The sequence below is a fragment of the Anomalospiza imberbis genome, chromosome 23, assembly GCF_031753505.1.
Source record: "Anomalospiza imberbis isolate Cuckoo-Finch-1a 21T00152 chromosome 23, ASM3175350v1, whole genome shotgun sequence".
Taxonomy (NCBI): domain Eukaryota; kingdom Metazoa; phylum Chordata; class Aves; order Passeriformes; family Viduidae; genus Anomalospiza; species Anomalospiza imberbis.
This window is the reverse complement of record NC_089703.1, coordinates 6,590,284-6,651,231: the sequence shown is the minus strand read 5'-3', so window position 1 is coordinate 6,651,231 and position 60,948 is coordinate 6,590,284. Positions and strand designations below refer to the sequence as shown.

At 42.8% G+C, this 60,948-nt stretch overlaps 3 protein-coding genes across 3 annotated transcripts; 1 reads left to right on the top strand and 2 right to left on the bottom strand.

Annotated features, from left to right (window-relative positions):
* Positions 1-2,100: 2,100 nt before the first annotated feature.
* Positions 2,101-9,308, bottom strand: TNFRSF4 (TNF receptor superfamily member 4). The gene is made up of 7 exons (XM_068212784.1): positions 9,170-9,308; positions 8,240-8,362; positions 7,547-7,648; positions 6,397-6,463; positions 5,645-5,895; positions 4,416-4,541; positions 2,101-3,587 (listed from the first exon to the last, which is right to left on the bottom strand). The coding sequence occupies exons 1-7, from the start codon at positions 9,306-9,308 to the stop codon at positions 3,517-3,519; spliced, it is 879 nt and encodes a 292-aa protein (XP_068068885.1). The 3' UTR covers positions 2,101-3,516.
* Positions 9,309-13,206: 3,898 nt separating this feature from the next.
* On the bottom strand, positions 13,207-38,561 carry SDF4 (stromal cell derived factor 4). The gene is made up of 6 exons (XM_068171723.1): positions 38,216-38,561; positions 25,991-26,127; positions 25,513-25,626; positions 21,554-21,712; positions 16,476-16,651; positions 13,207-13,733 (listed from the first exon to the last, which is right to left on the bottom strand). Exons 1-6 carry the CDS (start codon positions 38,521-38,523, stop codon positions 13,557-13,559), a joined length of 1,071 nt encoding a protein of 356 aa, XP_068027824.1. The 5' UTR covers positions 38,524-38,561; the 3' UTR covers positions 13,207-13,556.
* A 4,844-nt stretch (positions 38,562-43,405) lies between these two features.
* Positions 43,406-46,778, top strand: B3GALT6 (beta-1,3-galactosyltransferase 6). The gene has a single exon (XM_068171724.1). The coding sequence runs from the start codon at positions 43,604-43,606 to the stop codon at positions 44,618-44,620; it is 1,017 nt and encodes a 338-aa protein (XP_068027825.1). The 5' UTR covers positions 43,406-43,603; the 3' UTR covers positions 44,621-46,778.
* The last annotated feature ends 14,170 nt before the right edge of the window (positions 46,779-60,948 follow it).

Genomic DNA, 60,948 nt, shown 5'->3' with positions numbered 1-60,948 from the left:
GAGTCAAAATTGAGTTCAGGAGATAAAAACATCCGGAGATAACGGCAACGGAAAATCGTCACCGGGGAGACCCAGACAAGGCAAAAACACAAAGCAGGAAGTGAAGATAAAAAAAGATTTTATGGTCTAAAGGAGGGTTTTTATCCCCAAATATAAAATTATTGCTGCTAATTCATTATTAATTAGTTAGGCGTTATTTCCGTCTTGGGGAATGGAGGGAAGTGTTCGATGTGTGGATGGGAAGGGTTGGCAAGAAGGGGAAAATTGAATTTATTTCGATTTTTTACAGGGTGGTTCAAATGTTGTCAGGTTTGGCTCAAATTGTATCCAAAACTGGACAAATATGGGGATTTCTTTGGAAGCTGAAGGTAATTATCCAGAGAAAAATGGGATTTTTTTTTCCCTAAAACCCATCCCAACCTTTCCGAAACTCATCCCAGCCTTTCCTAAACCCCATCCCAGATTCCTCCTTTCCCAAACCCATCCCAACCTTTTCCAAACCCATCCCAATCCTTCCCTAAGCCCATCCCAATCTTTCCCTAAACCCATCCCAGATTCCTCCTTTCCCTAAACACATCCCAACCTCTCCTAAACCCATCCCAACTTTTCCCTAAAGCCCATCCCAGCTTCCTCCTTTCCCTAAAACCCATCCCAACCCTTCCCTAAAATCCCTTTCCCAAACCCATCCCAGCCTTCCCCTAAACCCATCCCAGCCTTTCCCAAACCCATCCCAGCCTTTCCCAAACCCATCCCAATCCTTCCCTAAACCCATCCTAACCTTTCCCAAACCCATCCCAATCCTTCCCTAAACTCATCCCAGCTTTCCCCAAACCCCATCCCCTAAACCCATCCCAAACTTCCCCTAAACCCATCCCAAACTTCCCCTAAACCCATCCCAGCCTTTCCCTAAACCCATCCCAATCCTTCCCTAAACCCATCCCAATCCTTCCCTAAACCCATCCCAGCTTTCCCCAAACCCCATCCCCTAAACCCATCCCAACTTTTCCCTAAAGCCCATCCCAGCTTCCTCCTTTCCCTAAAACCCATCCCAACCCTTCCCTAAAATCCCTTTCCCAAACCCATCCCAATCCTTCCCTAAACCCATCCCAGCCTTTCCCAAACCCATCCCAGCCTTTCCCAAACCCATCCCAGCCTTTCCCTAAACCCATCCCAACCTTTCCCTAAAACCCATCCCCTAAACCCATCCCAAACTTCCCCTAAACCCATCCCAATCCTTCCCTAAACCCATCCCAATTCTTCCCTAAACCCATCCGCTTTCCCCAAACCCCATCCCCTAAACCCATCCCAAACTTCCCCTAAACCCATCCCAACCTCTCCTAAACCCATCCCAGCCTTTCCCTAAACCCATTCCAGCCTTTCCCAAACCCATCCCAATCCTTCCCTAAACCCATCCCAATCCTTCCCTAAACCCATCCCAATCCTTCCCTAAACCCATCCTAACCTTTCCCTAAACCCATCCCAATCCTTCCCTAAACCCATCCCAACCTTTCCCTAAACCCATCCCAACCTTCCCTAAACCCATCCCAACCTCTCCTAAACCCATCCCAATCCTTCCCTAAAACCCATCCCAAACTTCCCCTAAACCCATCCCAACCTTCCCTAAACCCATCCCAACCTCTCCTAAACCCATCCCAGCCTTTCCCTAAACCCATCCCAACCTTTCCCAAACCCATCCCAATCCTTCCCTAAACCCATCCTAACCTTTCCCTAAACCCATCCCAGCCTTTCCCTAAACCCATCCCAACCTTTCCCAAACCCATCCCAACCTTTCCCAAACCCATCCCAACCTTTCCCAAACCCATCCCAACCTTTCCCAAACCCATCCCAATCCTTCCCTAAACCCATCCCAACCTTTCCCAAACCCATCCCAATCCTTCCCTAAACCCATCCCAACCTTTCCCAAACCCATCCCAATCCTTCCCTAAACCCATCCTAACCTTTCCCTAAACCCATCCCAATCCTTCCCTAAACCCATCCTAACCTTTCCCTAAACCCATCCCAGCCTCTCCTAAACCCACCCCAGCCTTTCCCTAAAACCTCCCCTCCTCCCTTCCCAGGCTGTCCCAGCTTCCTGCAGGAATTTTCCCGTTTTTCCCCCTAAACACACACCGGGGTCTGTTTTTCCAGAGTTTTATTCCCCCAAATCCCCCTTTGTACACGATACAAACGTTCCTATACACTGTATACAGCCCTTTGGATATGTATAACATATAAAAAATCCCAAATCTTCCAAATCCTTGGATTTAAACACCTCTTGGATCCCTGCATCCATTCCCTGCTGGATTTTTTGGGATATTCTCGGTGCTGTGGGTTTAAAATTCCCATTTCTTGAGGAGTTTTCTGTTAATATTTGGTGGGGAAATCACTCCTGAATGATAAAGAAATTCCATTTTTCTGGAATTTCCAGGGAAATATTTCAAATTCAGCAAAAGGACACTTTGGGCTCCTCCCAGACATTCCAGAGTTTGGGATTGCTCCCGAAAAATCTCCTTTCGGAATGTGTGGAAAAGCAATTACAGAGGGAAAATTCACTTCATGAAGTGTGGATTGAGTTGCCACTTAATCCTGGTTTTGGAGCTCAGCTTTGCCACTTAATCCCGATTTTAGAGCTCAGCTTTGTTACTTATTCCTGATTTTAGAGCTCCGTTTTGTCACTTAATCCCGATTTTAGAGCTCTGTTTTGTCATTTAATCCCGATTTTAGAGCTCTGTTTTGTCACTCAATCCCAATTTTAGAGCTCCATTTTGTCACTCAATCCTGATTTTAGGGCTCTGTTTTGTCACTCAATCCCGATTTTAGAGCTCTGTTTTGTCATTTAATCCCGATTTTAGAGCTCCGTTTTGTCACTTAATCCCGATTTTAGAGCTCTGTTTTGTCACTCAATCCCAATTTTAGAGCTCCATTTTGTCACTCAATCCCGATTTTAGAGCTCCATTTTGTCACTCAATCCCAATTTTAGAGCTCCATTTTGTCACTCAATCCTGATTTTAGGGCTCTGTTTTGTCACTCAATCCCGATTTTAGAGCTCCGTTTTGTCATTTAATCCCGATTTTAGAGCTCTGTTTTGTCACTCAATCCCGATTTTAGAGCTCCGTTTTGTCATTTAATCCCGATTTTAGAGCTCTGTTTTGTCACTCAATCCCGATTTTAGAGCTCTGTTTTGTCACTTAATCCCGATTTTAGAGCTCCATTTTGTCACTCAATCCCGATTTTAGAGCTCTGTTTTGTCACTCAATCCCGATTTTAGAGCTCCGTTTTGTCACTCAATCCCGATTTTAGAGCTCCGTTTTGTCACTCAATCCCGATTTTAGAGCTCAAGGATTTGCCCAAAGAGAAAAAAACCCCACACAAAATTCCCTCGGGAGTTCTCCGAAATTCCAAAGGGAGATCTTGCGTTAATTAAAGAGTTAAACCAGCCTCTAATTAACTCCTAATTAACCAAAACCAGTGCTCCTTCAGCTCCACAGAGACGCAGGGAAGAGCGGGAAGTGGGAGTCAGTTTTTGATGAGGCTGGAGTTGGAGTCGATCTGCTCCTCCTGGACGGGGATCCGGCAGCCGCTCTCCTCTGGAACACAGCAATCGGCCCGGGATCAGCGCCCAGGCAGGAGCAGCGGGAGCGCCGGGCTCCGGGGCTCACCTCGGGGCTGAGCCGGGGAGTGCCACAGGCAGGCACCGGGGGAATCCACCCAGCCAGGGCCCTGGCCGCTCGATCCCGCTTTCAGGCTCAGTGTTGTCACTTAAACCTGGCTTTAAACTCCGTTTTGCTACTTGATCCTGATTCTAGAGCTCAGCTCTGCACTGCATCCTGATTTTACAGCTCAGCTCTGCACTTCATCCTGATTTTACAGCTCAGCTCTGCCACTGCATCTTGGCTTTAGAGCTCAGCTTTGCCACTAAATCCTGATTTTAAAGCTCAGCTTTGCCACTAAATCCTGATTTTAAAGCTCAGCTTTGCCACTAAATCCTGATTTTACAGCTCAGCTCTGCCACTGCATCCTGATTTTACAGCTCAGCTCTGCACTTCATCCTGATTTTACAGCTCAGCTCTGCCACTGCATCTTGGCTTTAAAGCTCAGCTTTGCCACGAAATCCTGATTTTAAAACTCAGCTTTGCCACTTAATCCTGATTTCAGAGCTCAGTTTTGCCACTGGATTAAACTTTTTCTTTTTTTTTTTTTTTAATCCTGTAAGAAAGGGAACTCGCTGGATTAAATTTTTCCCGATTTTTTAGCCCATAGAAAAGGGAACTCACTGGATTAACTTTTTCCTGATTTTATCCCATAGAAAAGGGAACTCACTGGATTAACTTTTTCCTGATTTTTATCCCATAGAAAAGGGAACTCACTGGATTAACTTTTTCCCAATTTTTTATCCCATAGAAAAGGGAACTCACTGTGCTGGGTGCTCCTCCCAGGCCCATTCCTGGCTTTTTTCTGGGCTGCCTGGATGATCAGGAGCAGGATGGAAATTCCACTCACCATCAGCAGGATCAGGCACAGCAGGAGCAGGGATAAAGAGCCTGGAATTAGAATGGGAAAATCCCCTAAAAAACAAAGAATCCTGGTTCTGCATGGAGCTCCCAGATTCCAGAGGGAAAATCCAGAACTCTGGGAATGGAGAAATGTGGGATCATGGAATGTTGTGGGAAAAACAGGAATGGCTTTGGACAAAGTGGGAATTCCCTTCCCAGGAAAGCAGCTTTCCATGGAAACCAAGCAGCTGGAAAATGCAAATTCTGGAAAATTTTGTGAAATCCAGGAAGGTTTTCTGAGAAAATGGGATTCTATTTCCCAGGAAAGCAGCTTTACACGGAAACTGAGCAGCTGGAAAAGGGGGATCCTGGAATGTTGTGGGAAATGTAGAAATGGCTGCTGAGAAATTGGCATTTCACTTCCCAGGAAAGCAACCCCAGCTGGAAATGTGGGATCCTGGAATGTTCTGTGAAATCCAGGTCTGGCTTTTGAGGAAATGGGAATTCCCTTCCCAGGAAAGCAGCTTTCCATGGAATGTGGGATCCTGGAATGCTGTGGGAAATACAGAAAGGGTTTCTGAGAAAATGGGAATTCCCTTCCCAGGAAAGCAGCTTTCCATGGAATGTGGAATCCTGGAATGCTGTGGGAAATACAGAAAGGGTTTCTGAGAAAATGGGAATTTCCTTCCCAGGAAAGCAGCTTTCCATGGAATGTGGGATCCTGGAATGCTGTGGGAAATACAGAAAGGGTTTCTGAGAAAATGGGAATTCCCTTCCCAGGAAAGCAGCTTTCCATGGAATGTGGGATCCTGGAATGCTGTGGGAAATACAGAAAGGATTCAGAGGAAGTGGGAATTCCCTTCCCAGGAAAGCAGCTTTCCATGGAATGTGGGATCCTGGAATGCTGTGGGAAATACAGAAAGGGTTTCTGAGAAAATGGGAATTCCCTTCCCAGGAAAGCAGCTTTCCATGGAATGTGGGATCCTGGAATGCTGTGGGAAATACAGAAAGGATTCAGAGGAAGTGGGAATTCCCTTCCCAGGAAAGCAGCTTTCCATGGAATGTGGGATCCTGGAATGCTGTGGGAAATACAGAAAGGATTCAGAGGAAGTGGGAATTCCCTTCCCAGCTGAATTCCCTGCCCTCCTTACCCCATCCAGGCTCCGTGGAAACGCCGGGATCCCCACACACCGCGGGGATCTCCCTGGGGCTGGACGCTCTGGAGCTGTTCTCCAGGAATTCCGTGGGAAAGGGATCCCTGTTTTCCGGGAATTCCGTGGCAGAGAGAGCCCTGTTTTCCGGGAATTCCGTGGCAGAGGGATGTGGGCCAGGGCTGCTGCTGCACTGGGCATCCTCTGTGCCCGTGCCAGCCCGGAGCGTGCTCTTCCCCAAACTGCTGCAGCTGGAAAGAAATTCCAGAGGTTTGCCAACATGGAAGGGGTTCCTAAATCCCATCCATACAACAATCCCAAGCTGTATTCTATCCCTACAAATGTAGGATTTGATCCCTACATCCCACAGGAATGGGGGGAATAATTAAAAATTAAATCAATTATTGCTGGGAAAAAACGATGTGGGATTTTTCTTCCCCAGCTGATTCTGGCACAGGAATTTTTTGTTCCCAAAAAAACATCCAAGGGTTTTTAAAAAAAGGTGGAAAATCCTAAAATTCCTTTCAGGATCCTAAAAGTCCCGAAGGATGGGATTCAGGGCACTTAAATCCAGGTTTATTCCAATTTATTTCTCCAGATTTGGGCTTTTCTTGGCAAAATGAAACCCCCAGAGCTGCTCCGAGCAATTTGCCCCCAAAAAGGGATTTTTTCCCTTAAAAAAGGATTCCCCCCCCCCGAAAAGGGATTTTTCCCCCAAAAAAGAGTTTTTTCCCCAAAAAAGGGATTCCTACTTCGTCCAAGGCTGGCAGTTCTCGTTCCCTCCTCTGGAGAAAGTCCCTTCAGGACATCGGGAACATTCTGGGGAAAAAAGGGATTATCCAGGGAAGTGGCAGAATTCCCAGATTTATCCACTGGGTAATTCTGGATTATCCAAGATTATTAATTCTGGATATTATCTGGGAGCATCCCACAGTTCCAGGCAGGAACGGGAGGCCACAGGAATTCCTGCCACATGGGAGGCAGGATTTTGGGAAGGCTGGCACATCCCAGAATTCCAAAGGGAATTCCAGCTGGAACATCCCAGACTCACTGCTTCCCAAGGGAATTCCAAACCCCAGATCACGGCATTCCAAGGGAATTCCAGATCCAAACTCCTCCCGAGGGAATTCCAGACCCCACTCACCCCTTCCCAAGGGAATTCCAGACCCAGCTCACCCTTTCCTAAGGGAATTCCAGATCCCAGAATTCCAAAGGGAATTCCAGATCCCAACTCCTCCCGAGGGAATTCCAGACCCCACTCACCCCTTCCCAAGGGAATTCCAGACCCCACTCACCCTTTCCCAAGGGAATTCCAGATCCCAGAATTCCAAAGGGAATTCCAGATCCCAACTCTTCCCAAGGGAATTCCAGACCCCTCTCACCCTTTCCCAAGGGAATTCCAGATCCCAACTCTTCCCAAGGGAATTCCAGACCCCTCTCACCCCTTCCCAAGGGAATTCCAGACCCAGCTCACCCCTCCCCAAGGGAATTCCAGACCCAGCTCACCCCTCCCCAAGGGAATTCCTGATCCCAACTCTTCCCAAGGGAATTCCAGACCCAGCTCACCCCTTCCCAAAGGAATTCCAGACCCAGCTCACCCCTTCCCAAGGGAATTCAAGATCCCGACTCTTCCCAAGGGAATTCCAGACCCAGCTCACCCTTTCCCATGGGAATTCCAGATCCCAACTCTTCCCAAGGGAATTCCAGACCCCACTCATCCCTTCCCAAGGGAATTCCAGACCCAGCTCACCCTTTCCCATGGGAATTCCAGATCCCAACTCTTCCCAAGGGAATTCCAGACCCAGCTCACCCTTTCCCATGGGAATTCCAGATCCCAACTCCTCCCGAGGGAATTCCAGACCCAGCTCACCCCTTCCCAAGGGAATTCCAGACCCCGCTCACCCTTTCCCACGGGAATCCCGCCGGCCGGCTGGAACCCCGCCTGGCACGCGCAGACCCGGTCCGAGGTCTTCTCGCACGGCTTCACCTCCACGCTGCCCTTCCCTGGCCAAGGCAGAAATCCATTAATTCCTTCATTAACAGCAGCAATTAAATCCTCAGGGGTTTGGGGCTTTGTGTGTAGGAGCTGCAGAATTCAGCAATTTAACGATTCATAATTAATAATTAATTTAACGACGGAGTAATTGAACGATTTCATTTGAGGACAGTGATTTTCAAGTAGGCCCTCACAACTGAGCCAGAAAAGCATCCAAAAAAGGGATTTTTTCCCCCAAAATAGGATTTTTTTCCCTCAAAAACGCCCCAAAAAAGGGATTTTTTCCCCCAAAGAGGGATTTTTCCCTCAGAAATGCCCCAAGCAAGGATTTTTTCCCCCCAAGAGGGATTTTCCCCTCCAAAAAGGGATTTTATTCCTCAAAAAGGCGTTTTCCCCCCACAAAAGTGATTTTCCCATCCAGAAAAGAATTTTTCCCCCCAAAATGCCCCAAACCAGGCATTCTTTCCCCCCAAAATGGGATTATTCCCTCAGAAATGGGATTTTTTTCCAAAAAAGAGGGATTTTTTCCTTGGATTTTTTCCCAAAAAAGGGATTTTTTCCCCCCAAAAGGGATTTTTTCCCCCAGTCCCGGCACTCACAGGCGCTGCAGACGGTGCAGCTCTGGCAGAAGCCGTGGTGGTGCTGGGAGCTGAAATATCCATCCTGGCAAGGCGAGCACACGGTGTCGGCCGAGGCCGTGCAGCGGCTCCTCATCCTCTCCCCTAAAAACACCCAAAAATCGGCATTCAGTGGGGTCCTGAGGGGAAAAATCCTAAATTTCATCCTTTGGGAACAAACGGTGTGTCGCTGGCCTGGGGAGCACACAGTGTCAGCTCACTCCACATCCTCTCCCCTAAAAAATACCCCAAAAATTGGGATTCAGTGGGATCCTGAGGAGAAAAATCCTAATTTTATCATTTGGGAATAAATCAGGAATGGCTGGGATGGTGAGGGGAGAAATGCTAAATTTCAACCCCTGGGAACAAATCAAGACTGGCTGGGATGGTGAGGGTAAAAATCCTAAATTTCACCCTTTGGGATCAACCGGTGCCCAGAACTTGGCAGTTCCTGGTTAGGAGAAAAATCCCTGGAAGTTTGGCCAGGAGGAAAAATCAACTTTTAAGGGAGTGTCTGAAAAGGGCTGGGGAGGGCTGAAATTGGGGAAAATGCCCCCAAGTTTTTGTCCCAGTGGATCCCAAACATCCCTTGCAGAGTCAGGGAAAAGAGTGTAGGAAGTTCCCCTAACTGATGCATTTAGGAAATAAAAAAAAAAATCAAAAAAAGTTTAAAACAACTCTCAAAAAAGATTTTTCCGCTTTTTTGGTCTGAAACTTTTTTTATCGGTCTAATAAACAGGTATTACACTAAAAAATAGGTATTGCACTAAAAATAGATATTCCACTAAGAAAAAATTGGATATTCCATTAAAAAACAGGTATTTCACTAAAAATAGATATTTTACTAAGAAGAAATTCGATACTCCCCTCAACTCCGGCTCTCCCATCCCGGCTCCCGCGGCGGGCACTCACCGGGGGCGCAGTCGCTGCAGCATTTCTCACGGAAGCTGTACTGGTGCTCCTGGCATTCCAAGCCCAGGGAACCGGGAATGGGCACAGCCAGGAGCCAGCAGAAAGCGGGAAAATTCCAGGGAATCCTTGGAAGCGCCATTGCCGCCTTCCCCTCAGGGCGCCGTTCCCCTCACAGCACCGACTCCTCACAAGCCGACCTCTCAGGGCGCCTTTCCCCTCACGGCTCCGTTCCCCTCACGGAGCCTTTCCCCTCACAGCGCTGTCCCCTCAGGGCGCCTTTCCCCTCACAGCACTGTCCCCTCACGGAGCCCTTCCCCTCACAGCACTGTCCCCTCACGGAGCCTGAAGCCTTTCTCCTCACGGAGCCTTTCCCCTCACGACACCGTCTCCTCACGAAGCCTGAAGCCTTTCCCCTCACGGAGCCCTTCCCCTCACAACACTGTCCCCTCACGGCGCCTCACGGAGCCTTTACCCTCACAGCACTGTCCCCCTCAGGGCGCCTTTCCCCTCACAACACCGTCTCCTCACGGAGCCTTTCCCCTCACAGCACTGTCCCCTCAGGGCGCCTTTCCCCTCACAGCACTGTCCCCTCACGGAGCCTTTCCCCTCACAGCACCGTCTCCTTACGAAGCCTGAAGCCTTTCTCCTCACGGAGCCTTTCCCCTCACAGCACTGTCCCCTCAGGGCACCTTTCCCCTCACAACACCGTCTCCTCACGAAGCCTGAAGCCTTTCCCCTCACAACACCGTCCCCTCACGGAGCCCTTCCCCTCACAGCACTGTCCCCCTCACGGAGCCTTTCCCCTCACAGCACTGTCCCCTCACGGGCCCTGAAGCCTTTCTCCTCAATGAGCCCTTCCCCTCACAGCACTGTCCCCTCACGGAGCCTTTCCCCTCACAGCACTGTCCCCTCACGGGCCCTGAAGCCCTTCTCCTCAATGAGCCCTTCCCCTCACAGCACTGTCCCCTCACGGAGCCTGAAGCCTTTCTCCTCACGGAGCCCTTCCCCTCACAGCACTGTCCCCTCAGGGCGCCCTTCCCCCTCAGGGCACCTTTCCCCTCACGGAGCCTTTCCCCTCACGGCTCCGTTTCCCTCACGGCGCTGTGACAGCCCCGAGCGCACGAACGTCTCCGGGCGGGGACATTTGAGGGAAATTCCCGCTTTTCTCCACGCCCCTTCCCGCTCCCGGTTTGGGGTTTTTCGGCAGGAAAAGGAAATGCTGAGTTTGAAAAAGGGTTTAAGGGGTAAAAGGAGCCCTCAAGGGAGGGGAATCCCGATGGGCATGGCTGGAAAAGCAGGGATGGAGGGAGGGAGGGAGGAGCGCTGAGGGAATGCCCTGGCTGAGGCGGGGAAACAGCCGGAATTCGGGAACTGCGTTTTCCAGCCGGCTGGAGTGGGAGCCAGGAACTCAAATCAAGTGCTAGGAGAGCTCCGTGACATCCCCGGATCCACAGAATAGTGGGAATTATGGGAATTTCATTTTCCAGCCGGCTGCAGTGGGAGCCAGGAACTCAAATCAAGTGCTAGGACAGCTCCGTGGCATCCCCGGATCCACAGAATAGTGGGAATTAAGGGAATTTCATTTTCCAGCCGGCTGCAGTGGGAGCCAGGAACTCCAATCAAGCGCTAGGAGAGCTCCATGGCATCCCCGGATCCACAAAATAGTGGGAATTAAGGGAATTTCATTTTCCAGCCGGCTGCAGTGGGAGCCAGGAACTCAGTCAAGCGCTAGGAGAGCTCCGTGGCATCCCTGGATCCACAAAATAGCGGGAATTAAGGGAATTTCATTTTCCAGCCGGCTGCAGTGGGAGCCAGGAACTCAAATAAAGCACTAGGAGAGCTCCGTGGCATCCCTGGATCCACAAAATAGCGGGAATTAAGGGAATTTCATTTTCCAGCCGGCTGGAGTTGGAGCCAGGAACTCAAATCAAGCGCTAGGAGAGCTCCGTGGCATCCCCGGATCCACAGAATAGTGGGAATTAAGGGAATTTCATTTTCCAGCCTATTAGAACTGGATCCAGGATCTCAATTTGAGGTGTTCCAGCTGCCTGGAATCCAGCTTTACCGACTAGAAAACACTGGGAATTAGAGATTCCATGCTTATGTTGTTCCAAAATTACATTAGGATGGTGTTGGCAAAATCTCTTCATAGATAAATTACAATTATCAGCTGATTTTACTGGAATTTTTGTGTTTAAACTCATTTTATTGGAGAATATCCATGGAATGTATTCCTCTTATTCCCCCCCTGTCCCCTGCCAAACTTAAAAAGCAGCAGAATTTCCAAAGCATGGAGAGAAATATTTAATGGAAAACAAACAAACAAAAGTATATAAAACCTTTTATCCAAGGAATTTAATAAAAACGTCAAATAAAGCAGGAAAAGGGAAAGAGGGATAGCAATTCCTGTATTTACATTATATTAAGAATAAATTTAATCAAATAGAACATCTCATTAATTCCAGGAATTCTTTCCCAAAGAGGGGTTTTTCCCAGGAAAGATGGAAGCAGAGGAAAAATCAATTTTATCTGGGACAGAGATGCTTTCAGAGCTCACCCAAAGCCTGGAATTCCCCCCATACCATCAGCAGCAGCTCATTAACAGCATTAATTAGCACAGAGCTCATTAATTTTAGCAGTGAATTTTAATTAAGCAGCCATCAAACTCCATGGGAATTCCCACTGCTCTGTCCAACAGCTTAAATTCCCAGAAGAACTTCCCAATTGTTTGATTTTTGACAAAAATCTGATTTTATAAAGCCAAAATCTCCCACTGACAGTGCAGATGTCAACAAAAAAAAAAGTAATTTTATATTAATTTAATTTTAATTAAAGTTATTTTATTAATTTAATTCCAATGAGTTTTTCTGTAACATTTCAAATAAATTCTTCCCCACAGCTCCCTGAAACAATTCCATTAAATTCCCAACAACTCTTTAGGAAGTTGAGAAAAATTTAAGGAATTGAGTGTGGATATTCCCAGGAGGTCAAACATTCCTCAGAACCACCAAATTCCCAAAATCCAAGTTTTATTTGGGATTCCCTGCATCAGCAGCTGTGAGGGCAGCAAGGGAATAAAATTAAGGAATTTCTCGAAATTTAAGGAATTTCTCAAATGGAATTGGGTTTGGAGAACAAACATTCCTCAGAACCACCAAAATTCCCAAAATCCAAGTTTTATTTGGGATTCCCTGTACAGCAGCTGTGAGGGCAACAAGGGAATAAAATTAAGGAATTTCTCGAAATTTAAGGAATTTCTCAAATGGAGTTGGGTTTGGAGAACAAACATTCCTCAGAACCACCAAAATTCCCAAAATCCAAGTTTTATTTGGGATTCCCTGTACAGCAGCTGTGAGGGCAACAAGGGAATAAAATTAAGGAATTTCTCGAAATTTAAGGAATTTCTCAAATGGAATTGGGTGTGGAGGACAAACATTCCTCAGAACCACCAAATTTCCCAAAATCCAAGTTTTATTTGGGATTCCCTGCATCAGCAGCTGTGAGGGCAACAAGGGAATAAAATTAAGGAATTTCTCGAAATTTAAGGAATTTCTCAAATGGAATTGGGTTTGGAGAACAAACATTCCTCGGAACCACCAAAATTCCCAAAATCCAAGTTTTATTTGGGATTCCCTGCATCAGCAGCTGTGAGGGCAGCAAGGGAATAAAATTAAGGAATTTCTCGAAATTTAAGGAATTTCTCAAATGGAATTGGGTTTGGAGAACAAACATTCCTCAGAACCACCAAAATTCCCAAAATCCAAGTTTTATTTGGGATTCCCTGCATCAGCAGCTGTGAGGGCAACAAGGGAATAAAATTAAGGAATTTCTCGAAATTTAAGGAATTTCTCAAATGGAATTGGGTTTGGAGAACAAACATTCCTTGGAACCACCAAAATTCCCAAAATCCAAGTTTTATTTGGGATTCCCTGTACAGCAGCTGTGAGGGCAGCAAGGGAATAAAATTAAGGAATTTCTCGAAATTTAAGGAATTTCTCAAATGGAATTGGGTTTGGAGGACAAACATTCCTCAGAACCACCAAAATTCCCAAAATCCAACCTTTATTTGGGATCCCCTGGATGAGCAGCTGAAGGAAACCAGGGAATATTCCAGAATCCTCCCCCAGCCAGAATTCCAGCTGGCTTCAACCCCAAACCAAGGAGGAAAAACTACCTGAATCCAGGAATTCCCACCACTTCTCCCAGCAGGAAAAACCTCTCCAAGGAGCTGCAGAGCGCAGGGACGGACGGAAAACCGGGAATCCGCGACGACCAATTCCCGCCGCTCGGCCGAATCCTTTTTCCCCGGGATTTTTGGGGTTTTTTTTTTTGTTTTTTTGAGGGGGGTTGGGAGCGGAACAGAAAGTTCTGGAAGAGGGGAGGGAGCTCAGAATTCCTCGTGGACGTTGCGGGCGTAATCCATGAGTTTGCTGCCGGTGAAATACTCGCTGTACTTGAGGATCTCCTCCAGCTCCAGGTGGTGGTTCTGGTTCTCGTCGGCCACGGCGATCATCTGCCGCGCCTCGTTCAGCGCGTTGTGCTCGTTCATGGGATCCATGTATTCCTGAAAAATCCACGGAAAACGGCCTGAGCCCAGCCCCGGGCGTGCTCCCAAACACCCCACTCCCGTCCCAGCGCGGAAGGTCCTTCAGGGGGGCTCCTTGGGGGGATTTTTCCTGCTCCCTCGGCCGTTCCCAAAGAAATCCGGATTCTTTTCCGGCTCGTTCCGTTGAAATGGCTGTGGAACTTGGGCTGCGAGTTCCGCAAATCAGGATCAAATTATTAGTGGAATTCGGGCTGCAAATCCCGAAAATCCAGCATGAAATATCTGTGAAATTTGGGCTGCAAATCCCGAAAATCCAGCATGAAATATCTGTGGAATTTGGGCTGCAAATCCCGAAAATCCAGCATGAAATATCTGTGGAATTTGGGCTGCAAATCCCGAAAATCCAGCATCAAATATCTGTGGAATTTGGGTTGCAAATTCAGGATCAAATATTTGTGGAATTTGGGCTGCAAATCCCGAAAATCCAGCATGAAATATCTGTGGAATTTGGGCTGCAAATTCAGGATCAAATATTTGTAGAATTTGGGCTGCAAATCCCGAAAATCCAGGATCAAATATCTGTGGAATTTGGGCTGCAAATCCCAAAAATCCAGGATCAAATATTTATGGAATTTGGGCTGCAAATTCAGGATCAAATATCTGTGGAATTTGGGCTGCAAATTCAGGATCAAATATTTGTGGAATTTGGGCTGCAAATCCCGAAAATCCAGCATGAAATATCTGTGGAATTTGGGCTGCAAATTCAGGATCAAATATCTGTGGAATTTGGGCTGCAAATCCCGAAAATCCAGCACCAAATATCTGTGGAATTTGGGTTGCAAATTCAGGATCAAATATTTGTGGAATTTGGGCTGCAAATTCCAAAAATCCAGCATCAAATATTTATGGAATTTGGGCTGCAAATTCAGGATCAAATATCTGTGGAATTTGGGCTGCAAATCCAGGATCAAATATTTGTGGAATTTGGGCTGCAAATCCCGAAAATCCAGCATGAAATATCTGTGGAATTTGGGCTGCAAATCCCGAAAATCCAGCATCAAATATCTGTGGAATTTGGGCTGCAAATTCAGGATCAAATATTTGTGGAATTTGGGCTGCAAATTCCAAAAATCCAGGATCAAATATTTGTGGAATTTGGGTTGCAAATCCAGGATCAAGTATCTGTGGAATTTGGGCTGCAAATTCAGGATCAAATATTTGTGGAATTTGGGCTGCAAATCCCGAAAATCCAGCATGAAATATCTGTGGAATTTGGGCTGCAAATTCCAAAAATCCAGCATCAAATATCTGTGGAATTTGGGCTGCAAATCCCGAAAATCCAGCATCAAATATCTGTGGAATTTGGGCTGCAAATTCCACAAACTCAGGATCAAATATCTATGGAATTTTAAAGCTGTGTTTTAAATGAAATTAAAATTAAATCAAAATATTCCATTTTTTAATTAAAATTCTATCTGTAAGTGAATTTTTGACGTTTTTAAAGCTGCATTTTAAATGAAATTATCATTAAATTAAATTGAAATCAAAATATTCCATTTTTTAATTAAAAATCGATCTGTAAGTGAATTTTTGACGTTATTAAAGCTGTATTATAAATTAAATTAAAATATTCCTTTTTTTAATTAAAAATGGAGCTATAAGTGAACTATTGATGTTTTTAAAGCTGTATTTTAAATGAAATTAAAATGAAATCAAAATATTCCATTTTTAATTAAAAATCCAGTCTGTAAGTGAACTATTGATGTTTTTAAAGCTGTATTTTCAATGAAATGAAAATATTCCATTTTTTGATTACAAGCGGAGCTGTAAGTGGATTTTGGACGTTTTTAAAGCTGTATTTTCAATGAAATGAAAATATTCCATTTTTAATTAAAAATGGAGCTGTAAGTGGATTTTGGACGTTTCTAAAACTGTATTTTCAATGAAATTAAAATATTCCATTTTTAATTAAAAATGGAGCTGTACGTGGATTTTGGACGTTTCTAAAGCTGTATTTTCAATGAAATGAAAACATTCCATTTTTTGATGACAAGCAGAGCTGTAAGTGGATTTTGGACGTTTCTAAAACTGTATTTTCAATGAAATTAAAATATTCCATTTTTAATTAAAAATGGAGCTGTACGTGGATTTTGGACATTTTTAAAGCTGTATTTTCAATGAAATGAAAATATTCCATTTTTTGATTACAAGCAGAGCTGTAAGTGGATTTTGGACGTTTCTAAAACTGTATTTTCAATGAAATGAAAACATTCCATTTTTTGATTACAAGCGGAGCTGTACGTGGATTTTTGATGTTTTTAAAGCTGTATTTTCAATGAAATGAAAATATTCCATTTTTTGATTACAAGCGGAGCTGTACGTGGATTTTGGACGTTTCTAAAGCTGTATTTTCAATGAAATGAAAACATTCCATTTTTGATTACAAGCGGAGCTGTAAGTGGATTTTGGACGTTTTTAAAGCTGTATTTTCAATGAAATGAAAATATTCCATTTTTAATACAAAATCCGCTCTGTAAGTGGATTTTGGACGTTTCTAAAGCTGTATTTTCAATGAAATGAAAACATTCCATTTTTTGATGACAAGCGGAGCTGTACGTGGATTTTGGACGTTTCTAAAGCTGTATTTTCAATGAAATTAAAACATTCCATTTTTTGATGACAAGCGGAGCTGTACGTGGATTTTGGACGTTTCTAAAGCTGCGTTTCGGAACCGTTGGCTGGAAGAGGACGAGGACTCACCTCCAGCTCCTCCATGGTGACGATGCCGTCGCGGTTGGCGTCGATGACCTCCTGGAACTCCTTCCTCCTGTCCCTCACCCAGTCGTCGTCGATGTCCTGAGCCTGCTGGTTCTCCACCGTGCCCACGGGCAGTGAGATGAACTCGGACAGGGTCAGCTTCTTATCCCCGTCCTGATCTGGGAGAAACGCACCGAGTTACGGCAGGGCCACTGCGCCCCCGTGGAGAAACCACAAGAAGTTAAAAGAGAGTCATTGCATTCCGGCAAAAATGGGAATTTCCTCCTGGTCTGCGCGAGAATTTAAAATACCCCATTGAAATGTAAAATAATCCCATTGAAATGTAAAATAATCCCATTTAATTCCCATAAAAATGGGAATTTCCTCCTGGTCTGCGCAAGAATTTAAAATATCCCATTGAAATGTAAAATATCCCATTGAAATGTAAAATAATCCCATTTAATTCCCGTAAAAATGGGAATTTCCTCCTGGTCTGCGCCCCCGTGGAGAAACCACAAGAAGTTAAAAGAGAGTCATTGCATTCCGGCAAAAATGGGAATTTCCACCTGGTCTGCGCAAGAATTTAAAATATCCCATTGAAATGTAAAATATCCCATTGAAATGTAAAATAATCCCATTGAAATGTAAAATAATCCCATTGAAATGTAAAATATCCCATTGAAATGTAAAATAATCCCATTGAAATGTAAAATAATCCCATTGAAATGTAAAATAATCCCATTTAATTCCCATAAAAATGGGAATTTCCTCCTGGTCTGCGCAAGAATTTAAAATATCCCATTGAAATGTAAAATAATCCCATTGAAATGTAAAATAATCCCATTGAAATGTAAAATAATCCCATTTAATTCCCATAAAAATGGGAATTTCCTCCTGGTCTGTGCAAAAAATTACAATAGAGTCATTTAATTCCTGTAAAAATGGGAATTTCCACCTGGTCTGCACAGAAATTTAAAATATCCCATTGAAATGTAAAATAATCCCATTGAAATGTAAAATAATCCCATTTAATTCCTGTAAAAATGGGAATTTCCACCTGGTCTGCGCAAAAAATTACAATAGAGTCATTTAATTCCTGTAAAAATGGGAATTTCCACCTGGTCTGCACAGAAATTTAAAATATCCCATTGAAATGTAAAATATCCCATTGAAATGTAAAATAATCCCATTTAATTCCTGAAAAATTGGGAATTTCCTCCTGGTCTGCGCAAAAAATTACAATAGAGTCATTTAATTCCTGTAAAAATGGGAATTTCCTCCTGGTCTGCCCAAAAATTTAAAATATCCCATTGAAATGTAAAATAATCCCATTTAATTCCCATAAAAATGGGAATTTCCACCTGGTCTGTGCAAAAATTTAAAATATCCCACGGAAATGTAAAATAATCCCATTTAATTCCCATAAAAATGGGAATTTCCTCCTGGTCTGCGCAAGAATTTAAAATATCCCATTGAAATGTAAAATAATCCCATTGAAATGTAAAATAATCCCATTTAATTCCCATAAAAATGGGAATTTCCACCTGGTCTGTGCAAAAATTTAAAATATCCCACGGAAATGTAAAATAATCCCATTTAATTCCCATAAAAATGGGAATTTCCTCCTGGTCTGTGCAAAAAATTAAAATATCCCATTGAAATTTAAAGTAATCCCATTTAATTCCTATAAGAATTGGATTTTCCTCCTGATCTGTGCAAAAAATGAAAATAGATTCATTTGATTGCTGCAAAAATGGGAATTTCCTCCTACCTGTGCAAAAATTAAAAATATATTCATTTAATTCCCAAAAAAAGGTCAAGAAATTAAAATAGGTTTGCTTAATTCCCAAAAAAATAGGAATTTCCTACTGATCTGAGGAAAAAAAAAAATCCCTCCCAATACCCACATAAAAATGGGAATCCATGGAACTCCACGTGACCATTCCATGAAAACCCTCCCCAAAATCCACATAAAAAACGGGAATCCATGGAATCCGTGGACACAATTCCGAGGAAATCCCAGTTTACCTAAATCCCGGACGATCTCCTGCACCATGAGGTGCAGCAGCCGCAAAAATCCAAATAAAAATGGGAATCCATGGAGCTCCATGTGACCATTCCCACCCAAAATCCACATAAAAAATGGGAATCCAAGGAATACGTGGACACAATTCCCAGAAAATCCCAGATGACCTAAATCCCGGATGATCTCCTGCACCACGAGGTGCAGCAGCCGCAAATATCCAAATAAAAATGGGAATCCATGGAACTCCACCAGACCATTCCATGCAAAACCCTCCCAAAATCCACATAAAAAACGGGAATCCATGGAAACAAAGGGAATCCATGGGCACAATTCCCAGGAAATCCCAGATGACCTAAATCCCGGCTGATCTCCTGCACCATGAGGTGCAGCAGCCGCAAAAATCCAAATAAAAACGGGAATCCATGGGTACAGTGGGAATCCATGGAACTCCACCAGACCATTCCCTCCCAATAGCCATATAAAAATGGGAATCTATGGATACAATTCCCAGGAAATCCCAGATTACCAAATATCCAAATAAAAACGGGAATCCATGGAACTCCACCAGACCATTCCCTCCCAAAATCCACATAACAAATGGGAATCCATGGAATCCATGGACACAATTCCCAGGACATTCCAGCTTACCTAAGTTGTGGACGATTTCCTGCACCATGAGGTGCAGCAGCCGCAAATATCCAAATAAAAATGGGAATCCATGGAACTCCACCAGACCATTCCATGCAAAACCCTCCCAAAACCCACATAAAAAACGGGAATCCATGGATACAAAGGGAATCCATGGGCACAATTCCCAGGAAATCCCAGATGACCTAAATCCTGGCTGATCTCCTGCACCATGAGGTGCAGCAGCCGCAAAAATCCAAATAAAAACGGGAATCCATGGGTACAGTGGGAATCCATGGAACTCCACCAGACCATTCCCTCCCAATAGCCATATAAAAATGGGAATCTATGGATACAATTCCCAGGAAATCCCAGATTACCAAATATCCAAATAAAAACGGGAATCCATGGAACTCCACGTGACCATTCCCTCCCAAAATCCACATAAACAATGGGAATCCATGGAATCCATGGACACAATTCCCAGGACATTCCAGCTTACCTAAGTTGTGGACGATTTCCTGCACCATGAGGTGCAGCAGCTGCAAATATCCAAATAAAAACGGGAATCCATGGGTGCAAGGGGAATCCATGGAACTCCACATGACCATTCCATGCAAAACCCTCCCAAAATCCACATAAAAAACGGGAATCCATGGATACAAAGGGAATCCATGGGCACAATTCCCAGGAAATCCCAGATGACCTAAATCCTGGCTGATCTCCTGCACCATGAGGTGCAGCAGCCGCAAATATCCAAATAAAAATGGGAATCCATGGGTACAGTGGGAATCCATGGAACTCCACCAGACCATTCCCTCCCAATAGCCATATAAAAATGGGAATCTATGGATACAATTCCCAGGAAATCCCAGATTACCAAATATCCAAATAAAAACGGGAATCCATGGAACTCCACGTGACCATTCCCTCCCAAAATCCACATAAACAATGGGAATCCATGGAATCCATGGACACAATTCCCAGGACATTCCAGCTTACCTAAGTTGTGGACGATTTCCTGCACCATGAGGTGCAGCAGCTGCAAATATCCAAATAAAAACGGGAATCCATGGGTGCAAGGGGAATCCATGGAACTCCGTGTGACCATTCCATGCAAAACCCTCCCAAAATCCACATAAAAAACGGGAATCCATGGATACAAAGGGAATCCATGGGCACAATTCCCAGGAAATCCCAGATGACCTAAATCCCGGATGAGCTCCTGCACCACGAGGTGCAGCAGCCGCAAATATCCAAATAAAAACGGGAATCCATGGAGCTCCATGTGACCATTCCCACCCAAAATCCACATAAAAAATGGGAATCCATGGAATCCATGGACACAATTCCCAGGACATTCCAGCTTACCTAAGTCACGGACGATCTCCTGCACCATGAGGTGCAGCAGCCGCAAAAATCCAAATAAAAACGGGAATCCATGGAACTCCACATGACCATTCCATGCAAAACCCTCCCAAAATCCAAATAAAAACGGGAATCCATGGAAACAAAGGGAATCCATGGGCACAATTCCCAGGAAATCCCAGATGACCTAAATCCTGGCTGATCTCCTGCACCATGAGGTGCAGCAGCCGCAAATATCCAAATAAAAATGGGAATCCATGGAACTCCATGTGACCATTCCCTCCCAAAATCCACATAAAAAACGGGAATCCATGGATACAAAGGGAATCCATGGGCACAATTCCCAGGAAATCCCAGATGACCTAAATCCCGGATGATCTCCTGCACCATGAGGTGCAGCAGCCACAAATATCCAAATAAAAACGGGAATCCATGGAACTCCACGTGACCATTCCATGAAAACCCTCCCCAAAATCCACATAACAAATGGGAATCCATGGAATCCGTGGATACAATTCCCAGGAAATCCCAGCTTACCTAAGTCACGGACGATCTCCTGCACCATGAGGTGCAGCAGCCGCAAAAATCCAAATAAAAACGGGAATCCATGGAACTCCACATGACCATTCCATGCAAAACCCTCCCAAAATCCACATAAAAAACGGGAATCCATGGAAACAAAGGGAATCCATGGGCACAATTCCCAGGAAATCCCAGATGACCTAAATCCTGGCTGATCTCCTGCACCATGAGGTGCAGCAGCTGCAAATATCCAAATAAAAATGGGAATCCATGGAGCTCCATGTGACCATTCCCACCCAAAATTCACATAAAAAACGGGAATCCATGGATACAAAGGGAATCCATGGGCACAATTCCCAGGAAATCCCAGATGACCTAAATCCCGGACGATCTCCTGCACCACGAGGTGCAGCAGCTGCAAATATCCAAATAAAAACGGGAATCCATGGAACTCCATGTGACCATTCCCACCCAAAATCCACATAAAAACGGGAATCCAAGGAATCCAGGGACACACTTCCAGGACACCCCAGCTTACCTAAGTCGCGGACGATCTCCTGCACCATGAAATGCAGCATGCCGCGGCTGTGCTCGGGGTGCAGGAAGGACAGGAACTCCTGCTCGCTCAGCAGCAGGTCCGGGGGGGGATTGTCCGCCTGGTACCAGCGATCCTTCAGGTTGTCCAGCACTTCCTGCGCTGCAACGGCACCCGCGCAGCTCGGGATGGCAGCTCATCCCAAACGCTGCAACAGCACCCGCGCAGCTCGGGATTGCAGCTCATCCCAACTGCTGCAACAGCACCCGCGCAGCTCGGGGTGGCAGCTCATCCCAAACGCTGCAACAGCACCCGCGCAGCTCGGGATGGCAGCTCATCCCAACTGCTGCAACAGCACCCGCGCAGCTCGGGATGGCAGCTCATCCCAAACGCTGCAACAGCAGCCGTGCAGTTTGGGATTGCAGCTCATCCCAACTGCTGCACCCGCCCAGTTTGGGATGGCAGCTCATCCCACAGGCTGCAACAGCAGCCGTGCAGTTTTGGATTGCACCTCATCCCAAAGGCTGCAGCTGCAAAGTTTGGGATGGCAGCTCATCCCAAAGGCTGCAATGGCACCCGTGCAGCTCGGGATGGCAGCTCATCCCACAGGCTGCAACTGTCCCCATCTGTCTGTAGGATCTGGCACAATTCATCCCAAATTCTGGAACTGCTCCCTTCCATCTTTAGGATCTGGCACAATCGCTTTGTGGGATTTCAGTTCATCCCAAATGCTGCAATTGCCCCCATCCATCTTTAGGATTTGGCACAATTCATCCCAAATGCTGGGACTGCGCCATCCGTTTTTGGGATTTGGCACAATTCATCCCAAATGTTGGGACTGCCCCATCCATTTTTGGGATTTGGCACAATTCATCCCAAATTCTGGAACTGCTCCCTTCCATCTTTAGGATTTGGCACAATTCATCCCAAATGCTGGGACTGCCCCATCCGTTTTTGGGATTTGGCACAATTCATCCCAAATGTTGGGACTGCGCCATCCGTTTTTGGGATTTGGCACAATTCATCCCAAATTCTGGAACTGCCCCATCCGTTTTTGGGATCTGGCACAATTCATCCCAAATGTTGGGACTGCCCCATCCGTTTTTGGGATTTGGCACAATTCATCCCAAATGTTGGGACTGCCCCATCCGTTTTTGGGATTTGGCACAATTCATCCCAAATGTTGGGACTGCCCCATCCGTTTTTGGGATTTGGCACAATCCCTCTGTGGGATTTCAGTTCACCCCAAATGCTGCAATTGCTCCGATCCGTTTTTGGGATTTGGCACAATCCCTTTTTAGGATTTCAGTTCATCCCAAATCTTGGAATTGCCCCCATCCCTTTTTAGGATTTGGCACAACCAAGTTTTAGGAATTTCAGCTGTCCCAATCCACGTTTAGGATTTAAATAGTCCCAATCCAATTTTTAGGATTTCAGTTGTCCCAATCCAATTTCTAAGATTTCAGTTGTCCCAATCCAATTTTTAGGATCTGAATTGTCACGATCCCTTTTTTTTTAGGATTTGAATTCTCACAATCCATTTTTAGGATTTCAGCTGTCCCAATCAATTTTTAATACTTTGTCACAATCCATTTTTAGGATTTAATTTGTCACAACCCCTTCATTTCAAGCTCTCAGTTGTTCAATCAATGATGTTTTTCAAGCCTAAACCCTGTAGGTATTTATTTATCACATATTCCAGATTTTTGCTGGAAGAAAAGTTAAATTAGGGGTGTATGAACAGAAAAATCTGCACCAAAATCCCATGGAATTCCTCCATTTCATCCCACAATCCAATTATCTACCAACATCCATCAATTAATTAAAATAAAATCTTAGCCTGAAATCCAAATTTCTACAGAAAGTGCCTTGAACTCCACGCCCCCAGGTGCTTTTGATTTAAAATAAAAACCCTAAAAATCACTTTTTAAGGTGCTTGGAGGAGGAGGAAAAAAAAAAAAAAACCCCGAGGGAGTGGAGGGTGAATAATTTGATTTTCCCAAAGAAGGTTTTGGGGCTCAGGTGCAGAAGCGAGGCGCTGACTCAGCAGCTCTGAGGTTCCTGGAATCAGCCCCAGGTGATTTCCCTGCCCCTTCTCAGCTCCTTTTTTCTGCATTTTCAGTCGTTTGTTCAGCACTGGAAAATGTCACCCAAGCAATCTGGAAATGACTCATCCCTGCAGGGAAAGGGAAAGGTGCAGGGGGGATTTACGGGAAACTGAGATGCTGCTTTTAGCAGGAGTAAAAGGAAAATTCCTCGGAAAAATTGCAGTTTTCATGGCAGGAGCAATGGGGGATTGGGGTCTTCTGACCTCAGTTTCCGGGGGAAATTTAGAGGAAATCTGAATTTTTTTGGAAGGAGATTCCTCTTTAAAATTGCAATTTCCATGGCAGATTCCCCTTAAAAATTGCAATTTCCATGGCAGATTCCCCTCAAAAATTGCAATTTTCATGGCAGATTCCCCTCAAAAATTGCAATTTCCATGGCAGATTCCGGTCAGGAACAATGTGGGATTTGGGTCTTTTGACTTCAGTTTCTGGGGGAAATTTGGAGGAAATCTGAATTTTTTTGGAAGGAGATTCCTCTTTAAAATTGCAATTTCCATGGCAGATTCCCCTTAAAAATGCAATTCTCATGGCAGATTCCCCTCAAAAATTGCAATTTCCATGGCAGATTCTGGTCAGGAACAATGTGGGATTTGGGTCTTTTGACTTCAGTTTCTGGGGGAAATTTGGAGGAAATTTGAATTTTTTTTTGGAAGGAGATTCCTCTTTAAAATTGCAATTTCCATGGCAGATTCCCCTCAAAAATTGCAATTTTCATGGCAGATTCCCCTCAAAAATTGCAATTTTCATGGCAGATTCCCCTTAAAAATTGCAATTTCCATGGCAGATTCCCCTCAAAAATTGCAATTTCCATGGCAGATTCTGGTCAGGAACAATGTGGGATTTGGGTCTTTTGACTTCAGTTTCTGGGGGAAATTTGGAGGAAATCTGAATTTTTTTGGAAGGAGATTCCTCTTTAAAATTGCAATTCTCATGGCAGATTCCCCTCAAAAATTGCAATTTTCATGGCAGATTCCCCTCAAAAATTGCAATTTCCATGGCAGATTCCCCTCAAAATTGCAATTTCCATGGCAGATTCTGGTCAGGAACAATGTGGGATTTGGGTCTTTTGACTTCAGTTTCTGGGGGAAATTTGGAGGTAATTTGAATTTTTTTTTGGAAGGAGATTCCTCTTTAAAATTGCAATTTCCATGGCAGATTCCCCTTAAAAATTGCAATTTTCATGGCAGATTCCCCTCAAAAATTGCAATTTCCATGGCAGATTCCCCTCAAAAATTGCAATTTCTATGGCAGATTCCCCTTAAAAATTGCAATTTCCATGGCAGATTCCCCTCAAAAATTGCAATTTCTATGGCAGATTCCCCTTAAAAATTGCAATTTTCATGGCAGATTCCCCTTAAAAATGCAATTCTCATGGCAGATTCCCCTTAAAAATTGCAATTTCCATGGCAGATTCTAGTCTGGAAGAATGAAGGATTTGTGTCTTTTGACTTAATTTTTGGGGGGATTTTAGAATAAATGTAAGTATTTCTTTAAGGGAAAAACAAGACAATTCCCCTTAAAAATGTCATTTTCACAGCAAATTTCAGGTGGAAAAAATGCAGAATTTTTGTTTTATTAAGAAGGAAAACAAGAAGATTTCCCTTAAAACATCCAATTTCCACAGCAAATTTTACGTGGAAAAAATTCAGATTATTTTTTTTTTATTAAGGTGGGGGGGAAACAGGAAGATTACTCTAAAAAAAATCTCATTTTCCCAGCAAATTTTAGATGGAAAAATGCAGAATTTTTGTTTTATTTTTTACCTCCTCCTCAAGCAGAAAAACCCAAATATTTCCCTCCCGTTTCTATTCTCCCCCCCAGGTTTTAAGAACAAAAACCCCATTCTGCACTTACTTTCCTCATCTATTTTCAATTCCTCGTTGTTTTTGATTTTCTCTGCAATTTCCTTTTCATTGAAGCCTTTGCTTGCCAAGAATTTAATTTTGTATTCATCCCAAGAAACGTGACCTGCAATTGAGAACATTTCAGCCTGAAATGATGAATTTTGGATTTAATTCTTTCAAAATCTCCAAATTTTCAAGATTTTTTAGTCCCAACATCACAACCCCACACTGAATTTTAGGCATGACAACATAAAAGCTGTCACCTGATTCATTTTTAGGGTTTTTTAGCTATAAAATGTTGTGAAAAATTCGATTTATTCTTTGTTTTTTCATTTCTTTATGAAACAAAGAGCTGCCTGCAGCACATCCTTTCCCACAAAAACCCAAATTTGGCATTCCCCGCCTAAATGTGATGGCAGAAATAAATTCAAGATGCCAGAACTGATTTAAGAAGTGATTTTTTGAGGGGAAAACAGTTGGAATTTTACCGTCCCCATCAGGATCCACAGCTCTGAAGTGCATTTTGTTCTCCTCCACGGCCTCCTGGAAATGCTCATCGGTTTTTTCCATGATCCAACGCTGCATCTCCTTGGCACTGATTTTTTTGTCATTATTTACATCCACCCTAGGGAGGGAAAACAAACGGGATTTCAATCCAGAGCTCAGCAGGGAAAGCCCTGCTTGGTTTTTAGTTCAGAAATTGTTTTATTCAGCAGAAATTCACAGAAAAATGAATATTTCTGATTCTCTCTGAGAAACAAGTGGCAGATCAGCCTTTAGCTCAGAATGAAATGTAAATAATTTCATTAATTTCATTTAATTGAGCAAGATTTAGGTTATTACTCAGTGAAATTTTTTTTTTTACTGGAATTAAATCATGGTTTTATGGGAATTTTTCCCACAAATCATCCCTGATGGAATTTTGGGTCACTCCAAGCTCAGAATTGGAAAAATTTTCTTCCAGACCTTGGATTCTCTCTCAATTTCTCTTTCCAAGCCCCTGTTTTAAAAATTTAATGGGATTTTTATTTTCTAACACATCTGAACGTTGCACATCCATTTGTTCTCCGTGAGTTTTTTGCTGGCTCTTGCTTTCCCCACGGAATTTACTGGGTCCAGAGCTGCAAAATTCAATTTTTCCTGACTCAAATGATCAGGAAAATCCAATCTGATCAATCCTTGTTTCATTAAGAAATTAATTTAAAAATTACAGCTCCAAATCAAGAATAAATCGAACTTTCTGCCACTTTGAGGGGTTTTTTTGAGCATTAAATAAATATTCAAAATACCACTAAAAATCAGATTTTATTTTGCTACCATTTCAAATTCTATTTAGAGCATCTCATACCACTAAAAATCAGATTTTATTTCCACCATTTCAAACTCTATTTAAAGCACCTCATGAACCAATCCTTGTAATTCAAAATATCACTAAAAATCAGATTTTATTGTTACCATTTCAAACTCTATTTAAAGCATGTCATGAACCACTCCCTGTATTCAAAATATTACTAAAAATCAGATTTTATTTTGCTACCATTTCAGATTCTATTTAGAGCATCTCATACCACTAAAAATCAGATTTTATTTTCACCATTTCAAACTCTATTTAAAGCATGTCCTGAACCAATCCTTGTAATTCAAAATATCACTAAAAATCAGATTTTGTTACCATTTCAAATTCTATTTAAAGCATGTCATGAACCAATCCTTGTAATTTAAAATATCACTAAAAATCAGATTTTATTGTTACCATTTCAAACTCTATTTAAAGCACCTCATGGACCAATCCTTGTATTCAAAATACCACTAAAAATCAGATTTTATTTTGCTACCATTCCAAATTCTATTTAGAGCATGTCATGAACCAATCCTTGTATTCAAAATATCACTACAAATCAGATTTTATTTTGTTACCATTTCAAATTCTATTTAAAGCATGTCATGAACCACTCCCTGTATTCAAAATACCACTAAAAATCAGATTTTATTTTGCTACCATTTCAAACTCTATTTAAAGCATGTCATGAACCAATCCTTGTATTCAAAATATCACTACAAATCAGATTTTATTTTGCTACCATTTCAGATTCTATTTAGAGCATCTCATACCACTAAAAATCAGATTTTATTTTCACCATTTCAAATTATATTTAAAGCACCTCATGAACCAATCCTTGTAATTCAAAATATCACTAAAAATCAGATTTTGTTACCATTTCAAACTCTATTTAAAGCACGTCATGAACTAATCCTTGTATTCAAAATACCACTAAAAATCAGATTTTATTTTGCTACCATTTCAAACTCTATTTAGAGCATCTCATACCACTAAAAATCAGATTTTATTGTTACCATTTCAAACTCTATTTAAAGCATGTCATGAACCAATCCTTGTATTCAAAATACCACTAAAAATCAGATTTTATTTTGCTACCACTTCAATTTCTATTTAAAGCACCTCATGAACCAATCCTTGTATTCAAAATACCACTAAAAATCAGATTTTATTTTGCTACCATTTCAAACTCTATTTAGAGCACCTCATACCACTAAAAATCAGATTTTATTTTCACCATTTCAAGCTCTATTTAAAGCACCTCCCACGCACTCTTGGTGCAATAAAATCCCCAAAACTCAAATTTGAGCAGAATAAAAAGCCCCAGCTGGGCTCTGGCCTTTATCTGCTGCCAGGGCGGGCTTGTTTTGACTGAAACTCGGATTATTCAAATGATGTCACAGAAATGTGCAAAAAGAGACAAACGAGCGCGGTCTGGGCGGTTTCAGTGCCGCTGCTCTCAGCGTTTCTTCGCTCCCATTTACACAATTTCACACAATTTTTCTAGGTCGGAAGAGACCTTTAAGATCATCACCCATTCGTTCGACCGGCTGGAATGAAATTCTCTTTATTCCAATGAAATTTCCTTTATTCGATTGAAATTCCCTTTATTCCAATGAAATTCCCTTTATTCCAATGAAATTCTCTTTATTCGAATGAAATTTCCTTTATTCGAATGAAATTCCCTTTATTCCAATGAAATTCCCTTTATTCCAATGAAATTCCCTTTATTCGAATGAAATTCTCTTTATTCCAATGAAATTCTCTTTATTCGAATGAAATTTCCTTTATTCGAATGAAATTCCCTTTATTCGAATGAAATGCCCTTTATTCCAATGAAATTCTCTCTATTCGAATGAAATTCTCTCTATTCGAATGAAATTCTCTTTATTCGAATGAAATTCTCTCTATTCGAATGAAATTCCCTCTATTCGAATGAAATTCCCTTTATTCCAATGAAATTCCCTTTATTCCAATGAAATTCTCTTCATTCGAATGAAATTTCCTTTATTCCAATGAAATTCTCTTTATTCGAATGAAATTCTCTCTATTCGAATGAAATTCCCTTTATTCCAATGAAATTCTCTTTATTCGAATGAAATTCTCTCTATTCGAATGAAATTCTCTTTATTCGAATGAAATTCTCTCTATTCGAATGAAATTCTCTTTATTTGAATGAAATTCCCTTTATTCGAATGAAATTCCCTTTATTCCAATGACATTCCCTTTATTCGAATGAAATTCTCTCTATTCGAATGAAGTTCTCTTTATTCGAATGAAGTTATCTCTATTCGAATGAAATGCCCTTTATTCCAATGAAATTCTCTCTATTCGAATGAAATTCTCTTTATTCGAATGAAATTCCCTTTATTCCAATGAAATTCCCTTTATTCGAATGAAATTCTCTTCATTCCAATGAAATTCCCTTTATTCCAATGAAATTCCCTTTATTCCAATGAAATTCCCTTTATTCCAATGAAATTCCCTTTATTCCAATGAAATTCCCTTTATTCGAATGAAATTCTCTTTATTTGAATGAAATTCTCTTTATTCCCTTTATTCGAATGAAATTCTCTTTATTCGAGGTAAATAAAGCTCTGAAAGCTCGGTGTTAATTGGAGGGGATTCATTACAAATGCAAATTAAGGCAACTCTGCCACCTGGCGTCTGACAGTGCTGGAAAAAGCCCAAAAAAAGGGATTTTAGTAAAGAAATGCTTGAGTGCCTTCAAATAAAACGGAGTATTTTTCCACCAAGTGAAGAAATTCATGAAGTTCAAATAAAAAGCCATGGATGGAAAACGTCACCGTGCTGTGGTCGAAAATCCCCAACTTTGAAAGATTAAAACTCCCAATTTTGAAAGATTATTTAAAATTACAAAAAAAAAATTTAATTCCAATTCTCAATTCTGAAAGATTAAAGTTCCCAATTAAAAATTAATTCAAATTCCCAATTTTGAAAGATTAAAACTCCCAATTTTGAAACAGGAACTGAAATTCCCAATTTAAAAATTAATTCCAATTCCCAATTTTGAAATAGGAACTGAAATTCCCAATTTAAAAATTAATTTCAATTCTCAATTCTGAAAGATTAAAACTCCCAATTTTGAAATAGGAACTGCAATTCCTAATTAAAAAATTAATTCCAATTCTCAATTCTGAAAGATTAAAGTTACCAATTTTTTAATATTAATATTCCCAATTAAAAATTAATTCCAAATTCCCAATTTTGAAAGATTAAAACTCCCAATTTTGAAATAGGAACTGAAATTCCCAATTTAAAAATTAATTCCAATTCTCAATTCTGAAAGATTAAAGTTACCAAGTTTTTAATATTAAAATTCCCAATTAAAAATTAATTCAAATTCCCAATTTTGAAAGATTAAAACTCCCAATTTTGAAATAGGAATTGAAACTGCCCATTTTGACAACATGGTTTCCAATTCCCAATTCTGAAATATTAAGATTACCAATTAAAAATAGTAATTAAAATGCCCAATTTAAAAAAAATTAATTCAAATTCCCAATTTTGAAATACTAAATTACCAATTTTAAAATATTCATCAAATTCCCAATTAAAAAATTAATTCAAATCCCCAATTTGAAAATATGGAAATTACCAATTTTTAAATATTCATTGAATTCCCAGTTAAAGAATTAATTCAAATTCCCAATTTTGAAATACTAAATTACCAATTTTAAAATATTCATTAAATTCCCAATTAAAAAATTAATTCAAATCCCCAATTTGAAAAGATGGAAATTACCAATTTTAAAATATTAATTAGAATGCCCAATTAAAAAATTAATTCAAATCCCCAATTTGAAAAGATGGAAATTACCAATTTTAAAATACTAATTAGAATGCCCAATTAAAAAATTAATTCAAATTCCCAATTTTGAAATACTAAATTACCAATTTTAAAATATTCATTAAATTCCCAATTAAAAAATTAATTCAAATCCCCAATTTTGAAATACTAAATTACCAATTTTAAAATATTCATTAAATTCCCAATTAAAGAATTAATTCAAATTCCCAATTTTGAAATACTAAATTACCAATTTTAAAATATTCATTGAATTCCCAATTAAAAAATTAATTAAAATTCCCAATTTTGAAATACTAAATTACCAATTTTAAAATATTAATTAAATTCCCAATTAAAAAATTAATTAAAATTCCCAATTCTGAGCCACTAAAATTCCCGATTTTGAAAATATTACCTTTAAATTCCCAATTCTTAAACCTTAATTCAAATTTTCAATTTTGAAAACATCAAAATCCCCAATTTTGGAGACACTCATTCCAATTCCCAACTGTTAAACATTAATATTTCCAATTCACAGCCACCAAAATTCCCTTTTTTGGGTTTTTTTATTTTTAATTTTGGGGTTTTTGGGGTTTATTTGTTTTATTTGGTTTTTTCGTGTATTTGTTTTTCTGGAGTTTTTTAGGATTTTTTTTGTTTGGGTTTTTTTGGGTGTTTTTTTTTTGTTTTTTCATGGGTTTTTTGTTTGTTTTTCTGGGTTTTTTTGGGATTTTTTTTTTTTTTTAGGGTTTTTTGGGGTTTTTTTGGGGTTTTTTTGGGGTTTTTTTTTGGGTGTTTTTTTTTTGTTTTTTTCATGGGTTTTTTGTTTGTTTTTCTGGGTTTTTTGGGATTTTTTTTTTTTTGAGGGTTTTTTGGGGCTTTTTTGGGGTTTTTTGGGTTTTTTTTTTGGGTGTTTTTTTGGGTGTTTTTTTTGTTTTTTTCATGGGTTTTTTGTTTGTTTTTCTGGGTTTTTTTTGGGATTTTTTTTTTTTGAGGGTTTTTTGGGGTTTTTTTTGGGGTTTTTTTTTTTGTTTGGGTTTTTTTGGGTGTTTTTTTTTGTTTTTTTCATGGGTTTTTTGTTTGTTTTTTCTGGGTTTTTTTGGGATTTTTTTTTTTTTTGAGGGTTTTTTTGGGGTTTTTTTGGGGTTTTTTTTGGGTGTTTTTTTTGGGTGTTTTTTTGTTTTTTTTCATGGGTTTTTTGTTTGTTTTTCTGGGTTTTTTTTGGGATCTTTTTTTTTTTTGAGGGTTTTTTTGGGGTTTTTTTTGGGTTTTTTTTTTTTGGGTGTTTTTTTTGGGTGTTTTTTTTTGTTTTTTTCATGGGTTTTTTGTTTGTTTTTCTGGGTTTTTTTGGGATTTTTTTTTTTGAGGGTTTTTTGGGTTTTTTTGGGTTTTTTTTTTGTTTGGGTTTTTTTTGTTTGGGTTTTTTTGGGTGTTTTTTTTGTTTTTTTCATGGGTTTTTTGTTTGTTTTTCTGGGTTTTTTTTGGGATTTTTTTTTTTTTGAGGGTTTTTTGGGGTTTTTTTGGGGTTTTTTTTTTGTTTGGGTTTTTTGGGTGTTTTTTTTTGTTTTTTTCATGGGTTTTTTGTTTGTTTTTTCTGGGTTTTTTTGGGATTTTTTTTTTTTTGAGGGTTTTTTTGGGGTTTTTTTGGGGTTTTTTTTTGGGTGTTTTTTTGGGTGTTTTTTTGTTTTTTTTCATGGGTTTTTTGTTTGTTTTTCTGGGTTTTTTTGGGATCTTTTTTTTTTTTTGAGGGTTTTTTTTGGGGTTTTTTTTTTTTGGGTGTTTTTTTTTGGGTGTTTTTTTTGTTTTTTTCATGGGTTTTTTGTTTGTTTTTCTGGGTTTTTTTGGGATTTTTTTTTTTTTGAGGGTTTTTTGGGGTTTTTTGGGGTTTTTTTTTGTTTGGGTTTTTTTGGGTGTTTTTTTGTTTTTTTCATGGGTTTTTTGTTTGTTTTTCTGGGTTTTTTTGGGATTTTTTTTTGAGGGTTTTTTGAGGGTTTTTTGGGGTTTTTTTGGGGTTTTTTTTGTTTGGGTTTTTTTTTGGGTTTTTTTTTGTTTTTTTCATGGGTTTTTTGTTTGTTTTTCTGGGTTTTTTTGGATTTTTTTTTTGAGGGTTTTTTGAGGGTTTTTTGAGGGTTTTTTGGGGGTTTTTTGGGGTTTTTTTTTTTTTGTTTGGGTTTTTTTGGGTGTTTTTTTGGGTTTTTTTTTTTGTTTGGGTTTTTTTTTGTTTGGGTTTTTTTGGGTGTTTTTTTGTTTTTTTCATGGGTTTTTTGTTTGTTTTTCTGGGTTTTTTTGGGATTTTTTTTTTGAGGGTTTTTTGGGGTTTTTTTTGGGTTTTTTTTTTGTTTGGGTTTTTTTGGGTGTTTTTTTTGTTTTTTCCATGGGTTTTTTGTTTGTTTTTCTGGGTTTTTTTTTGGGATTTTTTTTTTTTTTGAGGGTTTTTTGAGGGTTTTTTGGGGGTTTTTTAGGGTTTTTTTTGTTTGGGTTTTTTTGGGTGTTTTTTTTTGTTTTTTTCATGGGTTTTTTGTTTGTTTTTTCTGGGTATTTTTGGGATTTTTTTTTTTTTTTTGAGGGTTTTTTGGGGTTTTTTTGGGTTTTTTTTTTGTTTGGGTTTTTTTTTGTTTGGGTTTTTTTGGGTGTTTTTTTGTTTTTTTCATGGGTTTTTTGTTTGTTTTTCTGGGTTTTTTGGGGATTTTTTTTTTTGAGGGTTTTTTGGGGTTTTTTTGGGGCTTTTTTTGTTTGGGTTTTTTTGGGTGTTTTTTTGTTTTTTTCATGGGTTTTTTGTTTGTTTTTCTGGGTTTTTTTGGGATTTTTTTTTGAGGGTTTTTTGGGGTTTTTTTGGGTTTTTTTTTGGGTGTTTTTTTTGGGTGTTTTTTTGTTTTTTTCATGGGTTTTTTGTTTGTTTTTCTGGGTTTTTTTGGGATTTTTTTTGAGGGTTTTTTGGGGTTTTTTTGGGGTTTTTTTGGGGGTTTTTTTGGGTTTTTTTTTGTTTTTTTCATGGGTTTTTTGTTTGTTTTTCTGGGTTTTTTTGGGATCTTTTTTTTTTTGAGGGTTTTTTGAGGGTTTTTTGGGGGTTTTTTAGGGTTTTTTTTGTTTGGGTTTTTTTGGGTGTTTTTTTGTTTTTTTCATGGGTTTTTTGTTTGTTTTTCTGGGTTTTTTTGGGATTTTTTTTTTGAGGGTTTTTTGGGGCTTTTTTGGGGTTTTTTGGGTTTTTTTTTGGGGTTTTTTTTTTGGGTGTTTTTTTTGTTTTTTTCATGGGTTTTTTGTTTGTTTTTCTGGGTTTTTTTTGGGATTTTTTTTTTTGAGGGTTTTTTGGGGTTTTTTTGGGGTTTTTTTTGTTTGGGTTTTTTTGGGTGTTTTTTTGTTTTTTTCATGGGTTTTTTGTTTGTTTTTCTGGGTTTTTTTGGGATTTTTTTTTTTTTTGAGGGTTTTTTGAGGGTTTTTTGGGGTTTTTTTTGGGGTTTTTTTGGGGTTTTTTTTTGTTTGGGTTTTTTTGGGTGTTTTTTTGTTTTTTTCATGGGTTTTTTGTTTGTTTTTCTGGGTTTTTTTGGGATTTTTTTTTTGAGGGTTTTTTGGGGTTTTTTTTTTTTTGGGTGTTTTTTTTGGGTGTTTTTTTGTTTTTTTCATGGGTTTTTTGTTTGTTTTTCTGGGTTTTTTTGGGATTTTTTTTTTTTTTGAGGGTTTTTTGGGGTTTTTTTTTTTTGGGTGTTTTTTTTGGGTGGTTTTTTTTGTTTTTTTCATGGGTTTTTTGTTTGTTTTTCTGGGTTTTTTTGGGATTTTTTTTTTTGAGGGTTTTTTGGGTTTTTTTTTGGGTTTTTTTTTTGTTTGGGTTTTTTTGGGTGTTTTTTTTGTTTTTTTCATGGGTTTTTTGTTTGTTTTTCTGGGTTTTTTTGGGATTTTTTTTTGAGGGTTTTTTGGGGATTTTTTGGGGTTTTTTTTTTGTTTGGGTTTTTTTGGGTGTTTTTTTTTGTTTTTTTCATGGGTTTTTTGTTTGTTTTTCTGGGTTTTTTTGGGATTTTTTTTTTTTGAGGGTTTTTTTTGGGGTTTTTTTTTGTTTGGGTTTTTTTGGGTGTTTTTTTTGTTTTTTTCATGGGTTTTTTGTTTGTTTTTCTGGGTTTTTTTGGGATTTTTTTTGAGGGTTTTTTGGGGTTTTTTTGGGGTTTTTTTCGGTGTTTTTTTTGGGTGGTTTTTTTTGTTTTTTTTCATGGGTTTTTTGTTTGTTTTTCTGGGTTTTTTTGGGATTTTTTTTTGAGGGTTTTTTGGGGGTTTTTTGGGTTTTTTTTTTTGTTTGGGTTTTTTTGGGTGTTTTTTTTTGGTTTTTTCATGGGTTTTTTTGTTTGTTTTTCTGGGTTTTTTTTGGGATTTTTTTTTTTTGAGGGTTTTTTGAGGGTTTTTTGGGGTTTTTTTTGGGGTTTTTTTTTGGGTGTTTTTTTTTGGGTGTTTTTTTTTGTTTTTTTCATGGGTTTTTTGTTTGTTTTTCTGGGGTTTTTTGGGATTTTTTTTTTTTTTTGAGGGTTTTTTGGGGGTTTTTTGGGGGTTTTTTGTTTGGGTTTTTTTTGTTTGGGTTTTTTTTGGGTGTTTTTTTTGTTTTTTTCATGGGTTTTTTGTTTGTTTTTCTGGGTTTTTTTGGGATTTTTTTTTGAGGGTTTTTTGGGGTTTTTTGGGGTTTTTTTTTTTTGGGTTTTTTTGGGTGTTTTTTTTTGTTTTTTTCATGGGTTTTTTGTTTGTTTTTCTGGGTTTTTTTGGATTTTTTTTTTTTGAGGGTTTTTTTGGGGTTTTTTTAGGGTTTTTTTTGTTTGGGTTTTTTTGGGTGTTTTTTTTGTTTTTTTCATGGGTTTTTTGTTTGTTTTTCTGGGTTTTTTTGGGATCTTTTTTTTTTTTTTTTGAGGGTTTTTTGAGGTTTTTTGGGGTTTTTTTAACCCTTCCCTTCCCGACTCACTTGCAGAAAATCCCCACCAGCTTCCTCCTGTTCCGGCAGGGCCGGGACTCCTCCTCCACTCATTTCAATTCCCAATTTCATTTTAATTCCCAATTTTTAAACATTCGTTCCAATTACCAATTTTTAAACATTAATATTGCCAATTCACACCCACCAAAATTCCTTTTTTTGGTTTTTTTTTTTGATTTTTTTTTTTGTTTCTTGAGGTTTTCTTGTGGGTCTTTTTTGTTGTTGTTTGGGGTTTTTTTGGGATTTTTTGGGTTCTTTTAATTTTTTTTAACCCTTCCCTTCCCGACTCACTTGCAGAAAATCCCCACCAGCTTCCTCCTGCTCCTGCAGGGCTGGGACTCCTCCTCCACTCATTTCAACTCCCAATTTTTAAACATTCATTAGATTTCCAATTCAAACCCACCAAAACTCCCTTTTGTTTTGCTTTTTTTCTGGGTTTTTTTTTGTTTTGTTTTGTTTTTTTTGAGGTGGTTTTTTGGGGGTTTTTTTGGGTTTTCTTTCCTTTTTTTTTGTTTTTTTTTTTAACCCTTCCCTTCCCGACTCACTTGCAGAAAATCCCCAGAGCTTCCTCCTGTTCCTGCAGGGCTGGGACTCCTCCTCCACTCATTTCAACTCCCAATTTTTAAACATTCATTAGATTTCCAATTCAAACCCCACAAAATTCCCTTTTGTTTTGCTTTTTTCTGGGTTTTTTTGTTTTGTTTTGTTTGTTGAGGTGGTTTTTTTGGGGGTTTTTTTGGGGGGTATTTTTGCCCTTTTTTTAACCCTTCCCTTCCCGACTCACTTGGAGAAAACCCCCATGAGCTTCCTCCTGCTCTGGGGGGCTGGGACTCCTCCTCCACTCATTTCAACTCCCAATTTTTAAACATTCATTAGATTTCCAATTCTAAACCCACCAAAACTCCCTTTTGTTTTGCTTTTTTTCTGGGTTTTTTTTTTGTTTTGTTTTGTTTTTTGGGGTTTTTTTGGGTTTTCTTTCCTTTTTTTTTGTTTTTTTTTAACCCTTCCCTTCCCGACTCACTTGGAGAAAATCCCCACCAGCTTCCTCCTGCTCTGCGGGGCTGGGACTCCTCCTCCACTCATTTCAACTCCCAATTTCATTTTAATTCCCAATTTTTAAACATTCGTTCCAATTACCAATTTTTAAACATTAATATTGCCAATTCACACCCACCAAAATTCCTTTTTTTGGTTTATTTTTTGATTTTTTTTTTGTTTCTTGGGGTTTTCTTGTGGGTCTTTTTTGTTGTTGTTTGGGTTTTTTTGGGGATTTTTTGGGGGGTATTTTTGCCTTTTTTTTAACCCTTCCCTTCCCGACTCACTTGCAGAAAATCCCCAGAGCTTCCTCCTGTTCCTGCAGGGCTGGGACTCCTCCTCCACTCATTTCAACTCCCAATTTTTAAACATTCATTAGATTTCCAATTCTAAACCCACCAAAACTCCCCTTTTGTTTTGCTTTTTTCTGTTTTTTTTTTTGTTTGTTTGTTTTGGTTTTTTTGAGGTGGTTTTTTGGTTTTTTGTTGGTTTTTTTTGGGTTTTCTTTCCTTTTTTTTTGTTTTTTTTTTTTTTAACCCTTCCCTTCCCGACTCACTTGCAGAAAATCCCCACCAGCTTCCTCCTGCTCCTGCAGGGCTGGGACTCCTCCTCCACTCATTTCAATTCCCAATTTTTAAACATTCATTAGATTTCCAATTCAAACCCACCAAAACTCCCTTTTGTTTTGCTTTTTTCTGGTTTTTGTTTGTTTGTTTGTTTTGGTTTTTTTGAGGTGGTTTTTTGGTTTTTTGTTGGTTTTTTTTGGGTTTTCTTTGCTTTTTTTTTTGTTTTTTTTTAACCCTTCCCTTCCCGACTCACTTGCAGAAAATCCCCAGAGCTTCCTCCTGTTCCTGCAGGGCTGGGACTCCTCCTCCACTCATTTCAACTCCCAATTTTTAAACATTCATTAGATTTCCAATTCTAAACCCACCAAAACTCCCTTTTGTTTTGCTTTTTTCTGTTTTTTTTTTTTTTGTTTGTTTGTTTTGGTTTTTTTGAGGTGGTTTTTTGGTTTTTTGTTGGTTTTTTTTGGGTTTTCTTTCCTTTTTTTTTTGTTTTTTTTTAACCCTTCCCTTCCCGACTCACTTGCAGAAAATCCCCAGAGCTTCCTCCTGCTCTGGGGGGCTGGGACTCCTCCTCCACTCATTTCAACTCCCAATTTTTAAACATTCATTAGATTTCCAATTCAAACCCACCAAATTCCCTTTTGTTTTGCTTTTTTCTGGTTTTTTTTTGTTTGTTTGTTTTGGTTTTTTTGAGGTGGTTTTTTGTTTTTTTGTTGGTTTTTTTGGGTTTTCTTTCCTTTTTTTTTGTTTTTTTTTAACCCTTCCCTTCCCGACTCACTTGCAGAAAATCCCCACCAGCTTCCTCCTGTTCCTGCAGGGCTGGGACTCCTCCTCCACTCATTTCAACTCCCAATTTTTAAACATTCATTAGATTTCCAATTCAAACCCACCAAAACTCCCTTTTGTTTTGCTTTTTTTCTGGGTTTTTTTTTGTTTTGTTTTGTTTTTTGGGGTTTTTTTGGGTTTTCTTTCCTTTTTTTTTTTTTGGTTTTTTTTTTAACCCTTCCCTTCCCGACTCACTTGGAGAAAATCCCCACCAGCTTCCTCCTGTTGCGCCGGGGCTGCGAGTCCTCCTCGAAGTCCTCGAGCTGCTTGCCCAGGAACACCTCCTGGTGGAACTCCTTGTTCAGGTGCCCGTCCAGCTCCATCTTGACGCCGTTCAGGTGGTCGGGGGGCACCAGCTCCTTCTCGTCCCTGCCCTCGCCCCCCTTCTCCTTCAGCACCGAGTGGTTGGCAGGCCTGGCACTCACGGGCATCCAAAGGAAGAGGAGCAGCAGGGAGAAGGAAAGAGAGCCCAAGCTGCGCAGGGAAGCCGGTGCTGACGCCATTTTTGGGCTGGTTTATGGGGTTTGTTTCGGTTCTTTGTTGTTCAGCGGTGGTTGGAGTCGCTGTGGTCTGAAAGGAAAAGAAGAGGAAAAATAAGTTAAACTCGGAAGGAAAAGGTCATTGGGGGTGAAAGGATCTGGAAGGAAAAAATAGGAAGAATACATTAAATTTTGAAGGAAAAGGTCACTGTGGGATAAAGGATCTGAAAGGAAAAAAGAGGAAAAAATACATTAAATTTTGAAGGAAAAGGTCATTGGGGGTTAAAGGATCTGAAAGGAAGAAAAGAGGAAAAATTACATTAAATTTTGAAGGAAAAGGTCATTGGGGGTTAAAGGATCTGAAAGGAAAATTAAACTATGAAGCAAGATGTCATTGTGGGTGAAAGGATCTAGAAGGAAAAAAGAGGAAGAATACATTAAATTTTGAAGGAAAAGGTTACTGTGGGATAAAGGATCTAAAAGGAAAAAAGAGGAAGAATACATTAAATTTTGAAGGAAAAGGTTACTGTGGGATAAAGGATCTGAAAGGAAAAAAGAGGAAAAATTACATTAAATTTTGAAGGAAAAGTTCATCGTGGGTGAAAGGATCTAAAAGGAAGAAAAGAGGAAAAATACATTAAATTTTGAAGGAAAAGGTCACTGTGGGTGAAAGGATCTAAAAGGAAAAAAGAGGAAGAATACATTAAATTTTGAAGGAAAAGGTTACTGTAGGATAAAGGATCTGAAAGGAAAAAAGAGGAAAAATACATTAAATTTTGAAGGAAAAGGTCATTGGGGGTTAAAGGATCTGAAAGGAAGAAAAGAGGAAAAATTACATTAAATTTTGAAGGAAAAGGTCACTGTGGGTGAAAGGATCTAGAAGGAAAAAATAGGAAAAATTACATTAAATTTTGAAGGAAAAGGTCATTGTGGGTGAAAGGATCTAAAAGGAAAGACATAGGAAAAATCTATTAAATTTTGAAGCAAAAGTTCACTGTGGGTTAAATGATCTAAAAGAAGAATAAGAGGAAAAACAAATTAAATTCTGAAGCAAGATGTCACTGTAAAAGGAAAATAAAGGAAAAATACATCAAACGTTGAAGGAAAAGGTCATTGTGGGTGAAAGGATCCAAAAGGAAAAAAGGAGAAAAACCAATTTAAACACTGAAGCAAGAGGAGATTAATGAGCATATAGAAATTAAAATAATCTCTACAAAGTATTTTTTTATTTTTTAAATTATATGTGTATAATTTACTTATACACATATAATTATATGTGCTTAACTTATACACATAAACATATCTACATAACTTATATACATATAAATAAATATTCATCTATAAATATTTTATTTAAATTTATATGTATATACATATGTTTACTTGTATTTATATGTATATACTTATAAATATATGAACTTAATATACACATATCTAAATACGTACATATATTTTATACATGTTTTTTATATATATGTGAATATATTAGAGTATATATATAAGAGTATACATATATGTTTGTATACATATGCACAAAAATAAATTTAGAGGAACCTACAAAAAAATAGAGGAGTTTTTGATATATACACACACATATATATTTATATTATTAATCACTTGTTTACATACACGTGCATAACTTCTTTATATACATGTAAGTATAGATATTTATAGGTACACAAAACATATATGTAATTATATTAAAGTATACATATAGAAGTGTAAAAAACCTACGCACAATAACAAATTCTGAGGTCCCTACACAAAAGTAGAGGAGTTTTTGATGTCAGGCATTAAAAAAGCCTGTGAAATAATAAATATATGGAATTTATAGGGGCAGACCCAAGAGAAAGCAGAGCTGGAAACACCCAGGAAACAGCGGCAGGGATGAGCTGTCCCAGAGCCACCAAATCCGAGTATCCTGCCCTGGAAATGACCACAGGGATGATTCCAGGGAAAAAATAATCCCAAATCCTATCCCAGAACCACCAAATCCAAATATCCTGCCCTGGAAATGACCCATGGGGGCCATTCCAGGGAAAAAATAATCCCAAATCCTATCCCAGAACCACCAAATCCAAATATCCTGCCCTGGAAATGACCATAGGGATGATTCCAGGGAAAAAATAATCCCAAATTCTATCCCAGAGCCACCAAATCCAAATATCCTGCACTGGAAGTGACCATAGGGATGATTCCAGGGAAAAAATAATCCCAAATCCTGGCCCAGAGCCACCAAATCCAAATATCCTGCCCTGGAAATGACCATAGGGATGATTCCAGGGAAAAAATAATCCCAAATTCTATCCCAGAGCCACCAAATCCAAATATCCTGCACTGCAAGTGACCCATGGGGGCCATTCCAGGGAAAAAATAATCCCAAATTCTATCCCAGAGCCACCAAATCCAAATATCCTGCCCTGGAAATGACCATAGGGATGATTCCAGGGAAAAAATAATCCTAAATCCTATCCCAGAGCCACCAAATCCAAATATCCTGCCCTGGAAATGACCCATGGGGGCCATTCCAGGGAAAAAATAATCCCAAATCCTATCCCAGAGCCACCAAATCCAAATATCCTGCCCTGGAAATGACCATAGGGATGATTCCAGGGAAAAAATAATCCCAAATTCTATCCCAGAGCCACCAAATCCAAATATCCTGCCCTGGAAATGACCACAGGGATGATTCCAGGGAAAAAATAATCCCAAATTCTATCCCAGAGCCACCAAATCCAAATATCCTGCCCTGGAAATGACCACAGGGATGATTCCAGGGAAAAAATAATCCCAAATTCTATCCCAGAGCCACCAAATCCAAATATCCTGCCCTGGAAATGACCACAGGGATGATTCCAGGGAAAAAATAATCCCAAATTCTATCCCAGAGCCACCAAATCCAAATATCCTGCCCTGGAAATGACCACAGGGATGATTCCAGGGAAAAAATAATCCCAAATTCTATCCCAGAGCCACCAAATCCAAATATCCTGCCCTGGAAATGACCACAGGGATGATTCCAGGGAAAAAATAATCCCAAATTCTATCCCAGAGCCATCAAATCCGAATATCCTGCCCTGGAAATGACCACAGGGATGATTCCAGGGAAAAAATAATCCCAAATTCTATCCCAGAGCCACCAAATCCGAATATCCTGCCCTGGAAATGACCATAGGGATGATTCCAGGGAAAAAATAATCCCAAATCCTGGCCCAGAGCCACCAAATCCAAATATCCTGCCCTGGAAGTGACCATAGGGATGATTCCAGGGAAAAAATAATCCCAAATTCTATCCCAGAACCACCAAATCCAAATATCCTGCACTGGAAGTGACCATAGGGATGATTCCAGGGAAAAAATAATCCCAAATCCTATCCCAGAGCCATCAAATCCGAATATCCTGCCCTGGAAATGACCATAGGGATGATTCCAGGGAAAAAATAATCCCAAATCCTGGCCCAGAGCCATCAAATCCGAGTGTCCTGCCCTGGAAGTGACCCATGGGGGCCATTCCAGGGAAAAAATAATCCCAAATCCTGGCCCAGAGCCATCAAATCCAAATATTCAGCCCTGGAAGTGACTCACAGGGATGATTCCAGGGAAAAAATAATCCCAAATCCTATCCCAGAGCCACCAAATCCAAATATCCTGCCCTGGAAGTGACTCTCAGGGATCATTCCAGGGAAAAAATAATCCCAAATCCTGGCCCAGAGCCATCAAATCCGAGTGTCCTGCACTGGAAGTGCCCACAGGAATCATCCCTCCCCATTCCAGGGAAAAAATAATCCCAAATCCAACAGAGAGAGCGTGCCAAGGAACCCAAACCCCTCAGGGCTCCCAGAACTCCTCAAAGCCCTCAGAGACCCCAAAACCCCTCAGAGCCCCCAAAACCCCTCAGAGGCCCCAAAACCCCTCAGAGGCCCCAAAACCCCCAGAAACCCTCAGAGCCCCAGAACTCCTCAAAGCCCTCAGAGCCCCCAAAACCCGTCACAGCCCCCAAAACCCCCAGAAATCCTCAGAGCCCCCAGAGCTCCTCAAAGCCCTCAGAGCCCCCAGAATCCCTCAGAGCCCCCAGAACCCCTCAGAATCTCTCACAGCCCTCAGAACCCCTCGGAGCCCCTCAGAACTCGCCACGATGCCCGCGGGGCTGCGGGAGGAGCCGCCCACACTCACCGGGAGCCGCTCGGCAGGGAGCGGCCGCTGCCCCGAGCGCCGTGACGGCCGCGGGGAGGCTCAGCCCGGGCCCGGCCGCCGCTGAGCGCCCGCGGCCCCTCACGGCCCTCACGGAGCCCGGCGCTGCCAGGGCGGAGGGAGGCGGGGAGGAGGCGGAAGTGTTGTCACTGCGCCGCGCGGCGGGAAGGCGCGGCCGCCATCTTAGGTGAGGGCGGCGCCATCTTAGGTGAGGGCAGCCGCCATTTCCGGCAGACTGGGGGCAAAGGGGCGTTTTCCTGGCGGTCCTATCGTTTTCTCGGTTGTTAACGTGTTGATCTCTTCCTGCTTCCTGGCTGTGTGTGCGTGGCTGTTTTCAGTGAAACATGGAATGGTTTGGGTTGGAAGGGACCTTAAATAGCATCTAATGCAAACCCCCTGGACCAGCTGAGACTGCCCATCCCTGGAATTGCCCAAGGCCAGGTTGGACGTGGAGGCTTGGAGCAGCCTGGGATAGTGGAAGGTGTCCCTGCCCATGGCAGAGGGTGGCACTGGTTGGGCTTTGAGCCCATCCCAACCTTTTACCATTCCATGATTCCATTAATAAGGCACGGCCACGGCGCAGTGCCCAAACCCAAGATGGCGCCTCCTCCGCCTCAGGTGCCCTACTCAAAGATGGCAGCCGCCGCGTCAAGCGCTGAGGCCTCCGCCCCTCCTCCCGCCCCTTGCCCCGGTGCAGGAAGCACCGGAGCGGCGGCGGGAGCAGGGACGGAGCCGCCGCTTCCCCGAGGAGGAGGCGGAAAGCGCGGGAGAGCCATGAAACCACCGCAGCGCTGCAGCGGCGCGCGGTGAGCGCTCCCGCAGAAAGCTTGTCCCCTCCCGGCGGCCGTACCGCCGTTCCCGCCTAAACGCGGTGGGCGCGGCGGCGGCGCCGGCCGTGAGGGGCCCCGCGGCCATGAAGGCGCTGCGGCGGCTCAGCCGGCACCGCACCGCGCTGGGGCTCGGCGGGCTCTCGCTCTGCGCCGCCGTCCTGCTCTACCTCGCCAAGTGCACCTCCGAGGGGCTGCGCCCGCTGCCCGCGCCCCCCGCGCTCCCGCACAGCCAGCCCGGCCGCGGGGCCCGCGCCGCGCCGCCGCCCGGCCCTGAGGGCAGCGCCTTCGTGGCCGTGGTGGTGATGAGCGGCCCCAAGTACAGCGAGCGGCGCAGCATCATCCGCAGCACCTGGATGGCGGCGGCGCGGCAGGCGCCCCACGGCCACGTCTGGAGCCGCTTCGTGGTGGGCACGGCGGGGCTGGGCGCCGAGGAGCTGCGGAGCCTGGAGCTGGAGCAGAGCCGCCACCGCGACCTGCTGCTGCTGCCGGAGCTGCGCGACTCCTACGAGAACCTCACGGCCAAGGTGCTGGCGACCTACGTGTGGCTGGATGCGCACCTGGACTTCCAGTTCGCCCTCAAGGCGGACGACGACACCTTCGTGCGCTTGGACGTGCTGGTGGAGGAGCTGAGGGCCAAGGAGCCGCGGCGCCTCTACTGGGGCTTCTTCTCGGGCCGCGGGCGGGTGAAGTCCGGGGGGAAGTGGAAGGAGAGCGCCTGGCTGCTGTGTGATTATTACCTGCCCTACGCGCTGGGCGGCGGCTACGTGATCTCCGCCGACCTGGTGCGCTACCTGCGGCTCAGCAGGGACTACCTGAACCTGTGGCAGAGCGAGGACGTGTCCCTGGGGGTGTGGCTGGCGCCCATCGACGTGAAGAGAGTGCACGACCCCCGCTTCGACACCGAGTACAAATCGCGCGGCTGCAGCAACAAATACATCGTGACTCACAAGCAGAGCATCGAGGACATGCTGGAGAAGCACCAGACGCTGGCCAAGGAAGGGAAGCTCTGTAAGGAGGAGGTTAAACTCAGGCTTTCCTACATGTACGACTGGGGGGTGCCTCCCTCGCAGTGCTGCCAGAGGAAGGACGGCATCCCCTGAAAGGCTCGGGAAGAAGCCTCGGGATGGTGGACTCTGGTTGCTGTTACACGGGGAGAACCCCGTTGAAATGGGATTCTCGCCTCGGTTTCTCCCTCAGAACATTGGGCCTAAAGGCTTTGGGATGCAGGCATGGCTGGATTTAGGCAAGAGCAGAATCCTGGAATCTCCCACTCCATATCCAAGGACAAATCTCCCAAATGCCAGCCTGGTGCTGTGGATCCATAATTCCAGCAGAACTGAGTGGGAAGAGATGATGAAATGGAATTCTTGCCTCAGTTTCTCCCTCAGAACATTGGGAACAAATCGTTCCCCTCGGGCACTGCTCCCAAAGGCTGTGGGATGCAGGCCTGGCTGGATTTAGGGAAGAGCAGCTAATTGGGGTCAGGGGTTAATTACTCTGAAAAAGATTTTGCACGACTCATTGTCACCCCTAGACTCCCTGAGAGCTGCTGACGTGGCATGGTTAAAGTTGCTTAAAACAATAAAGTAAATTAGGTGCCAGGCAGCACAGAAAAAGGCCAAATGCCAGGATTGAAGGCAAATAAAAGGTGGCAAAACACAAAAAGTAGAGAAAAAGTGGGGAGAGAAGTGGGGCGAAAAGTTTGAACAGATTCTGAGCTTGATTCGCTAAAGGTCATGCTAAGTTTTGATGCTGATAAGACTAAAATGAGGCTGCTGTTTATTCCCTGGCAAGGAAATGCCAGCTTGGCACGGAGGGAAGAGCCCAAACCGGGACCAGATGACTCCAGAGGGTAGGAAAAGGGATCAGCTTTTCCTGGGATAGCTGCAGGGAGAGGATGGAGTCATGAAATCTGCTCATTTGTCTTTTTTTGCCCTTTGAAAGGCAGTGTTCATAACTCACCTGGCAGCTCCAAAGGGAGGTGGCTGAGTTTGGGCAGAAATTAAATTTATTCTTATTTTGGGAGAAGATTTTTTTAGCTTTGCAAAGCCTCCAGGTGTTGTTTTGAGCTCATTTCCCTCCAGCACTCACTCAGGAGCTCCCTGGCTGCTCCAAGACTTCAAAATCAGATTTATTTTTAATACAAACGAGCAAGGATTGATCAGTGGGAGTTCAAAACCCGTATGCCCAAAGGTGGGGATTTAAGGTACAAAAGTGAAATTTGTGTACTCAAGAGAAGGAGGTTCCCCCCACCCCAAAAATTCAATTTGGAGAACTTTATTTCTCTTTTCAGCACACTAAAAAATCTCATTTAGGCACTCAGAGCTGGGGGAATTCCCCCCTTGTCTCCAAAACTTCCTTGCAGAGGAACTAAAATTGAATTAATTATCAGTGACACCCCCAAAATTTGGGGTTTTTCCCTCAGTCCTGCCTACACCAAAATAACCACGGCTCACACAGGACTCAGACGTGGTTTCTTTATCTCCAAACCTGGAATTCCAACTTTTTCCAGTGGCAGCTGCTCCAGAATTTTCCCAGTCCCCTGTGGCAGCTGCAGCTCCTGCAGCCTGCGCGGTTTTTACTTTGGAAATGTCAAATTGCATTTTTTAAACGGCTTTTTGGGGAGGTTTTTTTGAATATTTTTTTTTTGGTGTTTGTTGCACTCTGCACTTTTCATTCCCATTCCATTCCCTCCTTCCCAACTCTGGCTGGAAGAGACAAAAAGCACAGGAAAATTAGAAGTGAAAAAAGTGCCAATTCCTCTTATCTTTTTGCTCTGCAAAATTAGGAATTTTAGCAATTAGGACTACCAAAGGGATCAATTACGCTGTAGTTTTATTTTTTTTTTTTGTTATTCTTGTTTTAATTAATTAATTACCGAAGATCAAAAATCTTCCAAAGGTTTTTTTTTTTAATTTTGAAAATTTCAAGGCTTTTTTCCTAAAACAAAACTAAAACCCTGCAGAAACTCAATTCTTTTAGCATGTTCAACTCAATTATTATAATTATTATAATAATTATAATTATAATGCATGCATAGGGATTACCAGGGAGTATTTTTTTCCCCAAAATATCCTATTCCAAAGCAGGAATTTTCCAAGATGTCAGCAAATTCCAGTTTTTTCAACATCCATTTGCCATCTGAGGTTCATCAATGTTGTCTGTATCGTGATAAATTACCTGTAATGTGAATATTTATTTATAATTATATTTATTTCTAATTCTTGCCTGCGTATTCTCTTTATTTTCCCAGAAAAATTACAAATAAATCCATTTATTCCCAGAATTACATCAAATTTCCCAGTGTTTTATCCACCTTTACACTTTTTTTCCCAGGGAAATCACAAATAAATCAATTTATCCCCATCATAACTTCCATTTTCTTTTTATTTTATCCTACTCAGCCTTTTTTTTTCCCCAGAAGATGCCAAATAAATCCATCTATTCCCATCAAAACGCACATTTTCCTATTATTTTATCTATCTCACCCTTTTTCCCCAGGAAAATAGCAAATAAATCCATTTATTCCCAGAATAACATCCAATTTCCCATTATTTTTCCACCTTTCCCCTTTATTTTCCCTGGAAAAATTCCACCTGGGAAGCAAAATCAGGTGAGGATGAGGCCAAATTATTTTAAAGGGAATTTTTTCCCTCCTGATTTCCTTGGAATCTTTAGTCCCCAGCATTGCAATATTTTTTAAATTGTTTTTCCTCCGAATTTCAAACATTGCACGCTCAAAACAAAGAACTCAAAAATGAAAATAATCCGATTTTCCCCCATAAATAATTGGGGATAACTTTGGGATTTTGCTGTTGAAGCAAAGGGATCCTTTTGGAATTTATTCCCAGATTTTCCTGCCTGGCCCAGGCAGTCGCTAGATGTCACTCCAAGCCTTTGGAAGTGTGAATTCCTTAAAAAAAAAAAAAGGGAATTTAACTGTCCAGACCCGGGTATTTATGGCTAAAATCGGGTGGTGGTCTCTGATTTTTAATAAAAAATAACTGGGGAAAAAGGAAAAGGAGTTTTCCAATTAAAAATGGAATGACTGAGGATGGAGCCCCCCGTGTTTTTCCACGGAATCCATGGAAAATTGATGTGGAAACCTAAAGAGAAACCTTTGGAAAAGCCCCTAAAATACAGGGGAAAAAATAAAATTATTAAAATCTAATTAATTAAAAACATTCTGGGATTTAAATGTGGAACGACTCAACCCAAAATCCCCGTGTCCCCTTTTAATCAAGAATTTTTGGGGTTTCCCCAGCTGAAAATTCCATGGATTTGAGCTGGGAAATTCCATTTTCCAAAGGAATTCCCAATGGATTTCCATTCCCAATCCTGTCCGTGTGGGAGCCCTGCTCCAATTTTTGGGGTGATCAAAAACTCTGTGGGAATTAAAAACCCTTATTAAAAATTGCTCACACTCCAGGAGCTTCCCAGGGGATTTTTTTTTCTGGGATTGGGAACTAATTCCTCTTTTCAACGGGAAGATTCACCTGGAATTCGGGGGAAAATTAGAATTTTGTTATATTTGAGGAACATTTCCTCATGGAAAACATGGAAAATCTTGGAAAAAATGTGGGAAAATGTGGATACCGATCCAAATTTTGATGAAAACTCAGAAATCCAGGATGCCGCAGATCCAAAGAGCTCTGGAGGTGCCAAGGAATGTCCAGGAAGTTGGGAATGAGGCTGATGAACCTCTAATCATGGAAAAAAATGTGGAAAAATCTGGATACTGATCCAAAATTTGAGGAAAACTCAGAAATCCACAATTCCACAAATCCAAAGAGTTTTGGACTTGCCAAGGCCACCACCAAGATGTCCCCAGAATTTGGGAATGAGGCTGAAGAGCCTCTAAATCGTGGAAAAAATATGGAAAAAATGAGGGAAAATCCAGACACCAATCCAAATTTTGATGAAAACTCAGAAATCCAGGATCCTGCAGATCTCGAGCTCTGGAGGTGCCAAGGAATGTCCAGGAAGTTGGGAATGAGGCTGAAGAGCCTCTAAATAGTGGAAAAAATATGGAAAAATCTGGATACCAATCCAAATTTTGAGGAAAACTTGGAAATCCAAGATCCCACAGATCCAAAGAGCTCTGGAGGTGCCAAGGCCACCACCAAGATGTCCCCAAAATTTGGGAATGAGGCTGAAGAGCCTCTAAATCGTGGAAAACATGGAAAAAATGAGGGAAAATCCAGACACCAATCCAAATTTTGAGGAAAACTCAGAAATCCACGATCCCACAAATCCAAAGAGCTTTGAACATGCCAAGGCCACCACCAAGATGTCCCCAAAATTTGGGAATGAGGCTGAAGAGCCTCTAAATCGTGGAAAAAATATGGAAAAATCTGGATACCAATCCAAATTTTGAGGAAAACTCAGAAATCCATGATCCCACAAATCCGAAGAGCTCTGGAGGTGCCAAGGAATGTCCAGGAAGTTGGGAAGGAACATCCCCTCGTGGAAAACCACAATTCCCACTTTCTGGTGGTCCCCATCCTTCCCTGCTTCCCTTGACAGCCAAAATCCCGGGAATGTGAGCCCTGTTTATTTTCCACTCTCCAGCTCTGGCCAAGCGGAGCAGCTCCCACAGAGCGCAGGGTCCACGAGGAGCAAAAAAGGCTGGCAAAGGAATGAATTCCCGATTTTTAACAAAAGGAAAACGTCGTGGCTGCCGGTGATCGATGGATTTGGGGTGGTGCCAAAGGGCTTGGAATCATCACAGCACAAACCACTGGAAAAAACATTTATCCAGAGCTGCCGCTGGCCGGGACAATTCCAAATATTTACTTTAGGTGTTGATTTTAGGGAAGGACGCGAGCCAGGGTTATGGATCTGGATCTGCCAAAATCCCGACACTTGAGGTGCCAGGAGCTGGAATTTGGGGCCAGTCCTTCTGGTTTTATCTTGGTTAATTATTTCTCCTTCTTTCCATGCCCTGATCCCAACAAATGAGCGTGCTGCTCACCCTTGGGAATGTGCTGGGCTGGGTCCAGGCCGGATCCATGGCTTTGCTAAACTCAAATCCCAGGCTGGGATCAATTTTGGAGGTTTTTTGCAGCTTCCTGGGTGATTTTTTTTTCCCTGCTGGGATTTGCAGCTCCTCGGAATCCAGAGCTCTTGCAGATCCTGCTGTCCCTTCCCAAATCCTGCTGCGAAAAACATCGGGAGAACCTTCAGGATTTTCCCCAGTTTGAGGTGCTGTGCACAACTACTTGGAAAAATTTTAATTATCCTGCTTTTCTTTATCATTCCCTCTAATTCCATAGGGATTCCTGGCTAGGAGGAAATTCTGGGGTTTTTGTGGGGTGGAGGTCACTCAGCTGCTCCCTGGAATCTTGGAATTGAGGCTGGAAAAACATTCCAAGACACAAATCCAAGCATGAGCCCCGCCACCACTAAAGCATGTCCCCAAGGGCCACATCCAGGGGTTTTTGGGATGGTGATCCTCGGGTTTTTGGGATGATGAGCCACAGGTTTTTGGGATGGTGATGCACGGGTTTTTGGGGTGGTGATCCTCAGGTTTTTGCGATGGTGGTCCATGGGATTTTGGGATGGTGATCCTCGGGTTTTTGTGGTGGTGATCCATGGGTTTTTGGGATGATGAGCCACAGGTTTTTGGGGTGGTGATCCTCAGGTTTTTGGGATGGTGATCCATGGGTTTTTGGAGTGGTGAGCCTCAGGTTTTTGGGATGATGAGCCACAGGTTTTTGGGATGGTGATCCATGGGTTTTTGGAGTGGTGATCCACGGGTTTTTGGCACACTTCCAGGGATGGGGACTCCACTGGACAGCCCATTCCAGTGGTTGGGCACCTTTTCAGGGAGGAAATATTCCCAAATATCCAACCTAATCCTGGCCTGGTGCTGTGGATCCATAATTCCAAGGGAATTGGGTGAGAAGAGCTGCTAAAACGGAATCCTTGCCTCAGTTTCTCCCTCAGAACATTGGGAACAAATCGTTCCACTCAGGCACCGACCCCAAAGGCTTTGGGATGCAGACCTGGCTCGATTTCTGGAATCTCCCACTCCATATCCATGGATAAACTTCCCAAATCACAGCCTGGTGCTGTAGATCCACAATTCTGAGGGAATTGAGTGGGAAGAGCTGCTAAAATGGAATCTTTGCCTCAGTTTCTCCCTCAGAACTTTGGGAACAAAGGCTTTGGGATGCAGGCATGGCTGGATTTTGGGAGTCTCTCACTCCATATCCAAGGACAGACTTCCCAAATCATGGCCTGATACTGATACCATAAATCCCTAATTCCAAAGGAATGGGGTAGGAAGAGCTGCTAAAATGGAATTTTTGCCTCAGTTTCTCCCTCAGAACATTGGGAACAAATCGTTCCGCTCAGGCGCCGACCCCAAAGGCTTTGTGATGCAGGCCTGGCTGGATTTCGGGAATTCTGCTTATCTCCCACTTTATAAAATTCCAGTGTGGCTCCTGGAAAGCTCCGTGGCCGTGGCTGGGAGGTTTCTGAGGACAGGGAGCGGGATAAGAAAACAATAACCGGGATCCGATTTCTGCGGAGCCGCGGGAGGAGATAATTGGAGTCTCCAAGAGCTGCTGATAAGATCAGCCTCGGTTGCTATTTTCAGGCTCAGACAGCAGGGCTGGAGACACCGAAATAAATCCTAAAACCTGAGCTGCAGGCTCCCAAAGCGTTCTGTCTCCAAGGAAATCCATAAATATTCCAAGGTGTGGGACACCAGGATTGGCCTGGCCTGGTTTTCCTTGGGGGTGCCTCAGGGGAAGGACTGGGGCAAAAGAGGGGAGGAATTAAGGAGGGGAAAAGAAGGAATTAAGGGGGAAAATGAGTTTTTTAATTCCAAGAGGGAATTAAGAAAGCTGCAATTCTTGCCGGGAAAGAGGCAGGGAATAAACAGAGCCGGGGGCAGAGGGCTGGAAAAGGAATTCCTGAGTGGAGTCAGCACCTCCTGATCCTGGCAGTGGCTCCAGATGGGGCCTCAGGCATCACCTGGATGAAGAGAAAATAAACCTGGATTAGAAAATGTGGAGAGGGACTAATTCCAAGCTCAGGCTATTCCCTAATTCCTTAATTCCATGATTCTGAATGTCCCAGTGTCCCCATTCCTGGAACGATCCCTGATTTCCCTCGTGGGGAACACGCAGCCCCTTCCCTGTTTTGGACAACTGGTGGGATTTTGGGGTGTCCCAGGTGGGATTTTGGGATGTCCTGCAGTGCCAGGATGGGAATTGATGATCCCATGGCTCCTCCCAGCTCAGGATATTCCCTAATTCCATAATTCTGGGTGTCCCAGTGTCCCCATTCCTTGAATTATCCCTGATTTCCCTCATGGGGAACACGCAGCCCCTTCCCTGTTTTGGACAACGCTCCCAGGTGGGATTTTGGAGTGTCCCAGGTGGGATTTTGGGATGTCCTGCAGTGCCAGGATGGGAATTGATGATCCCACGGCTCCTCCCAGCTCAGATATTCCCCATTCCTTGAACTGCCCTCGCAAATGGGGTGAAAATTCCAGGAAAACGTCCCCAGTCCTTGAATGTTCCCTGATTTCCCTCCTGCCCCAGCACAGGGTGATGCCCTGATTTCCCCACAGCCCCTTCCCCGCAATCAGGGAGTGTTTATCCCACCACTTCCCTCTCCATGGGAGCTTTTCCATGGCTTTTCCATGCCTTTGCAGACATCAAAGCTCTCATTTCCCTTGGTTTCTGTCCGTGAAATGGGCTGGAACAGCCGCTCGTAAACAACTGCATCAGCAACGCTGAGGTTGATTTAAAAGCCAGGAATTTCTATTTTTCCCCCGCCCCGTCCTTTTTTAACGCTTTAAATCCAACATTTTTCCACAGCTTTGCTCATTCCCCTCTCTGGCTTTGCAGAGCAGGAAAGGGAAGGTGAGGAAAATATAAAATTCGGGATGGAAATGGAGATGGAATGATCCTTAAAGGATTCTTGGGATCACCCTGCAGTGCTGGGGGGATCCTGCCCTGGTTGTGAATGGGGGATCCAGGTTAAATGGAGATAGGAGGAATTTTTTCCCTGTTTTTTCCTTTTTCTGGGCAAATCCAGAACAATCCAGGGAAAGGAGCTTAGGCAAGGAGAATTTTATTGTAGCTGCCCTGGGAACAACAGCATCCAGGTGTTTCATGGCTGGATTTAAGGATCCTAAGGGGCTTTTCCAACCTTTGATTCCCAAATTTGGCAGGGATTGGGACCCTCAAGAGCACAGCCAGGAACCCACCTGGATTTCCAGCCAGAACTGGGGAGAATTTTAACATTCCTGTGCTTCCCCTTGGACATTTCAAAACTACCAGTCAGAGCTTTTTTCCTCTCATTCCCACAAAGAAGTGGGAATTCAGAGGGAAAATCCTGTGTTTGGGGGTTTGGGCAGGATAAGGAGTATGAACAAATTTATTTTTTTTATTAAAATAATAAAAAGAATTTTGCTGGGTGAATTTATTCGAGTTCAGATCCAGCCTCTCCTCCTTTGCTGTTTGCAAGTCAGAGTCCCAAAATTCCATTTTTCCATCCCTCTGAGACGGGGGATTCGGGCTGGGGAAGTGGATTTTACCTCACATTTATCCACATCATCCCTAAAACAATCTCTGCAGCATCCTCCTCCTGCTGCCTCCCTCCCTCCTCCGGGAGCGACGGGGACTTGGGGAATGTTGGAGAGGGACCAGCTAATTGTCACTAATTGTGAATTGCACTAATTGGGATATTTGGGATATTTAATCCCTGCTGCTGAAACCATCCCGGGCTGCTTCATCAAAGGCCCCAGTGTCACAAACACAGAGGAGTTTTTCATGCCAGGGGCTGCTGCGGGTGATGGCTCCAGCCTGGCTGGAGGGAGAAGCTGTTATTAGGGAATTAAAGCGGCGCGGACGCCGTTCCAGCAGGGCTCCGTCCAACCCACGCGGCGCTGGCAGCGGGGAATTGCATCCCGGTGGGGGTTCAGCACTCCCAGGGAACGGGGAGCAGGAGCAGGGGCTCAGCCTGGTCCCTCGTGGGGCTGGGAACCCCGGAGCTGCTGCGCCTGGAGCCTTCCCAGGACAGATCGGAGCTCGCAGTCGCTGGGAAAAGGGGCTGTGATCCACTGGGGAGTGGGGCTGTGATCCACTGGGGAAAGGGGCTGTGATCCACTGGGGAGTGGGGCTGTGATCCACTGGGAAAAAGGTCTGTTATCCACTGGGAAAAGACTACATGATCCATTGGGAAAAGGGCCTGTGATCCAATAGGAAAAGGGGCTGTGATCCACTGGGAAAAGGGGCTGTGATCCATTGGGAAATGGGGCTGTGATCCACTGGGAAATGGGGCTGTGATCCACTGGGAAATGGGGCTGTGATCCACTGGGAAATGGGGCTGTGATCCACTGGGAGAAGTTTCCGTGGTCCTTTAGGAAAAGGGTCTGTGATCCCTTAGGAGAAGGCTCCCTGATCTATTCCATGATCCCTTAGGAAAAGACTCCGTGATCCAATAGAAAAGGATCCATGATCCATTAGGAGAAAGCTCTGTGATCCCATAGGAAAAAGCTCCATGGTCCATTGGGAAAAAGATCCATGGTCCATTCCATGATCCATTAGGAAAAAGGTCTGTGATCCATAAGGAAAAGTCTCCAAGATCCATTGGGAAAGGCTCCAAGATCCATTAGGAGAAATCTCCATGATCCCATAGGAAAAGGCTCTGTGATCCCTTATGAGAAAGCTCCATGATCCATTGGGAAAACTACCCATGATCCATTAGGAAAAGGCTCCATGATCCATTAGGAAAAAGCTCCGTGATCCATTCCATGATCCACGGGGAAAAGGTTCCATGATCCCATAGGAAAGGTCTCCGTGATCCCATAGGAAAGGTCTCCATGATCCGTTAGGAAAAGGATCCATGATCCATTAGGAGAAATCTCCTTGATCCTTTGGGGAAAGGCTCCAAGATCCATTAGGAAAAGGCTCCAAGATCCTTTGGGAAAAAGGCTTCAAGATCCTTTGGGAAAAGGCTCCATGATCCCATAGGAAAAGGCTCCATGATCCCTTAGGAAAAGGCTCCATGATCCCATAGGAAAAGGCTCCAAGATCCCTTAGGAAAAGGCTCCATGATCCCTTAGGAAAAGGCTCTGTGATCCCATAGGAAAAGGCTCTGTGATCCCATAGGAAAAGGCTCCAAGATCCTTTGGGAAAAGGCTCCATGATCCCATAGGAAAAGGCTCCATGATCCCTTAGGAAAAGGCTCCAAGATCCCATAGGAAAAGGCTCTGTGATCCCATAGGAAAAGGCTCTGTGATCCATTGGGAGAAGTCTCCCTGATCCATTAGGAAAAAGCTCCATGATCCCATGGGAAAAGGCTCCAAGCTCCATTAGGGAAAGGCAGTCAGTCCCAGGGGTGGCACTTCCCTCATTTGGGATTTGGGATTTGAGATTTGGAAGGGAATTTTGGGGATTTTGCCTGCGTAGGATGAACATCCCGAGGCTGGGAACATCTGGAAGGCTCTGATTAGTGGGATCATCTGCTGTGGGTGTCTGGAGTCCAGATGGGAGAAAACAGCTTGGAATTCCACCCAGGAAATCCAGGAAAACCAGGAGATGTGTCCTGCTGGGAGCACTGAGCAGTGAGCTGAAAACCAGAAAGAAAACCTTAAAAACCCCCAATATTCCACAAAAAAAAATTCCCAAAAAACCCCAAGAAACCCAAAAAACCCCACAAAAAATCCCAAAAAGGAAAAGGGATTCCTTCAGGAAAACCGAAGGTTTGGGAAGAAAAGGAATAAACCCAAATATTGGGATTTATTATTAATGCAGTTATCAATTATTTGTGCTCCCAAAGTGGGATTATTTTGAGGGAATTTTGGGGTTTTTATCCAGGCAGAGAATCCTGGAAAACAAATGGGGGAGCTGGACTTGGATTTTCCAACTGAAATCCATCCTAATCTCAGGAAAAACTCTCCAAAAACATTTCCATGTGTGGCACCCTCCCCTCCCCTCCCCACCAGCCCATTTCCCATCTGTTTCTGACTTTAAAACAAGGGGAAAAAAAGGAAAATCGTTCCCTCATTCCCAAGGAATTATCCCAAGGAAATCCCCAATTTCTTGGGATTTCAATCCCCAAATGATTTCTGCCAGGAAAACCAGGGAAAGGATTTTTCCCGATTTTTTTTTTTAAGGTTGGGATCAATTTTTCCCTCTTTTTTCTTCTCCTTGCATCCCAAAAGGTGCCGGTGTTTATTTGGGAACAATGGAAAACTCCTGGTTTTCCCTCACAGGAGGCCCAAACCTTCCTTCTCCAGCCTAATTAGAGTTCCTTCCGTGGCTAATTAAATCCTCCAGGGAATGAATCCAGATTTCCTGGAATGAAAATCAGATGGATTCGCTCTGGGCACTCCCAGGCTGGGATCTCCTTTCCAGGGATTGCACAGATTCCAAGGAATTCTGTGGAATTCTGTCACTTTCCCTCCCTTTCTCTGCTTTTTTGGGGAGGGGGGGATTTTAGGGAAATTTATTTCCGAGCGGAACAGGAATTTTAAATTTATTGTTCTTTCAGGGATTTCAGGATGTGATCCCACAGGATCCCAACACAATTCCAGGTGGGAATGAGGGATTGAGGGAATGAAGGATTGGGGGGAATGGGGGATTGAAGGAACGAGGGATTCGGGGAATGAGGGAAAGATTTGCAGCAGAAAAATCCCCAAATCCACTTTAGGACAATGGCAGGTCCTGGATTCCCTGGAGAATCCCCAGGCAGGGATTTAAATCCCTCCTGGACACTTGAAATCCCGCCTGGACACTTTTCCAAGGATTCTCAGCTGCTTCCCTGAGGAAGGGAAGGAGGAAGCCTGGAATTCCACCCCTTTTGGGGTTCCAGGAGTGATCCCACAGCATCCCAGCACAATTCCAGCCTCCTCCCGGCAGGGAACGAGGGAATGAGGGCAAGGTAAATCCCAACTGCACCTTCATTCCCTGGAGAACCCCGAGCAGGGATTTGCAGCCCTGAACAGGAACCTCCAGACAAAATAAACACCCGGCAGGGAATATTTATTTTAGGCACATTCCAGACTCTCCATTTCTGGCAGTTTCCACTTCTCCTGGAATTCCACTTGACAGATCCCTTCGTCTCCCTTCCCTGGGAGCTCCGGCTCCTTCCCCAAGGGGATTTTTTCCACTCAGGGTTTGCACATGCACAGGGATCTTTGGGAAGATTTGGGAATTCACACCTGGATTTTGTGTGGACCCAGCCCTGTGGGACAGGGGGATTTGGGAGCGGATTTGGGAGCACATCCCGGCCTTGCCCTGGGGTGGGAATTGTTAAAACCGAAGGGAAAAAACATCCCTAAAAGGTGACTTTTAATTAAAAATGAATTTTTAAGGTGCAGAGGGAATATTTGGGCTGGATGAGGAAAAGGGGAAAAGGGGAAAAGGGGAAAAGGGAAAGGGAAAGGAAGAAAAGGAAAAGGAAAGGGAAAAGGAAAAGGAAAAGGGGAAGGAAATCCCCACAATTTTACCCCAACTCCTCCTGCTGCCCCCTAACCTCGTCCACAGCAACAAAACTCTCCCAAATCCCAGTTTAACCATTCCCAAATCCCAGTTTGACCATTCCCAATTCTTTGGCCATTCCCAAACCCCAGTCTGACCATTCCCAAACCCCAGTCTGACCATTCCCAAATCCCATTTTGACCATTCCCAAATCCCAGTCTGACCATTCCCAAATCCCAATTCTTTGGCCATTCCCAAACCCCAGTCTGACCATTCCCAATTCTTTGGCCATTCCCAAACTCCAGTCTGACCATTCCCAAATCCCAATTCTTTGGCCATTCCCAAACCCCAGTCTGCCCATTCCCAATTCTTTGGCCATTCCCAAACCCCAGTCTGACCATTCCCAATTCTTTGGCCATTCCCAAACCCCAGTCTGCCCATTCCCAATTCTTTGGCCATTCCCAAACCCCAGTCTGCCCATTCCCAAACCCCAGTCTGCCCATTCCCAAACCCTAGTCTGACCATTCCCAAATCCCAATTCTTTGACCATTCCCAAATCCCAGTCTGCCCATTCCCAATTCTTTGGCCATTCCCAAATCCCAGTCTGCCCATTCCCAATTCTTTGGCCATTCCCAAATCCCAGTCTGACCATTCCCAATTCTTTGGCCATTCCCAAACCCCAGTCTGCCCATTCCCAATTCTTTGGCCATTCCCAAACCCCAGTCTGCCCATTCCCAGCCCGGGGGAGCCGTGGCCCATCCCGGGTGGGTGAACAAAGGGCTGGGCCTGGCTCCAGGCAGGAATTTCCAGCCAGGATGGAGCCAGACACGTTTACATTCCTGGAGCTGGAGTCAAACCCTCATCCCGAAGATTTGCAGCCTCTGCTCTCCCCCACCTTCCCTTTCCAAAGGAAAAAACCCTGGAAGTTTGGAGAAGGGGGCTTTATCCCTGGTTTTTTTGGAGGCATTTTTATTTTTTTTTTTTGTCCCCACCCCTGCCCACGGGTTTGATCCCCCAAAAAACTGGGAATTTTCGCTGGGAAAAAAAAAATCTGGGGAAAAGGGAAAAGCTCCCAGACAGGCACTGGAAGGAGAATTCCAGGCAGATAAAACTCACTGGGAATTCCTCGGATTGACAGGAGGGGAAAAGGGGGGAAAAATGAGGGGAAAAAAGGAGGGAAAAAGGAGGGGGAAAGGAGGGAAAAAGGAGAGGAAGAGGAGGAGGGAAAAGGAGGGAAAATAGGAGGAAAAAAGGAGGGGACAAGGAGAGGAAGATGAGGGAAAAGGAAGGAAAAAGGAGAGGAAAAGGAGGGATAAGGAGGGAAAAGAAGGAAAAAGGAGGGGAAAAGGAGAGGAAAGTGAGGGGAAAAGGAGGAAAAAGAGGGAAAAAGGGAGGGGGAAAAGAGGAAAAAGTAGGGGAAAATGAGGGGGAAAGGGGGAGAAGGAGGGGAAAAGGAGAAAAAGGGAGGAAAAATGAGAAAAAGAGGAGGAAAAAGGCGGGGGAAGGAGTGGAAAAGGAGGAAAAAGGAAAAAAGGAGGCTTGAAAGAGGAAAAAGTAGGGAAAAGGAAGGGAAAAGGAGGGGAAAGGGAGGAAAAATGATGAAAAGGAGGAAAGAAGAAGGGAAAAATGAGGGGGAAAAGGAGGAGAAAAATGAGGGAGGAAAGGAAGGAAAAGGAGGGCAAAAGGAGGGAAAGGAGGAAAAAAGAGGGAGAAGGAGGGAAAAGGAGGGGGAAAAGGGAGGAAAAAGGAGGGAGAAGGAGGGAGAAATGGAGGAAAAAAAAGAGGGAAAAGGAGGAAAAAAAGGAGGGAAAAAAAAGGAGGAGAAAAGGGAGGAAAAAGGAGGGGAAAAAGGGAGGAAAAAGGAGGGAATAGGAGGGAGAAGGAGGGAAAAATGGAGGAAAAAAAGGAGGAGAAAAGGGAGGGAAAAGAAGGAAAAAGGAGGGAGAAGGAAGGAAAAAAGGAGGAGAAAAAGGAGGGAAAAGGAGGGAAAATGGAGGGGAAAAAAGGAGGGAAAAAGGGAGGAAGAATGAGGGGAAAGGAGGGAAAAAAGAAGGGAAAAGAGGGAAAAAAGGAGGGAAAAAAGGAGGAAAAAGGAGGGAAAAAAGGGAGGAAAAAGGAGAAAAAGGAGGGAAAAAAGGAGGGGGAAAAAGGAGGAAAAAAGGGAGGGAAAAGAAGGAAAAAGGAGGGAGAAGGAAGGAAAAAAGGAGGGAAAAAAGGAGGAAAAAAAAGGAGGAAAAAAAAGGAGGAGAAAAGGGAGGGAGAATGAGGGGAAAGGAGGGAAAAAAGAATGGAAAAAGAGGGGAAAAAGGAGGAAAAAAAGGAGGAAAAAGGAGGGAAAAGGGAGGAAAAAGGAGGGAATAGGAAGGAGAAGGAGGGGAAAATGGAGGAAAAAAAGGAGGAGACAAGGGATGGAAAAGAAGGAAAAAGGAGGTAGAAGGAAGGAAAAAAGGAGGAGAAAAAGGAGGGAAAAGGAGGAAAAAAAGGAGGGGAAAAAGGAGGGAAAAAGGGAGGGAGAATGAGGGGAAAGGAGGGAAAAAAGAATGGAAAAAGAGGGAAAAAAGGAGGAAAAAGGAGGGAAAAGGGAGGAAGAAAAAGGAGGGGAAAAAAGGAGGAGAAAAGGGAGGGAAAAGAAGGAAAAAGGAGGGAGAAGGAAGGAAAAAAGGAGGAGGAAAAGGAGGGAAAAGGAAGAAAAAAAGGAGGAAAAAAAGGAGGAGAAAAGGGAGGAAAAAGGAGGAAGCAGGAGGGAAATCCCGGCTCCAGCGCAGGCGGGCCAGCAGGATCCCACCCCGGATCCGCCGGGCGGGGATGATTCCCTGGCGCCTGCAGGGAATTCGAGCGGTTCCCAGAGAAAATTGGGATTATTTCATTGCTGGCTCCGTGCCCAGGCCGGCGGGCTTTGGTGGAGATGATGGAAAAAAGGAGGAGATTCCCCAAAGTTTCCCAAATCTGCGGTTCCCGAGGTTTGGGTTTGTCCCGGGGAGCGGCTCCTGCAGCGGGGAGGGGAAGGGATCGGATCCAAAGGGTCAAAATCGGTCAAAATCCTCCTGGACTGGGACACGGAGAACTCCAAACTGCCCCAGATCCACTCAGGAAAATCCAAACTGACCAGAAATCCACTCAGGAAAATCCAAACTGCCCCAGATCCACTCAGGAAAATCCAAACTGACCAGAAATCCACTCAGGAAAATCCAAACTGCCCCGAAATCCAGTCAGAAAAATCCAAACTGCCCCAGATCCACTCAGGAAAATCCAAACTGACCAGAAATCCAGTCAGAAAAATCCAAACTGACCCAAATCCACTCAGGAAAATCCAAACTGCCCCAGATCCACTCAGGAAAATCCAAACTGCCCCAGATCCACTCAGGAAAATCCAAACAGACCCGAAATCCACTCAGGAAAATCCAAACTGCCCCGAAATCCACTCAGGAAAATCCAAACTGACCCAGATCCACTCAGGAAAATCCAAACTGCCCCAGATCCACTCAGGAAAATCCAAACTGACCCAAATCCACTCAGGAAAATCCAAACTGACCCGAAATCCACTCAGGAAAATCCAAACTGACCCAAATCCACTCAGGAAAATCCAAACTGCCCCGAAATCCAGTCAGAAAAATCCAAACTGACCCAGATCCGCTCAGGAAAATCCAAACTGACCCAGATCCACTCAGAAAAATCCAAACTGACCCAAATCCACTCAGGAAAATCCAAACTGCCCCAGATCCACTCAGGAAAATCCAAACTGACCCGAAATTCACTCAGGAAAATCCAAACTGACCCAGATCCACTCAGGAAAATCCAAACTGCCCCAAATCCACTCAGGAAAATCCAAACTGACCCAAATCCAGTCAGAAAAATCCAAACTGACCCAAAATTCACTCAGAAAAATCCAAAGTGACCCAAATCCACTCAGAAAAATCCAAAGTGACCCAAAATCCACTCAGGAAAATCCAAACTGACCCAAATCCACTCAGAAAAATCCACTC

Bases quoted from the DNA above. Each gene is read 5' to 3' on its own strand.
- SDF4 (XM_068171723.1), bottom strand. From the start codon at position 38,523: ATGGCGTCAGCACCGGCTTCCCTGCGCAGCTTGGGCTCTCTTTCCTTC. The intron at 16,652-21,553 runs GTAAGCTGGGGT...CGTTTCTCCCAG, and splicing joins GGAGATCGTCCGCGACTTAG to ATCAGGACGGGGATAAGAAG. The intron at 13,734-16,475 runs GTGAGTCCTCGT...TGGATTTTTCAG, and splicing joins TCACCATGGAGGAGCTGGAG to GAATACATGGATCCCATGAA.
- B3GALT6 (XM_068171724.1), top strand. From the start codon at position 43,604: ATGAAGGCGCTGCGGCGGCTCAGCCGGCACCGCACCGCGCTGGGGCTC.
- TNFRSF4 (XM_068212784.1), bottom strand. From the start codon at position 9,308: ATGGCGCTTCCAAGGATTCCCTGGAATTTTCCCGCTTTCTGCTGGCTC. The intron at 8,363-9,169 runs GTGAGTGCCCGC...GGGTGTTTTTAG, and splicing joins CTGCAGCGACTGCGCCCCCG to GGGAGAGGATGAGGAGCCGC. The intron at 7,649-8,239 runs GTGAGTGCCGGG...TGCCTTGGCCAG, and splicing joins CTGCACCGTCTGCAGCGCCT to GGAAGGGCAGCGTGGAGGTG.